Raw genomic sequence first — 72089 nt, forward strand, 5'->3', positions numbered from 1 at the left:
ATCCAAGTTCATGTATATCAGCACTTAACTTGGCATGTGGTCGATACTCATTCAGTATTTGGTGACTGAAGGCATAAACATGGGGCACAGATCTGGGGACAGGTCTTGGCTGGGAGATGAGTCTTACACACTTCGTTGATGGGAGAACAAGTTTTAAAGAAAAGAGTTTTCACACATCTATTCCACACTCTCAACGATTACAGTTTCTTGTAATTGTTTTTACCATAATCTTATGAATATTAGGCCAGTCTGTTTTTTTTTTTTTTTTTGAATTTTGATGAAACCATGCCATTTATACAGAGTGGGTTTTGAGAACATGGGTTCTCCATCATCTCCACCAAGAAGCATTTCTGTCCCCTGGACTCGACTTCTCTATCTAATTTATCTTTCATTATTTACATGTTACGTCTACTCTGGAAAACAACCTTAAACCCTTTGGAACAGTTAATCCCTTCCAATTTGAAAAAAATACATTTATTACTGTGCTTACTCACCCAGAGATTATATTTGTGTTTTTATCTTTCTCACACAGTAAAGTGACAGGAAATTCCTTTTGAATTCCTGATGGTAGCATCTACCCAACTCTACCCTCTGCTCCAGAAGGGTAGGTGTTTATCACCTGGAGCTGTTTTGGCAGTCTCCATGAGGAAGCCGTCTCCTTTAGGTGCATTTCTACATCACTGCGGGTCACCTGTCCCAAGACTGTGGGTGTTAGTGTGTGTGGTAGTGAGTGAGGTGGCAATAGGGAACATAGTCTCCTGGAGTCTTTGAGGATGGTCTCCTTTAGAAGGGTGGACAAATAGACCACTATCCAGGTCAATAAGAAAAAAAGGAGGGATCAGAATCTCTACATTTTGAGATTTTAAAGAAGTAAGCCTCTTTGGAAGCCAGCTATGAAATCCCGAGGAAGAGGCTGTCATTTTAAGTCCGTGGGTTGGTAGATGTGGGATCAAGTCCTAAAGACTTAAATATAAACTTCCTAAGGGCAGTGACCTTGTTAAGATTGCTGAACATTGTACTGTCAGACTCAGACATGGTACCTGGGTCATGGTAGACACTCTATTAGGCACATGATAAATGTTTAGCACATGAATAAATAAATGACCTAGAAGACCTGATTTGGCTCATTTGGAGGTGCTAAACATTTCAACAGAAAAAGCTGCAATCTTGCAAACACACACCCAGAATACTCCAAGATGGGCTTGGAATCAAATGAGAGGGAATCTTCTACCAAGACCATAGTGACTAACTCAGGAATCTGGACCAGCAGGTGACCTTCTCTGTGTGACTATCCAACTATTTTTCAATCTCAACCTCATAAATACTGAGACTCATTAGCAGTGGTGGGCTGGTGAGATTATATCTCTAGCTCCACATGAGTGCAGAAACCTGCTTGAACCTTCTTTTAGATGGTACAAGACCTTAGAGTTCTTTGGGAAATCCAAGTGAAACCTCAGGAGGAAAATCTTAAGTTCTCTGCCAGGAAAAACACCCATGTTTTAACGTTATTATGTAAACAATGAAAAGAACTGTGGCTGCATTTGTGCTCTGAGTTTGTGGAGCAGTTCTTACTGACTGAATAAATAGATGAATAAATGATAACAAGTTAGTAATAAGGTATCAGTCACAAGCAATAGGCAGGCAGTGTCATTGCTTTCCTAGGGGTATTTATCAACACTCTGAATCATTCTTTTACTCAAGTAGAAAAGGAGCAGAGATTACACAGAATATTTACATACAGGCTAAAACACCTGCTGCATACAATGGGACTGTAAACATGGTGAGACGGAAAGAAGACAGGATTGGGCTCAGGTCACCTGGCCTCTAGATCTTACAGGTAGTTCTATCATGTGGTCATCATGCAATGCTAAGAAATCACTTCACTATCTGAGATTCTCTCCTCTGTCCTCTGAAAATCGATGAGGGTAGATTAAACAATCTTTTCTCTTCAAGGCTTAAGGTTCTTTTATCCCCTGAATGGCATCTTGTCAAGGAGTATCTTCCATCTTGGCTCCAACAGTAACTTTTTAAAGGTTATGCTCTGGCAAGTGAGAAACTGCAAAGATAGGATTAGTGGTTATAAAACCAAAATGGTTTCCAGGCTTTTAAAAGTAGTATTGTTCAGGGTCCTTTAATCATACTGTAATATCTAGTGATGAGCTCATCATTTCCAATATAAATTGGATATTTCTTGGTGTTTGTAAGTTGATTGGAACATTTTGCTTGGAATTTAATCTTGCCAAGAAGTTTTCCAAGAGCTTTGAACACAGAAGTGATAGTCTGCCATTAGGTAAGAAACCACAGGAGAGGAAATATGTTGGAGAGCACCAGTGACTCTGAAAACCAGATACATACCTTCACAAACACTTCACTTGAAGCCAAAGGAAGAAAAATGGGGACCAATTGTAAGGAAGTAGCATTGTGTATGGCAAAAATCATAAACAAATGTGAAAAAATAAATGTGTTGTATGAGTTAAGAATTTAGGTTCTGGAGAGGGACTGACCTTCTGGATTTGAAGACCAGTTCTGCCAGCTCATAGATATGTGGCTGTCAAAGGGAAGAAGTGAAGCAGGATTCTCTGGGTTAAATGTCCAAGTTGTATTACATGCAAGAGAAAAAAGGCAAGTACTGTCATCATCTTCTTAAATCCTCAAAAACAGTGTGAGCTTTATAGCCAAAATAAAATACACAATCCAACTCTACAATTAGATGTTTTCCCAATAGGTAGAGAAGAGTGAGGGAAAAAACACAGGCAGTGGCAAGGATAGGTTCCCAAGGCTCTTCAAAATTGGGTTGCAGCCCAGCAGAGGACTGCCCTAATTGGATCAGGTTCTTTGGAGACTGAGAACCATCATGAGAACTTAAGGCTCTGCCAGGGTGGTCTCGTTTGGATTGGGACAGAACATTGCTTTTATAGGGTTTTGGATGTCTAGGATATGAATTTCAAAGCACAACATAGACAATACATTTTCTTTAAAAAAAAAAAAACCACTCGACTTCTAGTTAAAGAATTGACAGACAATATTACTTGAAAACACGTTCTAATAAAAAAAAGTCTTATAAGTAATAAATAAAATACAGCACACATTCTTTTGAAAGGTAGCACTGAGCTCATAAGAATGCAAAGTATGTCCTCAGGAGTTAAAAACAAAGCATAGCTAAAAGCCAGGTTGTTGAGAAGATAGGCAAACACTAAAACTTCTCTGGGGGGTTGCAGGATGGGGGTAACTTGGTTTTGGTATCCAACCAGGGATGGGAAAGAAAATCTTGAATCTATGCTTTGTTGGAAGTTGGAACTGACATCCCTTAATTGGGTTTAGAACTTCTGATGGTCTACACCCAAAACAAAAGATGAGACTGCTAGAAAAATCCACCCACTAGCACAGGTTGATAGCCAGAAAATCTCATTCTAACTAGGCTCTAGATGGAAAAAAAAAAAAAGAAATGAAGAGAATTCTACTGGGAATTTATCCTGTGGACTTTCTCCTAACTCTTGATATTAGAAACATTTATTTTGACCAGGGATTCATTGCAGAAACATGCAAAATACTGCAGACTCACATTCATCTTATTCTGTACAAGATTTCCACAGATTAAACCTAGAGGACAGTGAGGTCGCAATCTCAAATTTCAAAACACATTAAAAAATAGCCATGAGAAAATCAGTAAACCCAGGACTGGGTCACACCCTGGCTCAAGAACTTCAGATAAGGAATTACTGACTAGAGAATACAAAATTATTGTGTTTCAAGAATTAAAAATATAAAAAGGAAAATTTAAAAAGGAAACAAAAAATCAAGCAGATCCAGAAACAGTCAAATGAGACTACTAGAAGGAAAAAATATTCAATTAATGGTATGACAGAGACATACAACCTCACCCCTCCCCCTCCATTCTCTTCTTCTTCCTAACAGAATCCTGGGGAAGGTACCTACTTGTAAAAAACAAACAAACAAAAACAAAACAAAGACATTTCCAGGCTCCCACGTAAGTGTGGCCATGTGACTAAGTTCTGGCCAATGAAATAGGAGCAGAGCTTGTTGGCTAAGTTTCCAGGAGCCATGTTATGACTTTAAGAATGGAAGCCAAATGCTAAAGTTTCTATGACTTCACAGAACTGCCATATCAGCGTGAAAAGGCATTCTTCTGGGTCTCTTTATATGTGGGAAATAATAAACTTACATTACTAAGCCATTTTTTTTTTGACTTTCTATTATAGGCAACTGAAACTAATTATAGTAATGATAGATAAATTACATAGAATAATTTCTGTTGCAGAGACAATTGGTAAACTAACAGATGGAAATGGGGACATTTTCTAGGGAGCTTCAAAGAGAGAAAATGAGATAGAAAATATGAAAGTGAAGATTAGAACTACAGAAGGTAGAATGAAGTGTGTGTGTGTGTGTGTGTGTGTGTTTCTGAAAAAAGTGTAGACAGAGTTTGGGGAGGAGCAGAGGTGTGGTAAATGTTTGAAGAAACTGGCTGAGAGTTTCTAGAATTTTGAGTCCTCAGATTCAGAAAGTATGTACCAAACTTTTATATATATATATATATATATATATATATATATATATATATATATACACACACACACACACACACACATATACATAAAAATACCTAGATATTTCTTGGTAAGCCATAGAACATGTAGCACAGAGATCTTAAAGGCAAACAGAAAGAAAAGATAGAGTCTTCAAGGGAACAAAAGTAGGATTAAGAGGAGATTTTTCAATAAGAATAGAAGCCAAAAGACAATAAGAGAATGGGATACTATTTTCAAAATGTTGGTAGAAAAAGACAATGTAAGCTTCTATAACCAGCTAAAATATAATAGAAATTTAAGGAGAAAATAGAGACATTTTCATCTCCACCAAGCCAAAGAGCTTTTACTTCTAAACCCTGAAAGAACTGCTGAAGTAAATCCTGCAGAAAGAAGAAAGGTAAACCTAGGGAGAAGGGAAATGACTGAAGAAAAAGCGAGCAAATAACTTTGTAAACCTAAGTGCAAATCTAAATAAGGATTGATGGTGCAAAATAATGAATTATGAGTGTCCAGGGTTTAAAAATCCAAGGTGTAACTAATTGGCCAACAATAACACCCGAGGCAAGGGAGGCTGATCAGAGGTACCGCATCTTGAGCTCCTTGCAGTTTCTATAGAGGAAAGTAAACATATTGATTAACATTGGATTTTGCTAAGTGAAGCTTAAAGGGAAGCTCTAAAGTATTATAAATCAAAGAGTAAATGTGTGGGGTTAATAGTTGGGTAAATTTAGATAAACACTAACTTTTAAAACCATCATAGATGTGACCTGTGGGATTTGCAATATATTTAGGATTAAAATATACAACAAAAGTTGCATAAAAAACTGGAAGCAGGGATGAAGTTGGTAAATTGACTAAAAATGTTCTTGGGCTTTTCGTTAGTCTGGAAATTGGTAAAGGTACTAATCTGAGGTAGATTGTACTAAGAATACATTCGCTATCTCTGACATAACACTAACAGAATAATCAGTGAATAAATAACGAATAAGCTCATGGAAGGGAAATGAGTAATTTTAAAATTCCATCTTAGTGAAATCATGGAACACCTAAACTAGAACAAATGACGGACTGCCTCCAAAAGGACAAAAGCACAAGTGCAGGTAGAATTCTCAATAACAAAAAAGCAGAAAGACTAATACTTGGCATGCCTTTTTAAAATGTCACGTAAAAGGACAAAGAAACTGAGGACAAATGAGAAAAACTTCAAGTAAACAGGATGATGGTAGATTTAAAATCAAATACATCACCAATTACATTAAATAAAAAAAAGTAAACGTCTTTTATAAAACAAAGCAATTAAACTGATTTAAAAAATAATGTTCAATCCTGCTTACAAGAGACACCCCTTAAATACAGGAACCCGGAAAGATTGGAAGTAAAAGACTAAAACATATATCATGCAAAAATTAATCAAAATAAAACCAGACTAGCCATACTAATATCAACAAAGTAAACTTTAAGGCAAGAATTAGTATTGGAGACAAAGAGAAAGATTTCACAACGATGAAGAGGCCACTTGGGTAAGAAGATATACTAATCCCCAATTTTTATGCACTTGATGATATAGCCTCAAAACATACGAAAAATTGATAGAACTAAATGTAGAATTCAGACAATACACAATCATGGCTGGCAATTTTAGTGCCTTATTTAGCTAATAGAAAAAGCCAGCAATAAAGATTTAGAGGATCTGCATGTCAAGATTTAAAAATGTGAGCACTTATTACAGAATGATCACAGAGATGACATCTCATCACCTTTGCCATGAAACACAATCTAATCATGGGACTGACACCCATCACCATTGATTTATTCTTGGTCAGAAGCAAGTGGCAAGTTCCACCTGCACCCAAGGGGTGGGGGTTGGACAAGGTTATGGCTCACTGGGGGTCACTTCGGCTGCCTCCCACAGCTAAACGTATAGTTATTTGATATACATTTATAAATTGTTGATTACAGCAAGACTGAGGACTTGCTGTGGGAAATAGCCACAGTTGACTGCTCTCAAGGAACTCCACTCCTAAGGGGAGACAGAGACTCCAACATTTAATAAACAATATGATGTGTTAGGACAGAGGTAGGAACAGGAAATAGGAAGGGGGGACCTTCCTCATCCTAGTGCTGGGATGAAGGAGGTCAGGGGGATTTCAGGGAAGAGGGCAAGCCTGGGCTGCCTCCGGAGGATGGTTTCTAAAGACACCAAGTAAAGGGCACCCTCCAGCAAGCCCCGCACGTGCACGTGCCACGTTGCTGAGGCGCAAGAACAAAGTGCTGTTTGAATCCAGAGACGGAAGAGGAAGACCTTCCACACCCCTTTCAAAGGGTTCATCACTTTGCTCTGTCAACCATCATCCTTTTCTCGCTTTTTTGTCTTTCCAACCAGACTGTGAACGCCCTGAGAATAGAGACCACGGCTTAGGCATTTTATAATCCCCTTTACGGCACTGATTTCTCCAGCACCCCGTCCTGAGCCTGACAAATGTGCATGGATGCAATCTGTGAGTCAGCCAAGAGGGCTCTTTCCTGGGGTGGGGGAGCTGTTTTCGGTCTGGGACTCCTGGCCTCTTTCCAACCTGGGGACCCATCTGCCACCCCACCCGGACGCTGAGCACGCTGCTGTGTGGCCTCTCGCAGCTGCTGCCCCCACCCCACCTCAGCTGCAGCTGCGTCACTGGGAGGATGAAGGGTTCCCCGTGTACCGCGCGCACATGGCCCTGTTTGTGATTAGCTGATCCCCGAGGGAAAGCAGGCCGCCCGGCCAGCGACTCTCTCCATGTTTCACGCTGTGCTTTGCAGGAGGGCGGGGTGTCTGGAGAAGAGTTTGGGTGGGGGAGTCCTGTTTGCAGCCTGGGATGACTCGCCGGCACGCAGCAGTGCTCGGTGCACTGCTCCCCCAGCAGCAAAGGAGGGGACCAGAGCCGTTCCTTTCAGGGCCACTAGGTTCCTGCATAATCGGGGGAACACCCTCTCCCTCTGCCAAGTGGGCAGCGTTTAGGCTGGGCCTGGCTGGGAAAGTCAGCTGAGTCACTTGGGATGGAAGTAATCCCTACTGCTGGGCAGGGAGGGGATGGCAAGGGACACAGGCGGGATGCAAAACCCCCAAACCCCAGATCAAACAAATCTCCTCTCTGCTGGAGCTTGTGAGCCACAAAACTGCACTTAGCTTAAGTGTTCGCATCCCCTCACTCAGACGTAGCTGCTTCTGTCAGTGGCCAGTGGCAAAGTCCATGTCACCGTGAGATCCAGGTCAGGAGGGCAGGCAGATTTAGAGGGTCTGGAGAAGATCTGGGGGGAAAAAAGTCAGCTGTCTAGTTGCCAGTACTTCTCAGCTCTGTGTGATCCTGCACAATCTGAATTTCACTTCCCTTCTCTGTTCCCCCCACGCCTCCCCTCCTCTCCAAAGGGAAATAAAACCCAAAACAAAATACCCTTAGATCTCAGTCCCAAGATATATCTGTTATTTAAAAATTCTTTTAAAAAAATCATTGTTATTTAACTGCGTTATTAAAAGAAAAGCTAGAGTAGATAGATCAGGACTAAAAACATGTCTTCATGAAAAAATAGTTTTCTCTGCAGGTAAGAACGCTATGGATGAAGCAATATGTTGCCTGGGATTTAACTCAAGTTGGGAAAAATATATAGAAGAAACCCAGCGGTGGGAACCAAGAGTTGGCAGCACATCTCTGCCCCTCTCCCCACGGTGCGCTCATCTGGGGACCACAGGCCTAGGCTCTGGGGATCTCTGAGTGTCTTCATTAACCAGTCTCAAAGTCTAAGCTGCAGAGATGATTGCTGAAAGGATGTGTGATGTTATAACTTTAAAAGCCTCTCTGGGATTTCTCAGACTGCTAAGACATTGGAGTCTGATCCCAAAAGGGCTGCCTGCAAATCAAAGGATGGGACCTTGAATGAATGCGGGAAAGCACTAGAGATACAAGGAGTGGTGTCTGCAGCCTAGGAAGGGGCAGTGAATTGTGAGAACGGGGCTCGGGTATCTGGATCTATTTCATGGTTTGTGTCATTAACTCTGGGCATTTGTTCATTCAGAGGTTTGACTGAACGATGCTGTGAGGGGCTCAGTCAACACAGAAGGCCCATGTTTCAGATGACTATGCTGAGGCACCGGCACTGTTGATGGGGGAAGGAAGCAGGAAGGAAGAGATGGAAGCAGGGCCGGGAGGACTGGATTCTTGGCTGCTCTTAACCCTGACTCCCTGGGGACTGACTGGTGGGATGGAGTTTGCTGTCCTGCCTGTTAACACCTTCTCAGAGTATCAAACCATTTAGCAACAGGTAGATCCAGAGTTGCTTTGGGGTGTAAAGTTACAGGGTGGGATTCCGAGCCTCACTGGATATGATCCTTGACCTCCAACGTCCTGGTCAGGCATTCTGATCGTATTCAAGAAGTAGCCCCCTGCAGGTAGAAATCCACCAGCTCAGGAGAGTAGGTAGCTTGTTGATAAGATCGCAAACTTCAAATCACACAGACTCAAGTTACAGCTCTGGTATTTCTTACCTCCGCGTGCCTCTGGAGCTGCTGGGGATGGTTGCGCAGGATGTTCACTGCTCAATCGTGTCAGGCCCAGAAGTGAGTGGGATCTGAAATCTGGCCTCTCCTCTGCTGTTCAAACCAAGTGCCCTGGTACGAGAGCTGCTTCTGCTTGGAAGGAGAGGTTCGATTTTCCCAGTAGAGCAGAGACTTCAATCACCTGCCAAACCACGTGCCCTTCAGATCCTTCCACCTGGAGGGGTTTTTTTCCTAATTTGCACTAAGGCATCCTATCTGCTATGGTATCAGCTCAGGGGTGGCCCTGTGAACTCTTAGGATCCTGTTTCCTCATCTGGGAAGTGAAGTGAATAAAACACACTTTATGAGACTTTGCAGTGAATACGTACAAGCAAGGAGTCCAGTGAAGTGCTCAGTACTGGATAGTAAGTGCTCAGTAAAGAGCACCCTGGTTATCATCCTCACAATATGTATTTCAGAGATTCGCTCTGAAAATGAGTTTTGTGAAAAAATCACAAAGGAGCTGGTCTGTGTTCAATTAATGTTAGCAGGATTTTTTGTTTTGTTTTGTTTTTGTTTTTTTGTCCTCTTTTTTTCCCCGAGTTCAATAATGTCATGACAAACAGCAGAAACTGTGGATGAAGTGGGAACTGGGGAGAAGGGGAGATTCTTTAAGTCAAGGCTTGGAAAACTTCGGGGTGGGGTAGCATTTAAGTTGGGCATTCTATGCAGAGATGCTTGGAAAGGATGCATGAACTAAAGCAATGGGGGTAAAACGGAACATTTTCTCTATATTCTCACTATGTCTCACTATGTCTTATGATCCCATTAATTAAATATCTGGAAAAAATCTTGAAAAGAGAAAAAAGTAACAATGGACAACTAGGAGCTTCTTTTGAAATGGCGGTGGTTGGATGTTCTTCAGAGCAGCGGCCTTATCTGGGGAGCTACGGACCACGGAGGATTACTGAAGGCCTGATAACTGCTTCCTGAGGAACACGCCTGATGTCTAGCAGGGCTGGAGGTGGAGTCGCAGCTGCCCCAAAAGGGAGCATCTCTTTTACAGTCGTGCTGGTGACATTTCAGCTGGCGGGGAGAGCCCATGGCGGCAATGAACGGCTTTGTCACTATCAGTTGATTCCCCGTCAGACCCCCTCTGTCAACAAGCCTGGCTGCTGCTGACTCCCAGGGAGGCTGGGAGCGATGTTCTTGTTTCTGTCCCCATTCAAGGATCCATCCTGTCAGCCTAAGATTACAGAGAACAAAAGGAAGTGGTTTTCTTTCAGGTATTTTAAGGGCAGTGTTAAGCCTTGCAGATTTTCAAATCATCATGTGCAAACACGAACATTCTTATTTCTCTTTTCCATTTATCTGTTCTGCGGGTGGGATCTGGAATCCGGCTCTGGCTCTGCCTCTGACTGCCTGTGTGACTGTGACCCCGTCACTTAATCCTTCCCCACCTCCTTCTCTTCGTTGTTTAAAAGATTAAACTTCCCTCACTTTCTAACGTAGACCTTTCCCCTTTGTTATTCTTTATAGTACCATTATTTTTATTTCTTTTCTAGAACTTATCAAAAATTGTAACTATGTTGTGTCATTTCTTTATTATTTTACTGTTTAAAACTCTGCCTCACCAGTCTAACCAAGGCCATATCTATCTTGTACATTATTTTATCCTCAGTACATAGGAGGTGCAAAAATATTTGTTTAACAAACGAATCAATCACATTAGTTTAGTATTTGGAAGTTTTTTTTAAAGAGTCAACTATTACATAAGTTTAAGTCATTATTATAATCGTTATTTGCTATTTAGCATTTATTTTCAGTCTCATTTTCCTGCTAATTCACTGTTGGGTAAAAGGTAAAATCAGGAGAATAGCGCCTTGAATCACCCACATCACAACAACCAAGACTGTAAAAATGTATGATCATTTTTAACCCGAGACAGTTTTGTGTGCTTTAAGGGTTGTCACTTCTGCCCTTTGGCCCTTTGCTGTTGGCCACAGAGCTGTAAATCTACCTGAGACATTAGTTTATTTGTTCATGGTCTTATCTCAAGTGCACATAACAAAGGCTAGAGTGAGCTCATTCATACATTACCAATCATTAACAATTTTAATTAAGATAAGCGTTGCCATTCAGGAAAGCCACAATCTAATGTAAAGGAATCCCGCAGACACCTATAGGCACATACATTTCCTCATGAACAAGCAATAAACACAGGCATGGAATTGCATGTTGTAAAGAATTATGTCTTTAAGGAAAACAGAGTCTGCAGAGGATGCAGTTTGACCATCACCAAACCTGTTTCATTGCTGTACGAGGCCATGTGAAGCAAAGGGATACATCTCTTTTAGAAGAGGTTTGTAAAAGAGATTTCTTTTTTTCTTTCATTAAAAACAAATTGCAGTTAGAAAATTAAAAGTATCTCGATTTGAGCTTTGATTTCTGCCGCCCCAGCTGAAGAAATAGTCTGCTTCCAAATTCAGCCTTCTGTTTCTTGAAAAGCAGACAAATATTTGCAGCTTTAAAGTCACAGCATTTCCATTTTTGGAACAACAACAACATTTTGAACATTTTGAACAACAACAACAATAAAAATCTAAGCGTCTCACCCAGACACAGCGCTTCATGTAATGCAAATCAAATACATTCAGGAACCATCAAATGTTTCCAAACAGCAGTAACAACAAGAAGTTACAGATAATACCTTCAATTTATTGCAGCCTTACAATATTTCAGGCATTATGGTAAGTGTTTGTAGGCATATGTGTCTTTTAATCTTTCTTATAAGGTTATTCTTGAAGATTGAGCCACATAATAGTATATAAACTGCTGTTATTTAAACTGCTAGCTGTTTCCCACAATCCATTCTCTCCTTTGCTTCAAGAGCAGAGCTGTAGCTGTGTTTCTTCTCCTTCACTTAAGAAAAAAATTTTGGGTTGTATACTTACTCTTTTTCTCTGCTTCCTGATGAAAGAAATCATGCTGGTTACAGCAAACATGGACACCTTGTTCTAAAGATGGTTTTGAAGCTGCCATCCTTGGTCACTAAATGACCACAAGGAGGAGAGCCTTGGACTCTTATGTGAGTGGGAAATAAAGTTCTATCTCATTTGAGCCACTGAATTTTAGTGACTCCTTTTTTTTTTTTTTTTTTTAGTAGCAGTTATCATTATGGTAACTAATATGAATGTTAAGGGAAGTTCCTGGAACGTAGAAACAGTTGAATAATTGGCTAGTTCTTGTTATTTTTATTACCAGCAGTAATTATCTTTACAACAACCCTGTTTTTAGGTGATAATTATGGTAGATGATACAGTGAATACTGGAAAACTATGTGGGGTCCAAGTCAATAATCAATTTCTAGTGAATGAAAGAAAAAGGCTCAGTGGAGGAGATGAACTCTCTCTTAGTTGTCATTTTAATTCCTGGTTCAAAATTCATCTGATTTTCAATAATTACATTTTTTTCTCTGTTCTGTAAACCTTTATGACAATGGGAAACTGAAAATCACAAAGCAGAGGGATTCAGAATAAAACATGTGTGAGAAAGGAAGCTATTCCAGTACCTGATCCTCCTTGCAGATGATGGATCCCATCAATCTTAATTCTAAGGGGATGGGAGAGGAAACACTAGCTTGCACTTCTTCTAAATCCTTGCGGCAAGTAGTGGTCCTTTGCAAAGCACAGGATTTCCAGAGAGCCATTGTAGAAAGAGATGTGGGCATCTCTGATTGTTGTGTGCATGAGTTGGGATGAGGATATCAAAGATGGGTTCTGCATTCCATTTTTAAAATGTAGGTTGCTCTGTCTGTACTTCAGTGAGGCATACGCTCAGATCTTATCTACTTTCCTCACTATTCCACCCCAAAATGGATTAGGCTAAAACTGCTTAGACTCTGAAAAGAAGGGAAATAATTGATCGGAAACCCTGCAAAAGGAAGAATTGGGTCATGGCCTTTGAGAGCCATGTTTTTTCTTTTTCCTACAATGGCACCACCTTGTATGGTTCTGACCAACCCTACATGGACAGGAAAACCTGCATCTCATTTCTGCTGAAATATGTTTTCAATTTAGGATTTGAGTTTCCAGGTTGACTTGTGAACATCTAAAGGACTCAATGTCACCATGACATAATGCTCCCCAAAGGCCAGTTGGCCGTCAGCAGAGAAATGGGCAGTGATTAGCTAGCTGTCAGTGGTCAAAGGTGCTGATGTGACTGCGGAAACCAATGTGGGAAAACTGAGAAGGAAAGAGGGAGCAAATCCATAGTGTTGTGGGGGAGGGGAAATAGTACAGGGAAAACTTTATAAGCTAGAGGGATTGTTAGAAGATGAAATATGATGAGGGACTGGATGGGAAAAGATAGAAGTTTTACAGATATAGTTTGGAACGAGTTTAAAAGACCATTTTAACTAGAAAAAGATCTCAAGAAATACCTTTTAAAACCAAGGAGTAGGAACCAGAAAAAAAAAGGCGAAGTATTCTGCATGTGAGGAAATTAGATTCACAAAAGGTTCAGAGGCTAATTGTGACGGAATGGTTTTCAAAACCGTGATAATAAAAATTTTAAAAAGTAGTAATTCCAAGGACTATGACTACCATCTGTGAAGATCTGTTTATGTGCCAGCCGTTTTGCCCGCATTTTATTTAGATCATCTCATTTAATTGTTTGTGGGAGTATTAATATCCCCGCTTTACAGGAGAAAACATAAAAATCAAGGTTTTAAAAATTGTTGTAACTTTTCTCTTCTTCCGCTCTATTCTCTGCTGCCTAAAAGAGTGGTTTGAGCAAGATATATTTAACTGCATTTGTTTGAAAAGTAAAAAGGCACCACAAACGTGTAACACTGGGCATATGGAGGAGGAAAGAGGGAACTAAGTTGTTACATTTATTCTGATAATGATGACGATGGTGTTAAGGGGATTTAATTTGTTAATTTGTGTATAAATCTCCCCTCCCCCATCCCAATCAGCCCCGAGAGCCATTTCATTTCTCCTCATTTGCCCCTCGCTGATGGCTGATGTGGCCGCCTGGAAAGCGGGGATTCCCTTTACCTCCAAGGAGATGCTCTGATTGATTTCACTTGTTTCACTGTATTTGTGGGATGGTTGCATCCAAAATTCCATCCCTTACATAATCGAGGGTCATGAAAGGCAAAGTTCATTCTTGTGCTATTTACAGGAAAGCAGCCTCGGGGGGAGACAGCCTCTTTCCAATATTTGGCTTGAGAGCTTTCTGTGAGAAAAGGAAGCATCATTTGCTCAGCAAAGCTTTTTGTTCACTATTTTGAGTATTTCAGACCACTCCAACACACACACACACACACACACACACACACACACACACACACACACACAGAGTATGTGTTTGTCATTTAAAAGCCCCCTCAAAGGAGCTACCCTCTGAAAAATAAGAAAGTTACAAACATTATTTGTGTACCCTACAATCCCCTTTTATGTCTTTTTTTCTCCTTTCTCTCTAACCCTCAGCCCTATTTCATTTTATCCTGCTCCAAGTTTATTTATGAGTGGGTTTGGGATTAAATAGAAATGAGATCAAGTGGGCAGAAAATTTGAACGCAAGAACAAGTGGTTCTGGAATTATATCAAATACTGCTTCTTAGTCGTGGTGTTACTTGGTTTTAACGTCTCTTTTTCACTTTCCTAGCTGTAAAAACGGGGGAAAATAAAGCTTTCCTTTCATAGTCCTTGTGTAGCTCTTGTCTGAACCTGTCTAGCTTTTTCACAAACAGCAACTTCTCAATAAATAGCAGTTTACTTTTCTGAAGTCTGAAAAGCCTTCAAGAGTCAAAGAAAGTAAGCTCCCGTGATGGATTTGTGCTCTGTGGGGACTGTATCTGTGGAATTTGAATCTTCAGTCGGAACAAAGTCTCACTCCCCTTCTACCCCATACTTTCTTCAAGTCAGTATCAAGCACTTACCACGCGTGTTAACCAGTCGTTAACATGGGTGACCCACTACTAGGCTATGAATTTCTGAAACATTAGGATTGTTTCTTTTTCATTCTTTTAGGTCCTACAAGACCAGTCTATATTGTCAGATGCTTAATTCTTGCGGGCTGTGTGTGAATTTTCTTAGTACTTCAAATTCTTCAAAGATATCGTAGAAGCCAATCTTTTGCCCAGGGCCATGGCTAACTTGGCTTTTTAAGACTTGAAATGACTGTGTTCTTTTAAAGTACTCTAACCTCTTCTTCTTTCTTTCTTTTTTTTTTTTTTAATTAAAGTCTAGCTGATTTCCTTTCTTTATGGAGCATCTTTTAATTAAAAATGACCAATACTTGCCCTGGGCTGGCCAGGATGCCTAGCACTAGTGTGAGATGCAGCCGTTATCACAGCGCTTCCATCAACCCATCTGCAACATATTACATTTTGTTTATTAACAAAAACGATTTTTTTTCCAAAGGAATTCACTCGAATAAGAGAAAGAGTGACAGAAAAGCAACTGCTTTTCTCACTATTGCTCAGAACTTTTTGTTCAGGTTTCAGGTTTTTCTTCATCCTTTGGCAACAGAAGAAACAGAACATAAGAAGCTTGACATCCAAACAAAATAAAATTGGTTGAGTCAATTCTCAGCTTGTCCCAGTTGGGATCCTTCCTGAGGGGAGTGATAAAAACCACCCAGTTTCATATTGTACTGCCCGGGATTTGAGCTGCAGTAATTTTATTTTCTGCATCACAGATCTGCTTACAAAATCTGATTTGGAAAAAATAAAACCCTCACAGTGGACTAGAGAGTTTATTTTATCCACCTTGATTCCTTAGTTTTCTAACTTTTTGCATGTTTATGTCTGAGTTTTGATTCCCCAAACTTACATGCAATCTTTAAATTGGACATTCTGACCAGAAAATGCAATAGGAGAATCATATTTTGTCTGCAGAAATTTTCTAACCACAAGGTTGTCCGGCAGTGTGTTTGGTGTGGAGAAACCTAAATTTTTTTTTTTTTGGTGTGGAGAAATCTAAATTTTTCTAAAGACACTAAACTAAATTTTCTCATACGGAAACAACTGAGTAATGTCACAGACAATTTTTTTGTGCATAGTCACATTGTGCAAACTTTATGTTACTAAGGAACATTAGTATATACTTTAAGAATATTCTTTGCTTCAAAGAATATTTCCTGACTTTTAAAATCTTGAAGAAGTCACGTTGGGATGTTGGGTATGACTGAGTTAGGTGGATGTGAGGTGGTATTTAATTTGCAATAGCATAACTTTGAAAAGACTTCTTTCATTTATTTTCTGTCCTTTCCCCTCCAACATACCTACTGGATTGCGAAAATGTTCTGCTCTTTCAAAGTTAATAAAACCCACCTCTATCTTTTGGCTCTGGTGCCTCTCTGGATGACCAAGTTTTGCTAACTGTCTGATAATAGGCTCCCTTCTGAGGAAGTTCTTCAGAGGTCAGAGGCTAATGGTATCAAACATCAGGCTGTCTGGTTTATTGTAAGGGTGTTTGGTTAAGATCAAGACCTCAGATAAGAGCAGAGTTGCTCTGGCTGGGAAAGGAAATGGTCTCCGATACAGCACAGTGATTCCTAGAGGGAAGAAAGGGAGGGAGATCCCCTGAATACAGGGTATCTTGCAGTTTGTTTTCCTCACAAATAGTTAGATAGTCAAAATAGCACCATTAGATACCAGAAGAACCAAACCCTGAGTTATGGATGAATGTAGATCTCACCTTCAGAGCTGATTCAGATAAGCAGCAAACCAGAGGAGGGGAAAGAAACTGTGAAGCAAAATGAGTGAGTTTCCAGTTCTCTGAGTTTAAACCCATCCTCCCTGGATCTGGAGGTCAAAGCTCACCCCTCAAGGTGACACCTCATATTTTATTTAAGCACTTTTCTTCTAAGGAGTTGAAAGCACCTGGCAAACATTAACTCTTTTGTGCAGTGAAAGGAAACACAGATATCACCAATGAAGGGCTCCATTCAAAGATCAGAGTCCCTTGGTCCCTCCAGTTTAACAGTATTGATTTTATTTCCACATGACTTTGTTTCTTACGTACATGTTCAAGGTGACGTACCACTTTAGCCAGTCACCTGACTTACAAGAAGATAGCTTTATCTACTTGGAGTCTTTTTTTTTCCCAACAGGGACCTCAGAGCTTTGCCAGTGTCATCACAAAATCCCTGTGTACGAGATTGCGTGCTCTGTTAATATTTGGTCTCCTCGTTTTCTAAATTTTACTTTCATTGATCAAGGACTATCTCAAAACTGTCCAACTCTGAACTGAGGAGAACATGTTCAGAAGAATATGGAGAATAATTAAAATGTGACAGGGAAGTGAGGGAGACTGATTATGGCGACACTATAGTTCAATACCTTCATTTTGCTGATGGGGAAATTAAAGCCCAGAGAATGCCAAGTGTTTGTTTGTTTGTTTGTTTGTTTTTCCAAAAGGAGAGGAGGAAAAAAAAGATGCTTGCATTTATGGTGAAACTGTCCTTTGAAATTCCGGCCTTAGAGGAAGTCCCGGTTAAGGCAGCAGCCAGCCTGGGAACGCCCACTGTTCTGGATCTGCCCCTGGGCGGTCAGCATGGTCCTGAGTAACTCTTTGCCTTTCAGGGCTGGGGTGCTTCCTCCATAAAGGGAGACTAGGACATTAAAACATGGCCGTGCCTCCTAGCTCTAAATGACTAGAGTCACCTGGATTCCTGCCTTAGATGCTATGACTGTACTTTGATCTGAATTAGTTATGACTTCAAAGCCCACGTCTTTTATGGAGTTGGTGATTCATGTCTGGCTTGCTTTTTTAGGCATCAGCTCAGTTGTTGCCCTGGCCATGTTTCTAAGCTTCCAGGTGCTCTTCTGGTCCACAGCAGAGGAAGGACAGAAAGCACTTTGTCACTCCAGATAGCAGATTACCCATTAGCCAATCCTTCTGGTTCCTGGGATCTTAAGAGAAGATCACAACATTCTTCTGTATCTGGTCATCCTTTCAGAAGCAGCGTGAGTCCATTTCTTCCATGAAGCTCTGTGTGACCCCTCTCCCTACGCTGCTTCTGACCGGTTACAGCCATAACTGCATTGCTTATTTGACATGGGTTCTTGCATGGCTTATTTTTTGTATGTGTCTTTTGCACCTGTCTTACCTCCTAGGTGACTCTATGAAGCCTGTATAAAAAGGAGCTATGTCTTTTATATCACTGTCAATGTCTACTGTGCTTGCTGGACCTAAAAGTAGATGCTTCCAGCAAACTTAAAATTTTTCTCTGCTTCAAAAGTTGTAGTTACAAGAAAAATGTCTCCCTCATTTTTACCCTCTTATTTGCCTCCTCCCCACCCACTGTGACAATCAATGTTTGCTGAAGTGTGACTAATAGTAGAATAACTTTACACCGGTTAATTCATATACTTTGCATTTTCATTCTCATAATCACCTTGTGAGATAAACTTTATTACCCTCAATTTTCAAATAAGAAAATGGAGGGTTAAAGAGGTTTAAATAACTTTTCTTGGGTCTTAGAGGCAGACAGTGGCTGAGGGAAAATTCAAGGCAGAATGTCGAGCTCTCTGTTGAGGATGCCATCCCTATTCCTTGTTGTCTCCTTGACCCCCTAAGACAATGTGACAGTGTTTTATTATACAGACTTCTTTGTACTTATATTAAAAATACCAAGATAAAGCCCAAATACACAATGGACACAGTTATAAAGCAGATGTTGCTTATCTTGGCTACTATAATTTTACTTTCAGGAATCTTCCCCTTTAGTGATTCCTCTTCTCTGAAAACACTCAGGATTTCTTATTGTCCTGACCCCTCACCTTTCTCCCCTTTTCCTCCTGTCTTGCTTTCTCGGAGCAGGGAGCCCTCAGACTCATTGACATTGAATCTTAAATGACTGCTAAAGTGTATTTCTTCTTCTATAGTCATTTGCAATTCTCAGGTGGACAATGTAAAGCAAAAGAGATGCTTTTTGACTGGTAGGAGCTCAGACATCTACGAGAGAATGTGGGAGTGTCAAAAAGCTCTCCCCTCCTGCTATTTTTCCTCCAAAAGAACCACATGATAAAAATAAATATTTGGAAGGAGAACACTGCCCCCGAGGCAGACTTCCAAAATCATATCCTGGATTTCTAGGTCTCTGGGTCATTCCACCACAGCAGTAGTCTGTGTGAAATATTGCACAGTAATAAAATCTACAGGTCGAGAATAAACCCAGTTAGTGTCCCCAGGTGGGTATAATCCGAAGTCCAGATGCTCCCCTCAGAACAACTCTATGGTAACAGTGAAACAAACAGGTGCAGGACAGGTGCCGTGGAATGAAGGCAGCTTCAACTAGGGAGTTGAATGTCGGTGGTATCGAAGAATACAAATAAAACAGATCTCATGTCATGCCAATCTTTTACATTTTTCCTTATTAAACCATTCTACTTGAGATTAAAAGTAAAGTAAATCTGTCCACATTTTCTGATTGAAAATTGTAACCGACTGCAGAAAATTTTTTTATTTCTGTTAGCTTTTTACTTGGCTACTCAACGTAGATTATTTTTTTTTCTCACTGACCCTTTCCCCAAAATTCATCTGCTTTTGCTGTCACAGCATCCAGTCCACTCCCTGTACAATTTGTAGGTGCCGTGAGATCAGGACAGCATTAATCCACTGCTACCTTAATTGTGTCCACTCCTCCCTACCACAATGACTGGCTCATAGATCAGCGTGTAACCGACACTTATTTTAGTTACTGTCTAGGTTTAGGATCTAAATTGGTCCAATCAGAATGAAACTTTGACTTTTGTTTGCTGGTTGATAGTAGGAAATCTGCATCTTTTTCTGGACAATGTGCAGATGTAAGACCTAAGATGGCCATTTTGCTGTAATGGAAAGAATGAAAAGTGGCAATCTGGAAACAAAAATCTACTCCCATATAAGGATAGCAGGAAAAAAAAAAGATAATTGCAGAACAATGGAGCTAGAGCCTTGATCATACCATACCTGCAGCTACAATTAATCTTTTCATTTAAAAAACAAATTCTCTTACAACGTTGTAAAATAACTATAACTCAATAAAAAAATGTAAAAACAAAAACAAATTCTCTTTAGTGTTTAAATCTATCTAATTCATATTTTTCTATTTTTTATTACAAAAATCATGCTTTATGTTAAGGCAGATATTATAGTATATTGATGCTTCCACCTCGGAGGCACACATGTATTTTTCTCTCTCGAATGTTTTGACTTTGAGATATAACTTACATGCAGTCAAACACCCTGGTTTTGAGTACAAATTTGGACAATGTGTATACACCCATGTAAACAACACTTCAATCAGGATTGGAATAGATTGAAAGAATGGCTGCAAATTCTTGGAATCCTGAGATGGCCAGGTGGGCTGAGTCCGAGCTAGCCAGCTGGAAGCTGAGAGCACAGTTGGAGGAGAGCCACGGTAACTAGCTCAGAGTCTGCCAGTAACCAGACATGTGCCAGAGGGCCTTCTAGATCATCCAGATCATACAAATGCTGTATGAAGGGTGCACAGGACCAGCTGGGCTTGTCCAGGTGAACAAAACTACCCAGCTGACCAACAAAATCATGAGCTAAATAAAGTGAATGTTGCTTTTAGCTAAGCAGCTCTGTCATGGTCAGTTACACGGTGAAAACAAAGTGACAGAAAACTGAGAACATTTCCCTCACCTTGGAGAGCTCCCTCATGCCCCTTTTCTGTCAGGTCTTGTACCCCATAAGGTAGCTGCTCTTCTGATTCCTGTCATCATGTTTATTTTCATGTAGTCTTGAACTTCATAAAGATAAATTTATGCATATTATATTTTGTGTCTGGCTTCTTGTATCCAACATAAAATTTTTGAATCCCTCTCTTTATGTGAATGAATGCTCCTTGTTGAGTATCATTGTATCACTGTGTGACTATGTGTTACTTTCTTTATCTGTTCTATTTGATGAACTTTTGGGTTGTTTCCGCTCACTCCAATTCTGTCTGTCTCCTAATCAAGCAATTTTTGTTTTTACCTGATTGGTTGAATGTAGCTAATAGGGTTAATTGTTAAGCCCTCTTTCTTGACCTGTTTTAGAAACTTGCTAGCAACTGGTTTCTTTGTAGTTGACATCACCCTTTAAACCAGAACTATAAATTGTGCAAATAGTAAGTGATTTTATTATCTAATTCTTAGTCAGATCTTTAGTTGGTTTCTCTCCTGACTCTACAATCTGAATAGTATGAGTATAACCCTGATGACAAAGTAAATTTAGAGGGAGGAGGGGCACTGGGATTTTTCTTGTATGTTGTTTGATCTATTACTAATGAAAAATCTGTTTTACCAGGTAATCATTCTTACTTCCTTCCTACGCCACTCCCAGAGAGTTTTGTAATTCAAACCTGTGTTGCTGTGCCAAACTAAAGAAAAGTTTATTTTCTTTTCATTGTGATCACAGATTAGTTAATCTATAAAATAAAATATTGTTCAGATCCTTTCCTCACTACCTCTTAGAAATGCTTTATTGTAGACAGAACACTTTATACATAAAGAGCTTAGCCCGATGCCTGGCACTTGGCGAGTATCGATGTATGTAGTTTGCTTTCTTCTTCTTTCTGGGTAAGTGCAAAGGCATCGTTAAAGATCAGTGGACATGCTATAGGACGTATATGTGGCAGAAATAAAGATATTTTTCACCATGTTCAAGTCAGAGGACTGAAAGCAGCTCTTACGCACAATAGTAACTGACAAACAGTCAATTCTGCAGCAACTGGATGAATAGAGCTTATTCACAAGAAAACAGAAAGCTTGAATCTACAACCCACAAGCAGTTTAGGGAGTTCTGACTTGTTGACTCATTTTCTTTGTCTATGAGCTGTAGTTCTAAGGAACGTATTTGAATACCAGTCGGAAGAAAGGAATCTACATGGACAGCACGAAAACAAGAATGTACTGGTGAGCAAAATTTCTTGGGGAATAACCATTGATATTTACCTTGAGTTTTAGGGATATTTTACTCTGTTACTTTTTGAGAGACTAAGACATTCCTACTCTATACTCTGACAAATTCTTCACTGCTGGAAAAGGAAATTCTATCCCAGTGGGGTTTTGGTGGTGGTGGTGGTGTTTGGTTTTTTTTTTTTTTTTTTCACTTTTCTTCAATCTAGAGAATGAGCATTATTTCTCCATTGCTGAAAATATGAAATTTTAGAATCTATTGGAATGGACTGTAAGTGCGTGTAATACAGAAAAGATTTGGTGGTTGACCAATGATGTTCCCAGGTGTCTGGGGCTAGTAGTACCCTTGACATGTATTTTCCTTTTAGCGCTTCCTGCAGAATTGCCTCAAGACCTGCTAAAACCAGTCTGCTAGCACGGAAATTAGGATGACTTACTTGGGACCACTCTTGTGGCTTTGAATCCAACGGAGACAATCTTGAGAGGTTTTTTTTTGTTTTTTTGTTTGTCTTTTGGTGTAGCCTTGGGCAACATCACAAGTAACAATTTGAAATAAAAAGTAGAGCAATATATAGAAACCTAACTACCTCTTTGGCTACACTCTACCACCATTGGAACATAAGTAAGTTGAATGCCCAAAGGTTAAGATGAATATAAAGAACATTTTCAGGAGAGGCCTTTATCTGGAATAGCTGCTTCTTATTTGTTTGCTGCTAAGGCCTGAATGATGTTTTTATATGGCTACAAATTTTCTGACTTACGTAAAATCAAATATGTTGAAGTGTATTTACGTCATAGAAGAATAACCTGAGAAAATATGGTATCTTCTTTCAAATTAATATAAGAGCTTGCAGTACACTTTGAAAAAGAGGAACATGTTCTTAATTAATTTCCACTTAACAGAACTGCTAGATTAAATGATACTATTCATTTCCTCTTTTACTCATACTGGCTGAAGCCCACAGTTACTGAACGCTGACTAGCAGGCTTTTCTCAAGATGTCCACGCACCTCTAGTCTCATCAAATGAGCTGAATGCTTACCAAGTGTCAAGCATGGTGATTCCCAAATCAGTTCATGTCTGCAGCACTTTATAGTCCTTATGTAATTTAATGAAATATCAATCAAACTAATTAAATATAAGCATGAAAGAAGATCACTGTTTCTATGAAAAATAAGCTTTGTAATTTGCAAAACAGAAATGCTCTACATCATTTAAAAATGCTTTAGAATATAGATGGACACAATAAATTTTTTTAAGTGGTGAAAAAAATCTGTAAAGTGTCTGCATTCAGGTTGCTTTGCAAGGGTTTTTTCACAGATTCTGCTCCAACTTGTAGAAACAAATGTGGAAATCTCACAGATGCATTATGAGTATGGTTTTCATAAGAGAAATATGCACAGGGAGCTATATTCAATATCTTGTAATGATCTACAATGAAAAAAATGTGAAAACAAATATATGCATGTATATGTATGGCCAAAACAACATAGCTGTACACCAGAAATTGACACATTGTAACTGACTATACTTCAGTAAAAATGAGTGAATTGATTAATTTAAAAAAGAGAAATGATGCAGATTTCAAATCAGTGAAGTTGTACTCAAAGAAATGTCTTGGCTTTACATCAAAAGTTTGGTCAATAAATGTACGTTTTGAAAGTTTTAAGTTAGATGAAATATTTATGTATCTTTCTTATTGTTCTTCTCTTTAACTGATGTTTTGATGGATTGATCTACCATGGGCTTTAAGATTAGAAGTCTTCTATCATATACTATTATATACTATACTGAATGTGTTTATCCTAACAGCAATGCCATCAGGAATGGAGCAAATTATTATAATTCAGATGTAAGTTGGAATTGTCTCAGCTCAGAAATCGAGTTAAAATTTGTCTTGACCTCCACCTCTGTAGTCTATGGAAACTCAAAGGAGTTTACTCTTTCTTATAACAAATGGGTGGTTAGTCTGTTTGTTTGTTTTTTGGCAGCCTCTGTGTCAGGCCCTGAATCCACATGCAGTTCTGGTGTGATAGTCATTCTTCATTTATTATCCTGGAGAAGTTGAAGGGATTAAATAAAATATGGATGCAAAGACATTAGCACAATGCTTGGCACTCATTCAAAGGTAAGAGTTGTTTTAATCTTTTTATTACTTTGAGTCATGGCAATTACTGTACTAAGTGGTATCTTTCCCGTTTTATTTGTTAAAAACTAAGACTCAGCGAGGTTAAGTGTTTTTTCCTCCAGTTGCACAAAAGTAAGTAACAAGATCAGGGGTTTATCCTGAGTCACTTGCTCTTCTAAGCCCGAGGTCACTACAGTATATCTATAATACATTGAAGGAAACCAAGGCTCCCTGAGCACCACCAAATCCAGGCCAGAGGGAAAAATGTGTTTCTCGTCTTCTTTCTAACACTAATCAAATAAGTGTTTTATGTCCCAGCCTTAACTAATTAATTGCTATTTTCTAGCCACCATGCCTCTATTGATGTTTCTTGCTTCTTTTTTCTTTTGTTCAGCACCTCTTCCTCCTCACAACAATCCATTTTCCACTGTGGAAATCCCACCCATTCTTCGTGAATCTATGTAATTCACCTAAATCTTCTTGTTAAGCGATACAAGTATCATACAATTATTGAAGAACAGCCACAATAATACACAAAATTTATTGGCTATTTCCTCTGTATTAGGCCATGTGCTCAGTAGCATATGTGATGCGTGAGGTACCAGCATGAGGTCAGCACCCACATGAGCACCTTAAGGAACAGAAATGTTGAGTCAAATCCCAAGGTTACACGGCTATAAGTAACTGATATGGTCTGAACATTTTTGTTCCCCCAAAAATTCATGTGTGAAAAACCTAATGCCCAAGGTGATGGTATTAGGAGGTGGGGCCTTTGGGAGGTAATTAGATCATGAGGACAGGGCTCTCATGACTGGGACTCATGCCTTATTAAACAGACCCCAGAGTGCTTGCTCCACTACATGAGATAACATGGGAAGTCGGCAGTCTGAGACAGGAAAGAGGGCTTTTTCATGAGAACCCGACCATGTTGGCACCTTGACCTTAGACTTCTAGCCTCCAGAACTGTCGGAAAAAATGTCTGTTGATTATAAGCCACTCATTCTGTGGAATTTTGTTACAGCAGTCAGAATGGACTAAGACAGTAACATAATGGGATTTGAACCCAGAAATTCTGACTCAGGTGGTTAGACTTTTCCTCACTGCTTTCCATTTGGTGAGTGGATGTGTTCAATGTATTCAATATTTATTCCTGGGAAGCCTGGAGCAATTTATCTTTCTCTAGGTTAGGTTATTTGTCAGGGTGAGGGTAAAGGTTCTACTTGGAGTTGAAAACTTTCCATGAAGCAGAAGAAATAATTTTTGAGTTACTAGACTCACAGAGATTTGATTATGAAACTAAGATGTTTTCAGCATGAGAAAAAAAAACATGAAAATGATAATGAAGTTGTTATTCAACTTCAAAAGAAAATGCCCTTCCTTGGAGGGAACATAGCCTAGACGTCAGGGGCAGAAGAAAGTCAAAGGAAATTTAAAGGGAAATAAATCTCAATGGAATCTCACTTTCTTCCTTCCTCCAACTACATCCCAAAAAGGATCCCCCATACACAAGCATGCTACTTAAGTACTCAAATTACAGAAAACTACTTTTGCCATTTTTCCCTTTACAAATTAGTATTTCCTGTTGGTCTATTTGATTCTTATTTGAAAAATAATCAATCAAATATGTGTAAAGACATCTTCTATAAATCAGTTCCAGTCAAGTGCAAAAGAAAGGAAAATGTATAAATCACTGTATTAGGTAAAATTTGTTAAGTTGTATAAGAAGTGTTCCTCAGTTGTATAAAAGATCTTTGTGAAGTGTTTCTGCTGTCTTTTTTTTTTCCTACACTGTATGAGTAGACACTTAACCATGAACATAAAAATTCAGAGAATTGTTTAAGAATGCCTGATAAAAATGCCTGCCAATCTCTGCTGAGTAACTGGTGGATGGGTACTTAACAACTTGAAGTGTTAACATATTTTGGCATCCAATATTTTATCTGCACAAAAATGAATTCGTTGTTACTGCTATTAATTATTTTATTTCCCACTGAGCAGTCACAGAATATGGTTATTGTTAATATTTAAATTTTTTGGATAGATATTTAATGACAAATTTACAGCCATTGTCGATATTAAACTTTGAATGCAGTCCAGACCTGCTTGATAGTGGAATGTAAGTATAGATTGCAAACCAGATGTTGCATAATGCCTGGAACACAGTAGATTCCTAATAATCATGTCAATATCTGAAGAACTGAGCACAAAGAGTAACAATAAACTATATTTGAAGAGTCTATGTTAAGATCTCATATAGAATATATTGTCAAGTTGTGTGATAAACCAAGTTTGGTTTAGAATTTAGATGACTATGATTTATCCTTTTTAAGTACAATTTTTTTAAAGTTACATTCAGTGGCAATATATTTAAACTATTCTACACAGTATAAGGTGGTATTTTACCATGTTTAACATGAAAGCATCTCATATCGTACAGTATGAGTTTGAATCACCATTCTTTCACACTGTCACATTGTGCAAAGTTAATTGAATCCCGTTGGGAAATTGCTCTGTGCCTTACATTATCTTCACTATAAAGGGGGGGGTTGTCATAACTCTTTTTCATAGGGTTGTGATGTTACAATGCCTGGCACAGAGTCAACAATATATAGATGCTAACTTTTAAAATTTTATACTATTTCTTTCTTCTTGTTGATATCATTTCTGCCTGTTGATCATTAAACTTTTTGAAAACTCAAGGTAACTCATGTATTGAATTATTTGAGGCTGCTTAGCTCTAAATAATAATGGGAGTTTAGCTGGATTTCTATGTTTGCATTTTTTACATAGATTTTTCCATCTTCATCTGTAGTTCTCTTTCCTTTTTTATTTTCCTGTCAGCACCAGTTCTTTCTTTCTTTTGTTGTGACACTTGGAATTTTTTAAAGTGGCCAGCCCTTCTGTAACATTAGTCTGTATATTTCAGGTCAGGATCCATGCTGCCCTACCCCGAGATTTCTACCCCTTTGGACTCTGTGTTTTTTTCATATCTATGCCTAGGGCCAATCAGAATTAGGAACAATCACTGAGAATTATTTTGGTGGGATGGGCGGAAGCAAAATGTATACTTTTTCTTTCTGCTTTAATTGAAATTGAAAAAAAAAAAATGTAACTCCAGTGGTGCTGGAGGTTGTCACCTGGAAGCAGAGAATGAAGATGGAAAGAAACTGAGTCCCGGTCTCATGTTTGAGCCTCTGTAGTCCCCACGACTGGGGTTCACAGGAAGGTGAGATATAAATCAATAGTGTCTCTTTACTTAAGTGAGTTTAAGTAATTTCTCTGTCCCTTGCCATCAAAAGAAAGTAAAGTGATAATCTACCTATGGTTAGGTTACCTGTTACTCCTTTTTGTTTTACCAGGGTCTTTGCTTCTCCCTACGGTCCTCCAAACACCCTACTAATTTGCTATTATTAATCAGCTCTGGCCTTAGGAAGGAGATAATCTAGTTTCTTCATATTTTATCCTAATTTGAATCAATATGCTCTGAGAAGGCTTGAGAGAGTTTTGGTACCTGTGTATTTGACTTCTTAGAAATGCTTTTCTCAAAGTTTTTTTCAGAATCTTGGGGGAGCTCATGCTGCTAACACATTGCTGTGGAATGTCTTTAACGCCATAGAGCCTCGCATAAAATCTCAGACTCACCACTTATGAGAGCTACATATGTTTGAAAAAGTTACTTAATGTTTCTCAGTATCAGTTTCTTATTTCATAGACTGAGGGTAAGAAGACCTTGCTTGGTTGAAATGAGGAGTAAAGATACAGCACTTAGAACAAGGAATGGCATGATGGCTGCATCAGAAATGAGCTACATCCTTTTTCATTAATTTCTAAGTTGATGTCCATTTCTAAGTTAATTTCTAACTTTCAGCTATTCAAATAATGATTATTGATCCAGGTTTCCTGTTTACAAGATTTTTTTTCTCTCTCTCTGCCAATGTTTACTTCAGGATATTTCACTTTCTCCTTTTAACTCACAGGAGAAAGGGTCAGAAAGAAAGGAGGAAATAAATGTAAATTAACATTGCTCTTTGTTATTTAGTTTGCTATCAGACATGTCAAAAAAAGCTAAAGCCTTTCATGTCAATAAGCCTTGAGAGTTTGAATTTTTAGTAGCATGTTCCTTTGTTCTTGTGTTTCTTCTATGTTTAAAACTATTTTCCTGCAAATACTATTTTCTCAGAAGAGCATTTTACTGGCCATTTGAAGTTTCTGGAATGATAGTGCCTGAGGTAACTCCTGGTTTCATACCCATTTAGACATACCTGTAATTTCAGAGGAGTTATTCTGTGTTTCTGTTGCATTCTAATAGCTTAAATGTGCCTTTAAACACATAGGCTTTAATTATCAATCTTCCTGTTTTTACAGTCTTTCTGGTTCAATCCTGCCTTCCCCACATGGAAGACAGCAAAGAAACCTGCTCGGATTTCCTTTCCTCCACCTCCCTGCTGCCAGCTCTCCTACTCCCTTCTCTCCCATAGGAAGCCAAGAACCTGCTCAAATTTCCTCTGTGGGGTATACGTCCCACCTGGTTTCTTCTTCTTCTTCTACTCGGCAACAGGTGGTTATTTCTGTACTGTCAGCTCTTTGGACACCCTGGCTGTCAGAATCCATTCCCGGTGGAAATGCAGATATTTGAGTTTATTCCAGACTTCAGTGGATATATCGCCAATTTCCATTTTCTGAAAATAATTTTCTCTTGATGGAATAATTTTGTTCCTTAACTATTCCATTAAGCCAAAAAGAAAGAAAAAAAAAAAAGGATTTCATCCCACCTAAAGACTGAATCAGTGATGGATCTGTTTGTTGCCTTTTTTCTGATTTCTTTCAAATAATCTCCAAGCATGAGGATCATATTGAGTTAACCCATGAACAATGGAACCAGAAGTCTGGCAACCCCATTTTTCAGCCATGTTGCGTTATGGATTTCAGTGTTCTCTTCACCATTATTTTGGGGTTTGAAAAAGCTAATGAATCAAAATTCCTGGGGATAAGACACAGGACTATATACTTTAAAAATATTAGGTAATAGTGAATGCTACTCAGGCTTGGGAGCCATTGGACATAAACAATACCTTAACATTGAAAAATGAAAGTATTTAATAGGTGTTTTTTTTTTCCCCATAAGAAGAGACTAAGAAAGTACAGTTTTTTTTTCAAATAGGAAAAATGAAGGCTAAGGGACAATATGATCAAAATGACAGATGGCCTTATCAATATATACCAGGTATGAAATGTTCCCAGCAGTCTCAGGAATGTGAAAAATGACACATTACGTTGTTTAAAGACTTATCAGACTAGATTTTACTCTGAGCTCTCATCTTGTTGATCTGCCTGGAGATTCAGTCTCTGTCACTATTGGGGATTACTCCTCATCGTTTCCCGAAGGGTTGTGCAAAGCCTCTTACGATCTGACGCAGAACAGAATATCCCTAAAGGCCCCTCTGTTTTCGGCCCGTGTGCGTCATCACGAATGGGCTCTTCCTTCTAGCCCTCGCGGCGACTGGGCGTCAGAAAGCACCCTGGCTCCCTCTGCACTTTTGGGCATTAAGACTTCTGGCTTTGCCTGGATGTCCAATGCTGAGGGTACACGAAATCCCTCTCTGAGTTTGTGTTGCCTTATCAAGCTCTAAGCCTCAGCAAGAGACCAGGGCTTAGAGCACCGCTGCTCACAGTTTCTGCTTCCGTCTCTCCTTTCACAGCCTCGGGTGATCTTCCTGTCCTTCACTCTCTGATCATTTGTGCTTCTACCATTTGGTCTGTAATCCTCGGCCACGCGTTGTCACCATGTGGCATGAGTGTGGTACAAGTTCCAAGTCCAAATAAGACTAAAGCAGCTTTTCATTGCTAAGGGCAAAGGAAACGCAGGGCAGGGTGGTGTAACGTAATGAACATTAGTGTAAGAGCTATACATTTATGGGCTTAGAATTGGAAATGGCCACTTCAAGGCAGGAATATATCTGAACATAATTCTCTTCTTCCTAAAGTAAGGACAGTAATACTTAACTGCTCTAGAGATAATGTTGCTACAGAGATAATATGTGAAGCACATCTGGCCCAGAACAATTGTTCTTTCATTGTTAGATTGCTGGTAGTTGGCATGAGGCTGGGTAGACCATTATGAACAAGGGATGAATTTATATGAGTCTTTAGATCCCAGCCTCAACCAAAAGAGCTCTGTGCTTTTGAATGTGTGAGTCTATTTCTCCCTCTTCCATTCAACAAATGTTTATTACTTAAGGTAATTCATATACTTTGCAGTAGTCTATGATTTTAACAAGAGAGGCTAACACAGCTTGTCACTGAGTTTATATTGATGTATGGGTGTACGGGGGGAGCAGCCAATTAAAATGCAGCATGTCGAGTGCTAAGACATATGTTGCAAAGGGAACTTTTATGCACAGGGGCATCAGTCCATGCCGGAGTGGCAGAGGGAAGTGATATCTAGGCAAAGAAATCACCATCCTCTACTTTATTAATTAACTGACTATTTGTTGTTTTGCCTTCTTTCCGAAGACAAAATGTTCTGTAGTTACTTGGCTCTGCTATTCATACTTTAGAACACAATAGGAGCATTTGCCAAATTCTATTCCCATGATTAATTTACATTTAGTTGCATCAAGTTAAAAAAAACTGTTCTGATGTCCACACTGATAGTGTCTCATCCCCCACTTCTCAACTTTTCTGTTAAAAAAGATTAAGGAAGTGATATTCCTTTGTCTTTTTTTTTCTTCTTGTTTAAACTGGGAACATTTTCTTTAAAAAGAAATCTTATTGGGATATTAAATATTTAAAACCCAGAAACAGGGCTCAGTGGTCGAGCACATGCCTAACAAGCACCAGGTCCTGGGTTCAATCCCCTGTATCTCCATTAAAATAAATAAATAAAAAGAACCTAATTACCACCCTACTCCCCCCTAAAAAGGGGAAAAAAAAAACCAATAAAACAGAAACAAAAAACCAGATGTGTTTTTGTTGATCAAGAACTTCTCAAATTTTCTCCACCCTCTCCGCACTATTCTTTCCTAACCCTCCTGAAATCCCTCTAGGAGCCCTCGTTTAGCTAGGATAAAGGAAGGCAGGCCGAGGAAGAGAGCAGACTTTCTGGAAGTGAATTGTGGTGAAGAAGTGATTCAGCATTTGCCGTACTTGAAATTCAGGAGGATAGTCGGGATGATGGTTCGAATGATTTTCAATGAGAAGAGTTTGCAGATAAACGATGCATTAGTGAGATCCGACCTCCTTTTATTCAGAACTGCTTTCTTGTATTTCAGGGGTGTTTTCTAGGCCATTAAGATTAAAAACTTGCCAACACCACTGGAAGCTATAGAACATGATTCATAACAGAATATGAGGAAAGGGTCAGGTAACATGGTCTTGCCAATCTTATTCGTGGGGACAAGCATGCAAATTTCGTGTTTCTTCTTGGTGTTCTTTAAGATTCAATGTCTCTCTCTTTTCATATATAGGGATTTGAAAAGGTCACTATTTAGTAAGAGGGGAAAGATTTGGCCATATTTGATGGAACTCTTGGAAGAAAGAGAGAGAGCAAGAAAGAAATTTTCCAAGTGGTAGTACAGACGCGAAAGTATTGTGTGGTGTACATGCTTACAGCTGGTAGTAATCACCCCTCAACAGTGTACGGTGATTTCCCGGTATCAAATGTGAACACATGTGAGCCTTTCCTTTCAAGACCACTTTTTCTTCATGTTCTTGAATATAGGTTATCATAGTGATCCTAACCCACATTTATTAGAGTCTGTTTTTAATTAAATGAGAGGTCTTTGCTGAGGAATAGTTCTTGTGGGTAAAAAAATGAGCACGCTGAAAAATTGATAACAGAACTTTCTTTGAAAACTTATTTACTTTTTCTTCTTTATGCTGAAAACATGTCTTTGGTAATGTGTATCTTCAAAGGCTGTTGTTTATTTACAAGTGCCTTCGATTTCCAGCTACAATAATGCAGAGTTAGTATCTCAAGAAAGTAATTCCATTGGAGAAGACTATCCTCTGTCTCATAGTAAAACAATCTTAATTAGTTCCAAGGTAGAAGCTATTTTGGTTTCGCTTCCATTTATTTTCAGAAAATGTAAAAGCAGCTCTTCAAGATGTTCTTATAACTGTGGTAGGCTGGAAAAAAATGGTCCCTCAAAAACATATTTACTTCCTAATGCCTGGAATCTGTGAATATTATCTTATATACTCCTGTGGCAAAAGATGTGATCAAGTTAAGGATCTTGAGAGAAGGCACTTGCAAACCTTAAATACCATCACAAGGGTCCTTATAAGAAAGCGGTAGAGGGATAGTAGACAAAAATACACAAAGAGTAAGATGATATTAAGATAGAACAGAAAGCAGCCACAAGCCAAGGAGTGCTGCCAACCACCAGAGGCTAAAAGGAACAAGGAATGGGTTCTAGACCCTCTATAGGAAGTGGAGCCCTGCCGAAACCATGACTTCAAGCTTCCAGTCTCCAGAACTGTGAAAGAATAAATTCCTTCTGTTTTAAAATGTCAAGTTTGTTCTAATTGTTATAGCAGCTACAGTTATTAAAAAAAAATGAAGCTACCTCAGGTAAGTTTAAATTTCTATTTTATGTGAAATGCAAAATCACCTGCTAGTTTGTATGCATTGCTGATTGGTTTATATTTTTCAGGTTTTCTGTAAGTTAAATTCATCCTTAATCCATTTTCTTCCCAATCCCATGTTGCATTTTGGTTTTTAAATGTTTTACGTTTCTTTTGATTATGGCCACACATGAAGTATAACTCTGATTTGCTTGGATGAGTCCAGGGCTGTGGTTAAAATTCAAGATTGCGCTTGTCACTTAAATAGCTGGATATTTTATTCCTCTCTCTGCTGTCATGAAGTAGATGCATATTTATGCCCTAGAAATGATCTTAGGCTTTTCAGGATTCATGATGAATAAGTTAGGCATATCCCTTGCCTTCATAGAATTTACAGTGGAAGAGTAAATAAGTAATAATAATAATAAACAATTGCAAAAGAGTGAGAAAACATTTACGCACTGTACGGGAAGACTTTGCTGTTTTGATCAAGTTTCATTATAGTAATTATTTTATGGAATTCTAAAAAAGTGGTTCAACACAAAAAAAGTATTGATTGGAATCCATACAAATAATGTTCATATAGAGTTGTCCCTCTGTGTCTGCAGGTAATTAGTTCCAGGACCCCCGTGGATACCAAAATCTGCAGATGCTCAAGTCCCTCATATAAGACGGCTTTAATAGAGTCGGCCCCCCACGTCCAGGAATCTGCAAATTCAACCAACCCGGGAAGGGGTATTCTGGTCTCCATTCCATTTATTTTCAGAAAACTGAAAAGCAGTTTTTAAAGACACACCTCAGTATGATGTCAACATTATGGGGGTAGGCTGGAAAAAAAAAAAAAAGGTCTCCCAAATACATTCATTTCTTAATCCCTGGAATCTGTGAATATCAACTTTACGTGGCAAACGTGATTAAGTTAAGGATCTTGACAGAAAGCACTTAGTTTAGATTATCTGAGAAACCCTAAATACCAACAAAAGTGTCTTAATAAGAAAGAGGTAGAGGGATATTAGACCAAGATACACAGAGAAGAAGATGCTGTAAAGACAGAGCAGAGGGAGATGCAGCCAGGTTGGGTGACTCCACAAACGGGGAACTTGACGATACCGAGGGCTGATTATACATGTATATACACAACATGTATCTTGGATCCTTAGTATAATTTTTGGCTGTTTTTTCACTGTAAAGAGAAAACAGAAACCTGATTACAGTAATATAAATCCACAATAGTTCTAGTGCCCTGACGATAAGGTACTGGCAACTATAGTTTGCAAAGGTCAGCAACACAATTCTATTTTCTCATGCTGAACTTATCAAGTCTTCCTGTGCCACTCAGAGCAACACACCAAGTTCTCAGGATAGCCTTAGAACTTAGAATTTACTTCTCGCTTTGTTTCAAGTCCTAGTATGCTTTCTTTATAACACTCTTCCTAATGCTGATTATTTAGAAGGAATTTTATTCTTTCGTTACTAGGTTATCAACAAACATGGGCCATGCATTTGTTGTGTGAAGTGTCGGAAAATAAAGCAAAATCAGGTGCAAAGCCTGACAGAGGAAAGCTGGTGAAGAAGATGGATATTAAAACAGACTGCTTTCTTTACACAGCATCTTATGAAGTCATATGAACCACAGGAAATTGCCAATATTTAATTATTTTTGACCTACAGTAACTGTGATTTCATATCGTTGAGCGTACTCATTAGGAGAGATTTGGCAGCTCACTGGTGAGTTTAATTTTGCTTAGTATAGTGTGCCAAGCCTGATAAAGTTTTCACGCCAGTTTTCAGTATTTCAGTCACATTCATCAGAAATGAGTGGTGCTGTTTCTTCCCACAGGTCCGTATAGACTAAACTGAATTTTTGCAAACACCTCTGAGGTACGTTTAGCTTCTCCTAGGCTGCAGTTTCAGCAAAAGAAGACACTCCTCTCACTCACTTCAGTTTCTTAATACTCTAGACCCCAGATTGACAAACTTCTTTTTGCAAAGGGCCAGGTAGTAAATTTTCAGATGAATGGGTCAGATGGTCTCCTTAGTAACTACTCAACCCTGCCGTTGTAGTGCAAAGGAGCCACAGATAATATGTAAGTGAATGAACATGGCTGAGTTCCGATAAAACTTTATTTACTCATAATGAAATTTGAGTTGAAGTATTTTTATATTTGATATTTTTTGATAATTTTTCTTTTGATAATTTTTAATTGTTAAAAAATGCAAAGTTCACTCTTAGTTAATGGGCTATAAAAAAGCATGCAGAGGGTTGTCATTAGCCCATGGGCTGCAGTTTGCTCATGCCTGTGCTGGAAGTACATTTATCAAAATGTTTAAGAAACTCTTTGTGATATTCTTTTGGGTCCATAAAAGCATTAGGCTCAATGGAAGAGCCAAGAGAATCCTTCAAGTTTAAATTTCCCAGAATCCTACAATTTTAAATTTCTACTCAGGAGGGCTGCCACAAATGCCATTTTTCTAATATTTAGCAGGTTCTGTTTTAAGAAAAGAGATGCCTTGTATTCTCCAGGAGATATTCTCAGCTGTATCGCACACTAACTTACTGGGAGAAAAGGTAACCGCATCAGAAAGGAAACTAAACCAAGGGAAATTTCATTTCCTCCCCAGCACAAAAATACTAGGCAGTGTCAGTTTTTCTCCTCCATCCATCAACACCTGTTCCAGATGAAGGTAGTGCTTTGAGGGTCAAATAGAACAGAGCCCTGGGCATCCCCATTGGGATCCAAGGACTTCCTCATGAGCCGGTTTCCTCATTTTGGAAGTCCTAAACGAGATTAACTTGCTGCTTTCTTTTGCTCTGTCATTTTAACTCTGAATATCTACTAAACAATCTTTCATTTTGCCAGCTATAATCACAAACAGCCACAAGGTTGGACAGTTTATGCCCCTAACGTACAAAGGTTTTATTCAGTGATTGATTTCATGTCTGAAAAAAAAAAGAGAGAGAGAGATTACGTGCAAGGTGTAAGTAATTGGGTGTGAGCAATCCCTGTTCTTTGGGAAAATGAACACTTCATTCTGAGCTGGAGATTGGCCAACCAGACAGCGATTTGAGAACATGTTTTTTATCCTCTCCTTCTTTAGCTGACTGCTCTTTCCACACTAAGAAACTGAAGTTTTCACTTTCATCTGCGCCTGGAAATCAAGCAAATCTATGCCACTTTACATAGCTGTTTGGAGAGAGAAGGCAATAATGTCATTTCATCCTACCTCAAACAGCTAAGGTGATTTCAGCAAAGAACATTGAACCACACTTGAGACTTTTCTCTTTAATGTGTAAAAGATCTGGGCATAAGTTATTGCTTTGAGATTTGTGAATGGTGACTATTACATGTGGAATCATTTTCATTTTGCCAGTGGTGGTAGATTTCTATATAATATGGAATTTGCAGTTATGATGCCCAGTTTAATTTGAAATGCCATCATTTCTTTAACCTCCCTGTGCCTCAGTTTTCCTCATCTGTACAATGGGGGTAGTAATAGCAGGTTGCTCTGAGAACAAAAGAGTTAATTCATGTTCTTTGTATTGTTTGCCTCATTGAATTATTATTGTCCCAAATATCAATATCCCCACTACCTGAATTTTACTCACTGAGTACACTGTGTTGGGGATGTTAGCCCTTGGAAAGTCCTGCTCTCACTTAACTGTTGCTTTTCTACTCAAATTCTATAATCTAGGCACAAAGATGACTTACTTTGATCCCAAAAGGCTATATTGTCCCCATTTCTGTGCCTTTAAACATATACTATTCCATCAACTTAGGAATACACTTCCCTTTCTTCAACTTGCCTGAAAAACTAATTTCCAGAAGCTTACATTAGCTTCTCTTTGAGAAAGACATTCCCAGCCTTCACCCTTTGTTTCCCATTCTAGGTCATAAAGTATCTGTGCAGCAGCCTGCATTTACATTGTATTATCTATTTATCAGCCAAGGTCACCTCTTCATAAGAAAGGACCGTTTCTCTTTGGCTCTAATACTTTAGCTTAACGTTAAATCAGAAATAAGAAGTGAATGTTATCACCATTATTGATCAGCAATAAATAATTCAGTACACTAGATAAGATTAGACTTGTAGAGAAAAGCTTGGAGAGGTTTTCTTTTTTCATTTGTAGTCTTGTACACTTAATTGAGAGCAAAAAGAAGTAAGACAGCTAGGAGGTGAGCAACAGAGCATATCCTGGCTGTACCACCCATCCTGGATTCCTGGAGTCTCTTAGACTCTAGCCTCACCACACCGTTCCTGTTCTTTCTCCTGTTATTGCATTCAGTCATGACCATTACATCTCCACACCCCTTACTCCCCCAAAACATCCATTAAATTCCCAGTTCTGAACTCCACCCTGTCTGTGTCTGCTTTGTAAATTATTCAATAATCCAGCTGAATTTAAATTGTCAATAGTAGGTAAGCGTGTCTGGCATCACATTTCCTACAAATCAACAGCAGTTTATTGAGAATAAATCATGGCTATAATCTGGGGGGGAACAGTTGCTAACATCAAACGATCAAATTGGCAGGTCTATAGTCTTCAATAACTTGGTCTCTAATAAACTTGGTGCCACCTTGGGTTCTGCCCTAGTGAGCTAAGGTCTTCATTATTTCAGAGCTCTGTGGGCTACCATCTACCACTGCAGACATTTACTTCCATGCCAAGGAAGGAATTTTTGCTGAAGAAAGGGTATCATGTAAAATCACTCATACTGATAATAAAGTGGCCAAAGACAAAATCTTGACTCTTTCTTCCAGCTCATCCTTGCATTTCTCTCTGCCCCCACATCCCCATTTCTGCAATTTATTGGCTCTGTGATTTTTACAAAAACATTCTTTGTCCCGAGTCTGTTGAGCAAGGAATGAAGATTCATTTGAATCTGGCTCCCAAAACTGTCAAGTAGTAAATTGTCCCTAAACACCCTCACTTCTCTGCTCTGTTGGTGACCGTCAAAATGATCATCAAATGTCAGCTGAAAGCACTCTCACCCAATTGGATAGAATCTAAGAGGTAAACAAAAATAAAACACATTGCATTGGAAGGACTCAAACCTGTTTTGAAACATTCAAAATGAATTAACTTGAATATGCTTTTTTCTTTCCAAAAAAATTCTTTATATGTTCTGTTCACCCTACATGGCATTACTCCTCTTATTCCTCCTCTAGGGAAAAAGAAGATATAATTTTGAGCTTCGGTTTATTCTTAAGAGATTCAAATTACCAGATGGATAGTAAAAGAACTGCTTCAAATATATTTGGCAGGGAAGAAAGCCTTTGTAACCCATCTCCCCACGTGCTTGGGTTTTGAAACCACCTAAGACTAATGAATGGGAGGACCGCCTTTCCTCCGGATGAGACATTGTCACGGTGACGTCTGGATTGGATTAACTCTTCTAAATCAGTTCACTCTGTCTGAGGCAGAAGCAGGGGCATGGTCAGATTATAAACACTTAGCAGAAAGGAGAACAGTCCAGAGACCCCTCGAGTCCTTAGCCAACTTCTGAGAATTCACTATCAGGCCACTACGAGATTGAGAGGCAAAGTGAGGAAGTGTAGGTTTCCCTCCTATTATTCTAGGTGTGTGCCCTTTCCCTCTTGCTGGCTAACTCCTGTAGAAAGGGGAAAAATGTGTAACAGCAAGGGGACCGCACCCTGACATTTTATTTCACCAAAACTTCATAGCCAATTTGGGACGAGTGAAAAATAAAATTCCAAGTCAAGTTCCATCCTGGGTCGTTTTGTGCCAGTTTGTCCTCACGTGATAAATAAATATCAGGGACGCGAGGAACAACATGTCTGCTGTTTCTGATTGTTAAGGTGACACATACAAAATAAACCAACAGTTTGGTCAAGATGAACTTTTATCAGGGTCAGTGGCTTTTGTTTCCCAGGGGAGGTTTAAATAACACATTCAGAACTAGACCTTTAGCCTTGGCTCCAGATTGTAGGATTTCCCCAGCCTTTGTGAAAATACATGTTTCTCTATCAGTCAACCCTATTTTCCTTAACATTTTGATGGAACTACTTAATTTCAGTATAGGCTCCAGACTTAGAACATTCCTTTTTTTTTTTAACATTTTTTACTGATTTATAATCATTTTACAATGTTGTGTCTAGACTTAGACCATTCTGATGTATTTAAGTGGTACATATACAGTTAAATTTTTCACGCTAATTAATAATCTAAGAGATCCCATTTACACAATCTCCTTGGTCTGGTTTGAATAAAAATTATAATTAAAGTACTATTTGTTTATTAGAAGTTTTATTTAAAGTCTTGTACGCTCCATAAAAAAGCTAAGATTTGGGAAACCAGGTCCAGTTATCATAATGCCCATTTTTTAGTATCCAAGATTTATAGAACCAGGTTGCTCATAATCTAGGTAACAATATCATTTTTTTTTCAATTTCTGAAATGGGCAAAAAATTAGAGAACAGGAAAAAAATCCATTTTCTAACAACTAATCACAACCTTTTATATGACAAATAATTAAGAAGCAAACCATTTGTAGGATTTTAACCAAAAGATTAACTTTAATTATATGCAATAATTAAGCAGTTTGAAATACTGGGATAATTGATATCAACATTTCCACCTTTGCGATCAGCACTGTGAAATACTTGTCAGATGTCTCCTGGGTATAATTCACAGTGTTGGGCATAAGGAATTTAAAGTATACATTTTGGTCCTCATTCTGTAAAAACATTTAGTTAGGAAGATGAGACATACGTATGGATAGACTGGTATAACAGAAGTTCTCCGTGGACAATCGAGTCACAAAATGTTGTGGGAATTCAGAAAGGGAGAAAAACATTGTGATGTAATAACCAAAATAAAGAGAGATGGTTTGAACTGGGCTTAGACTATCTGGACTTTGAAGAGGAGTGAATGTTCCAGGCAGGTGGACTCAGATGGCAAAGCTTTGGAGATTGCAATGAGCACACCTGTTAGGGAAGCAATAAACAACCCCATCTGACTTGGGAGAGAGGTCAAGGGAGACTTCAGGAACCACATCAGAGAGGCATTTGTGCAGAGCTTCATACCGGGCTAAGGAATTTGATTCGATCAGTAGGAAATGGAGAAGCAGACTCAGCAGAACTGGAATTAGGTGTTCCAAGCTTCAAGAAACTTGGACAAAGAAGAAATGGATCAGAATCTCGGGAGGAAAGCCTCAGAAGTGATATTGCTGGGCAGATCTTGGTGGGTTTCAGAACATGCCATCTTTTAGTTCATCTTTTCTGTGCTCACTTCACCTGGGCTGACCCTTTCTCGGCACTGAACACAGCAACTTGCAGCCCATGTTCCTTCTAGACTGAAAGCTAGATAAGAATCCATGTCTTTGTTCCTTGTATCTCTAGTTTGCAGCACACCAACGAACATATATAACACGCTCAATAACCATTTGTTACATAAATGATGGATTGAATGAGTGAACTATTGAATCAGACAATTATAGCAATTAAACACTTTGCTTAATGGAACTGGAATACGAGTAGTCACCGAGACACAAGATGACATCAGCTTTGACTCCTCACTCGTGTCATGTTTCCCCCATTTAATCTAAGTCAGCAGATTCTATAATTCTAAACTCCCTCTGTTAGAGCCAGTTCCACGTTAGCACTCTGATTGCTGATCTCCTAATTCAAGACTCACTTTTTACCTCCGGGATAGTTGTTACAATTACTATGTTAGAGATTATCCCCAAACGTAGTGGTGTAAAACACTACACATTTTATTCTACTCATGATATTGTGAACCAGGTATCTGTGAAGGGCTCCGCTGGGCAGTTCTTGACTGTAGTCTCTCCTACAGCTGCAATGAGACCTCCGTCTGTGCTATAGTTGTCTGAAGATATGACAGAGATGGATGCTGAAAATGGCGCACTCACATGGCTGACTGTCTCCTGGAAGGTCAGCTGCTGCTAACAACTGGATGATCTACTCATTTCTTCTCCAGCATGGTCTCAGGCTAGCCAGATTTCATGCATGGCTGATGGCTTTCCCCAGGACAAGCATCCCCAGAGGACCAGGCTGAAGCTGTATAGTGGAAATCAAAATATGATAGGCATAAAAAATTGTTTCAGGAAAGTATGCTTGGTGTTAGCACCATGTTTTCAATTTCAGAGTGAAACACTGAACTTGTCCTTGACTTTTCTCTTTCCCTCCCACTTTGCTTTGAATTATTTGGGGAATCTTTTGGGGTCTACTTTCAAAGTATGATACCATCTCCCCTACACAACAGGCTTTTTACCAGTTCTCCTTGCTCTTCCCTCTGCCACCCTTCAGTCTGTTCTCAACTCAGCAGTCTGAGCAATTTCTTTAATACCTAAGTCATATCATGTTTACTGTTTTGGTCAAATCTTCCAGTGGCTTCCACCTCATGCAAAATAAGAACCGAAGTTCTTACAGTGGACCACAAGGGTCTCCGTGATCTCATTTCCTACTTCCTCCCTGTCCTCGCCTCCTCCTTCTCTTCTCCAATCCACTCCTGCACCATTAGTTTCCTTGCTGGTCCTAGAACATGCTAGGCATCCTGCCTTAAGGCTGTTGCTCATCCCTGGGCTGGTCTTCCTGCAGATGCAGGGCTGACTTGTTGACTTGCTGACTTGCTCATTTCCTTTAAGTCTTTTCCCAAATGTCGTCTTCTCAGTGAGAACTACCCAACCACTGTTTTAAAATTGCAAACCACAGTTGCAGCTTCAGCCCGAGCACTCTGCAGCCCCTTAACCCTTCCTACCATACTAAACATTACTTATTCACTTCAGTTATTATTCATTATCTGTTTCTCTCTAAAGAAAGCAATTTCTGTAAGAGGACGGATCTTTGTCCATTTTGTTTACTTCTATATTTCAAGTATCTGGAACAGTGCCTGACATACTGTTTTACATAATTAATAAATAATTAATACATAATTAATAAATACATAATTAAATACATAATTAATACATAATACATAATAATAAATACATAATTAAATACATAAATAAATACATAATTAATAAATATTAGTGAAATAAGTTTTTTTCAATAACATAGAACCTGTGTCTCAAGGAACATATATCAATTGCTAGTGAGTGTTACGGCTGGAAAATACAAAGGTGTGAACGGAGTTTTTACCTTTTACTTTCTACAGATATGTAATGTTAGACATCCTTAAAGACACATTTAGACAATGTTAAAAAAAACAGTATAACTTTTATAATAGCAATGCATATCTAAAAGCAAAAGGGGGTAAAAAAGTCAATCTTAATTCTACTATTCTAGCACATTTAATACTGATTTTTCCTATGCAGTTAAGTGGACTTGTAAACAAACAGCTACATCATTTGGGAAACTTGACTATAATATAGTTTTGCAATCTATTTTCATTATGAAAAAGATTCTTAGTATGTGTTTCACTAGAGTTTAAGGAGAGCAGTTAAAATGAGGACTGGAACTTTTAGTACCATCTACCTTTGTGGCTGCATTTGTCTACAATTTCTGATAAAGCTATACTTCAGAAGAAAAAGTAAACAGCAAACTATATTTCAACTTGATATGACTCAAAAGACCTGGAGGTGTGTATGAACATGTGTATATGATCGTTATGCACGTATTTGAATTTGTAAAACTTATCAGACTGTGGATATCATCTGTGATTCTCTTTTCAAAACAGCGTCAGCCTTGAATATAGGGAAAAAAATAGGTAGCAGATGGAAAGTTTCATAAGAGCTGACCTTTGGCAAGATATGTTTCTATTGCTGGTCATAGTACCCAAAATTAGCAGCAGTAAGAAACTGCCTGCAAGACTATTGTTAAGATTTACCCATGCTTTCCAGGAGGAGGAAAACTAGAACACCACAGAATTGCATTTTATCCTGATCAAATAATTAGCTATTTCCTAGTATATTCTTGGAACAGTGGATCAAGAAGTGGTAAATTTATGGGGTAAGAAGTAGATTTAGGAGAGACATGTCAAGAGTGAAGTGGTGGCAGACAGGTCAAGGCAAGTGGGAGGGGCCATGGAAGAGGCAGGCCCTGGAAGCCAACTGGTTGCAAGGAGTTTGTTAAAGGTCCTTGAAATAAATCTACTTTGTTATTGCTCCTACCAGTGCTAGCAAACAGAATGATGTCTCTTTCACGCAATCGTCCACTCGCTCAGCAAAATTTCATTGCGCACATCCTGTGCAAGGAGCCCTGGGGTAGGTAAAAGGGTGCGTTTGTAGAAGATTAAGACACAACGTGTGCCTTTGAGAGGGACTGCGTTGGAAATTCAATGAGGTCAAGTGTCTGCTGCTTCCTGCCCCACAGCCGCCCTTGTCAAGCTCGCTCAGAGCTTTCCCTTCATTTCCTGAAGGGACCCAGCCAGTCCCAGAGCTGCCAGGAGCGTAGAGCAGTTTACACAATCCGACTCCAGGCTGCTGGAGCAGCTCACGTGCCCAGCTGCTTGGACAGCGACAGGGAAGGCAGCTGTGCAAGCCCACAGGCCTCGCTCGGCCACCCAGGAGCTCTCCCCGGGGGTGGGGGGAGAAGCTGGAGCTACGGCCCACCTGGCTACTGCAGGACATTGAGAGGTCACGCTGGGAAGGGCCCGGACTCTACCAACTACCACCTTGAATACTGAACAGTGCAGGAAAGGGCTTGGGGGAGAATTCTGGAGCCCAGCTGAACTCTTGACCTTACTGACCCTTATTTTTATTGCCTTTTTTCCCCCCATTTGCCAGTTTCTATACCTACTTTCCTCATTCTCCTGATTTATCCTCCTATTTATTAAGCACCTAGATCTTACCAGACATTCAGGTGCTGAAGAACACAGGGTGAAAGGGATATTACTCCTGCACTGTCAGCGCTCTCAGACCATTGAGGGAAGAAGAAAGGCACCCAGCACGTATTGTGTATCTCCCATGCGTCAGGATCTGAAAGGGCATCATTTGCAGGCTTAGCTAATGCCCAAAGCGACCTCGTAAATAGCTAAATATTAGTGCCAGCTTATAGGTAGAGAACCTGAGCTTTGCCCACAGCCAGAATGTGATGAATGAGTGTGCAACGCCATTTACAAGCCAGAATGACCAGAATAAAAATCTCATTGTTCTCATCACTATTAAGTATGTTACCTAGTGTGACCTCATGAGATATTCTCAGCCTCACATTATTTTACTATAAAAAGGAAATAATAACTAATTTATTGGGATTTTTCTGAAGATTAAATGGAATCAAATGCCCTCTATTAAACCCAGTTTCTGACATGTGGATGGCACCCAATACTATTACCATTAGCCTGTGAGAATTGACATTTGAAAGTAGGTCTGTCTGACTCCAAAACTCTAAAACATACTCTCCTCTTCTAATAAGTTGTAAGGAAATGGGCTACTGGAACATTTACTTTAAAAAGCATTAAAGTATGAGTTTTTTCTGCTATTTAATGTATGTTTTTGCTTTTTATTTTCTTTTACCAATCCCCTGTAACCGCTCTACAGTGTATGTTTTGCTTTTTTTTAACTCCATTTTAATTTTTGACAACTGGGACAAGAAATATCGGTATTAATTATGAAATAGGCTGTGTTGCTCTAACAAACAGGTCCACAATACACTGGCTTAAGTATGGTAGAAACTTGCTTCTTTCTCTCTCATGTAATAGTGTAGAAATGAGTGGTGCAGATTTGCCCAGCCATCTGCTCCACAGGCCATGTAGGGAACCCAGGCTAAAGATGGACCTTGTTCTGGGTTTCAGCCCATAAGAAGACCAAGAAGAGGACAAGCAGAGAGCAAGCAACATCCTTTGAGCAACTGACACAGAAGTTCCAAACAGCACGTCCACCTCTATGCCACACGCTCCATCAAGCTGCCAAGGAGGCTGAGAGATGTCATTTCTAGCTGGGCAGTCATATGCTCAGTAAAACTCTCCATCTATGCAAGGCAATTTGAGAAAAGAGAAAAAAAAGTTATGTTTGGAGAAACACAATTCTGATTTTGAGTTACCCAACTATATCATGCCTCTCTAATAACTCGATTGGATTTCCTTTTATATGTAATTGAATGAATTGGCTAGTAGGGCTGCAGGCTTGGCAATTTTTTAAGTTTATGGCAAGCCTCACTGTAAGACACAGATTGAATAGATTTTCCAAGAGCACATCTTCTATTGCTACAGATAATTATTTTCTCTCTTGTATATTTTTACCAATCACTAATGTTTTATTTCAAGAATCTACTAATGGGGGGAGGGTATAGCTCAATGGTAGAGCACATGCTTAGCATGAACCAGGTCCTGGGTTCAATCAGCAGTACCTCCTTCAAAGATAAATAAATAAACAAATAAGCTTAATTACCTACCCCCCAAAAAGAAAAACAAACAAATAAGAATCCACTAATATGCATATCTTCTTTCGTAGGAGCTCTTCACATGGGAAAGGATATTGTCTTATGGACTTTAATATCTCAAGGGCGTAGCAGTTAAGTCTGCATATATTATATTATTATGCATATTATATTATTATATTATGCATATAATATATTAGTACTGAATAAATGAATGAGTAAGCTGAAATTATAGCATAAATAGATTTATATATGTTATATATACAAGTATAATATATAAAAAAGAAATATTTTATATATTAAGAAGTATATATGTATTTCTTAAACGTAGATTGACTTGATTCATTTACTGAGTACGTTGTGTGGTGTGTTGTGAGAAGACAATAAATGATGAAAGAATAGATGTCCCGCCACCTCAGTGAACACTTTAAATACACTCAGATGTATTTATTCTACACGAGGAATAGTCTTGATCCCCCGAGGTATATAAAAGCTTTCAGCTATTTACACAGCAAATAACGATGCTTGGGCAACTTCAAGGTCAAGACACATCATTCTTCATGATATGAAAGATTTTAATAAAAGACACTTGTGTCTTTCCTATATATCTGCTGTATTTGTCCTCATTCTCAGCTGAGTCTTTGAAAAGGTTTGTGAGTCAAATAAAGTTTACATGAAGTTTCTTACCTTCCTGAAGCAGTTTATGAGAACTTAAAAAGGGGCTTCTCTGCACTCCCAACAAAATAAGCTTGTCTGTTTATTTATTGTCCTCTCCTCTTTTTTCCTGAAATCTCAATCTCTTAAAAAAAAAAAAAAAAGAAAAACTTTGCCTGATTTAAATTTTTATTTCCCTGGCAAGCTGTCTTACTTTTTATTTCCTTTCATTTTCCAGAAATGCTATCTTTCCCTCTTTCCCTTCCCCCTCCCCAGTTACCAGTGATTTGAGCTTCTTTGCCCCAAATTTTTGCCTTTGTTTCTCAGCTACTGTGCAATGAAGTGTCTTCCTCGAAATGCTTTGACCCCAAGTCAAGCGAGTTTCTGGACGATCTCTCATGTTCCTCACCTTGTTGTATATTGTCATCCAGGGAAATGGATATATTACAATTTGCTTAAAATAACCTGCAGACCTAACAAATACACCTAAGAGTACTTAGAATGCCTTTAACAGTTTCAAAGGAGACATAGAGAACTCATAAAATCAGTTGACCATTTGTAAATCTGACAAAAATTATTTGACCTGGTGACTACCTCATGTATCTATCTTAAAACAAACTTGGCTGTATTTATTCTTAACTAAATTATTTTTTAATCAAATATATGTCATTTGGCAAATAGCTTTTCGTAAAACAAGACTGCTACGTCAGTAAAGTTCAGCAAAATGTTCTGTGTGTCTATATACAGCATATAAATTTTGCTATGTGTGTGTATGTATATTTAGACAATACATGCATGTGAATTTTGAGTTTTTTGCTGTCCCTTAGTCACATCTTCACCTGTCATGGAACATAAAACAAAAACATATATACTCAATAACTGTTGAATAAGCACCATTCCTTCACTCACTACATTCAGCATCCACGATGTGCTCATCATTATACCGAGCACTGGCCAATGAAGGGGAATGATACAGCCTTTGCTCTCAAGAGTTTGCCACGTAACTGGAGAAAGAGCGACAACTGTAGCCATCATGATAACTAACCTGATGAGTGTGTGAAAGTGAACAGAGCCTAGATTTTACTGGTCTAGGCATGCATCTAGACCTGAGTCATAAATGTTTAAAAAAACAAACCGTAGTTTTCCAGGCAAAGAAAATTAGCATAGAGTTGTAGACAGAGTACCTGTCTGGGAGTCTAAACTCTGTAAACTAATGTAAACAACATCATTTTCTAAAGTCATTAAAATAATTACAAATTTTGAAGAGTTATACTCTTGTGATAGTTTACTGACGTGAATAGCACATTGGTGGGGGAGGTGATTCACTGAGCAGCAGGAAAATGCCCAGAGCTGATGTCATAGCACGTACTGGAGAAACAAAGAGACCCTGGAGATATCTCTCAGATTTTGTGCCCTTCCTTGATGTGCTCTGTGAATGCAGAGAACTCACATGGCTTGGGACGATGGAATCGAAGATGCTTATGAAAACCTCTGCCTACTTATCCCCCTTTATGCAGAGGATATGGACACTGAAATCAGACAATCCTCAGCAAAGATAGTGGGCATTTATCAGGGGAGTAACGTTAGGTAAGTGCTTTAAAGTCACTGGGATCTAGGATCCTCAACATTGTGAGAAGAGCAAGAATAACTAGCTCAGAGTGAGGATTAAATGTGGTAAACCATCTGTATTAGTCAGAGTTCTCCAGATAAACAGAACCAATAGAATGTGTGTGTGTGTATACACACCACTAGCTCTGTGTGTATGTGTGTGAGTGTGTGTGTGTGTGTGCATACATATATACATATATATATATATATATATATATATATTCTAAGATATTTATTATAAGGAATTGGCTCATATTACATGGAGGCCAATAAGCCCCCAAATCTGTAAGGTGAGTCAGCAAGCTGCAGACCCAGGAAAGTCCATTTTGTATTCCATTCTAAGGTCTGAGAGCCAGGAGAATCAACAGTGTATTCTGGCTCAAAAGTTGGCAGGCACAAGACCCAAGAAGAGCTGATGTTTCAGTTCAGATCTGAAGGCAGAAAAAAACCCAATGTTCTAGTTTGAAGGCAGTCAGGCAGAAGGAATTCCCCTCTCAGGGAGGGTCAGTTTTGTTCCATTCAGGCCTTCAGTTTATTAGATGTGCCCGCCCGCATTGGGCAGGGGGTGAGGGGAGACACTCTGCTCAGCCTACAGATTTAAACGTTAATCTCATCCCAAAACACAGTCACACCCGGCATCCAGAATAATGTTGGACCAAATATCTGGGCACTCGTGGCCCAATAAAGTTGACACACAAAATTAACTACCGCAATATCTAAAGTTCCTTTCACAATGATTGAAACAGGCCTTCATAAACGTTTCAAATAAATGAAAGAATACATGAAACCATGATAAAAACAAAGGCAAATGGCTTTCTTAATCATTGTTTAATAGAGAAAAGGAAAAAAATGTCAACCCATAAATCATTATTTTTGTGGAAGCTAAAGATCACTTTGGGCGGGTGAGATAGAAGAGTGAGAAGGAAGAACCGGTCTCAGGAATTTACTATAAAATACAGAGTATTCACATAGTTTTCCAGGGAGTAAATATGGCACACAATCAAACACAGCAAACCACAGAATTAGAAAATCAGTTTGTGGCCAACCCAAAGGACAGCTTTGTAACCACAATCTGGGATGCCTGATGAGCCATAATTCTAGCGGAAATTCAACATGGAATTGAAGAACAAAGTCTTGTGTTCGGTTCTGTATCCCTCAGTGGATTCTATATTCAACAACTTCTGTAAGACAGTAGATAAGGACGTCAAAATGATGGAAGATTGTTAAAGCTTAACTTTCCCCAGAGAAAAAAAGAGAACTCCTGATGGAAAAGAAGCTATAGATATGAGTGTGGCGTAGGATTTTTTTTCAACAGATCCTTCTATTTTGACTTGAATACATCTGAGTGTGTGATCCTTACTCTGTACCTGCTAGTGCCAGGCATTATGCTGATGACTGTCACTGGTGTGGCATTCGTACAAAAACACTGCAAACTACTTGTAGATATCCATTTTACAAATGAGGATAGTGGACCTTAGAGAAGTAAAGGTTAACATCACATATTGGAGAACATTGGATCGGGGATTCAAGCTCAAGTCCTCTTATTCCAAACTCAGAATACTTAATAGCCCTAGGTGTTCTTTACTGCCAACCCTCTTCTGTGGCATGAAGCATGACAAGTTGAGACGCATCTTTTGAAAGCCCTTTGAAGACTCTATATGCAGTAAGAAATCTGGCTTCCTACTTATTGAATAATATAAAATTCCTGTCCATAGTTTATTATCTGAATGCAAAACAAAATAGAAAAATCTTCCCTAAGGAAGGTAACACTATACCCAGTTGGACCATCTATCCTGGGGCAAGAGAAAACTTAGTATTTGGTCATGGTAGGAAGCGATGGGGAAGAACTGCCTCCTTAACAATGTCTTGAATTCTCCTTCATCATTAAATTCACGCCACAGGTGCTTGGCAGTATTCTTCAGTGGCTATGAACATGGGCTCTGGGTAATATTCTGGAAGGAGACTAAAGGGACATGAAAACTAAATATTTAGATTCTGGATTGAGAAAATATGTCTACAAAGACTATTACTAGAACAACTGTTTTCAGCAAAAATCAAGTGCAGCGCATTTTTAACAATTGATGAACCTAGGTACAGGGCATATTCACATTTCTTGTACCATTCTTGCAACTACTCTGCTCGTTTAAATTATATCAAAATAAAAACTTTGGAGATAAAAAAAAGAAAATAGAGTAAAATTCCTCCTCTCCAAAAGAGTATGGACTTTGTAACTGGATAGATTTGCTTTGAATATCAGCTGGGCCATTGGCCGGGTATGGGACTTTCAGAGAGTAAACAGTCGAGATAAAAGAAACTAATCACAAAAACATGTTGTACGAATCGAATGAAATAGTCTCGATAATACGTTTAACAGAATCCAGCGTATTGTATCAAAATGTCTCGTGATAATTATAATAACTCGTTTCATGAATTTAACTTGCCTCTACATTCACAACAATTGTTCTGCCCTTTTTTCTCAGGGAGAACTGTTTCAGAATTACTGTGAAAAAAATTTGCTGCATCTAATCTTCTTAAAACAACAACTTTAATCTCAGAGATATCAAGCTATATCATACATCACACTTTAGATGATTGTATACCTCTTTGGGAAAGGCCACTGGGTTATTTTTACAAGCCTAGTAATAATAATAATAATATAATAAAAACTCCTAAAAAGAGTGAATGGCTCTGTTGTATAGACTTCAGTCTTCTCTCTACTAGTATTTGTCAAAATGAGGCCTTTTCCCAGAGGAAAAGCTGTCAGGAAACCCAGTCTCTCCCCAGAGACTGTTTAGTGCCACTTCCCTTTTAGTGGGTGAACCAAGTAAAACAGAAAATGTCCTGCTTGCAGAAAATTATAATTTTCTAAAAAATAAATATGGCTGGTGTGAAAATGACACATATATTTATAGTAAAATTACTGTAAATAATAAAAATAGTAATAATGCCAGCTGACACTTCTTTATACTTTCAGTTACTATACGATTACATTTATAAAACATTCTTTAAATGACAAAATTATAGAGATGGAGAAGGGATCAGTGGTTGCCAGGGGTTAGTGCTCAGTGGGAACGGGGGTGGGGGTCAGAAGGGCATGTAGCTGTAAATTATCAACTTGAGGGGCCCTTGTGGTGATGGCAATGGCATTGTTCTGTATCTTGACCATAGTAGTGGATACATGAACCTACAGTTGTGATCAAATCGCACAGAACTAAACATGTGCACACGCACACACACACACACACAGAGTGCAGGTAAAACTGACACAACTTAAATAAAGCTGGTGGATTTTATCAGTGTTGATTGGTTGTAATATCATGCTGCAGTTTTGCAAGATGTTGCCATTAGAGGAAACTAAGTAAAGAATATTTGCCATCTCTCTGTATTATTTCTTTCAACTGCTTGTGATTTTACAATTTTCTCAAAAAAGTTTACTTAAGAAAAACATTACTTAATATTTTTATCTACCTTGACGCCCACAGTAACTTTTTAAGGTAGAGGAGAGTTTTTTTCTAGGTTACTTACATACATTTTAATAACCCTCTGATCTCTGTCTGACTTTCAGATAGAATCTTTGCGTTTTAAATGGCCAGTAACGATACATGTCTCCGGCTCCCCATCCTGAGATAAGCAAGTTAGGCAAATGTGGATATATTAGCTTTGTCACTTGAGGAATGAGGAAAAACTTCTCCGGGAAGCATAGGAGCAGCCTGAGTGAGTACAGTTTCTCGAGCATGCCCCGGGGGAAAATGAAGTCATTGTTATCTGATGTGACACCTAGAGCAGGCTGCCTGGCCAGCCCGCCACCAACGATGACTGTCCGTAAAGAGAGTCTGGAATCAATTAAGGAAACGTGAACTTCTAACCTATGTGAACTGTCACGGTTGAGTCCTGGCCTGGCTGATCTCTGAGTTTCCAGAGGTTAATCACGGCACTCCACAGCTGACAAGACCGCCTCTATTTCTAACTCCGTTGATGAAACTTGTGCCCTCTGAAGCCGTAGAGGGGAGAAAGTCCCCTTTCCCCTGTATTTCTAGAGTAGGAAAAAAAGATAGAGTCTTACTCAAGAATGAACTTCCCTCGTCTAGAGCAGTAACTGCCATGTCATAGGATGTAATAGATACTCAATATATATATATATTTACCAAATATTAATCGGAAATAAACCTTAAAAGGAGTCCCAGCTCACAGCTCCTAATCTATACACCAGGAAAAAATGCATCAATCATCTGTTTATTAAATACTTACCATGTATCAGACATTGCCTTTACAGATGTTAAGTACCAATTGTTCCTTTCAAGTGTTCTATACAATAGATGTCATCTATTTTTAACGTCTATTTAATAGATGAGGTCATTGAGGCACAGGCAAATTGAACAACGATCAGGTCACAAAGCTGTTAATGGCAAAGCTGTTTATAAATACAGCCAGAGCAATCCCGGCGGCTGTGGTCAAACTACCAGCTTTTCATGCCTCCAATAATTTACAGGAAATGTCCATTCATTAGGCAGAATTATGTATTCAAAAGTGAGGGCAGCCATCTTGGTTTGGAGCTTAATCAAAATTCTCATATAAAAGTTGAAAAAAACATTCTAACAGCTCTTTTAATATTTATAACAATCCTATGAAATGGAATTATCAACCCTAGTTCGTTAAATGAGACAATGGGGTCAACGTGGTGGCTAAGTGGCTTAAAAGGATAGCTCATTTTATAAGTATTGATCTCTGTCTTCTGTGTTTTACCTTTGAAATCGGGCTCTTGGGTTTAGCACTTATTGTTGAATCTCGCATTTGGGGGTCAACTTTGCATCAGCAGAATTTTAATTCAGCTGGAAGATCTGTCTCTGACTAACTAGGTTAATTAAGTTCCTTGAGGTAAAATTTGCTCATCTATAATATGAAGCTAGTAATGAAACCTGAACGTTCTGTCTCAGTGGGTTTTGTGAAGAAAAGATGATGAAAGTGAAAAGTCTTTGTCATCTGTAAATTCACAGGCACAGTTCAGTTGCCACTATGATTACTATTTCTTGGATCACTTTTACTTCCAGGAAACAATGCCAAGATGGGAAGCTTACTGGATTATAATTTGGGGGCATGATATAAATTTGTATGCATTTATTCATTCCTTCATTCATTTGCTCAACAAGTGGGTTTTGAGTATCTTTTATATAAGATGCACCTAGACTAGACCCTATAGAAAATACAAAGGAGTTAGTGCTTTATATAAATATTATCTATCAAATTGTAGTTGTACAGAAACCACGTCTTATTCACCATTATTTCATAACTATTTTCTGAGTTCGACTCAGTCATTAATAAACACTTCATAACAGTTATTATAAACTTACTATGGTACTCATCTTTAGCATCATCCATGTTTTCTGCCCCAAACACACCCACACCCAACTAGGCAATGTGCTGGGCTGTGGGTATTCAACGTCTCATCAATCTCATAATCCAGGTGTGAAGTCAGACAATCAAATCAATTACTGTAATTATAAACACTATGATGGGGCAGTGGGCAGAGAAGTCTGCAACTTCACTGATTGCTTCTCATGCATGATCTTGCAAAATCACTTAGCCTTTGGCTCAGCCACATCGGACAAGAAGAACAAATGGGTCTGAAAACTAGAAAATTCTGTGTGGTGATGTTTTAAAACCGCCAACAGCAAGGGCTTACTTGCAAACAAGCCCAAATGTTTCCTATTCAGTTCAGCAGGTGTTATTTTACATCCCCACTATGGCAGGCCCTGAATTTCTTGGCATCTTGGAAAATAACCACCTATTCTCTATGGGCTGAAATGTATTCTCTAGAGCTGTTTTTCCAATAACATTTATTTTAACAATAATATGCTTAGTCTGCTGTGAAAATACAGCTTCACTGATTAGGAAGCCAGCCCAGTCAAACATTGTTTGGGGTTATAATTATAGCTATTTAATTGTTGAACAATTTCATAATAGCTGCAAAAGAATCTCGGTTTGTTTACATGCAGCAATTTAAACTTCTTTTCCGTCTTCATCCTTTTTTTTTTCTTTAAAGGAGAACTCAGGATAAGTCTAGCCTGCAGCCCCAGAGTACAATTAAGCCCCCCACAATACACATCGGGGCTAGGAGGCTCCCTTTTGGTTAAAGTCAGGAGCTGTTGCCATGATTTGTTTTAATTTGAAAAACACAGAGCTGCTCTGTTCTGAGACCTCTCTCCCCTCAACTCAGAAAGGGGGTGTTTATGTACAGCTGTTGGGAATTACTCACAAGAGGTTTAAACAGTGGAAAAAGAAAACATCCTCTTTTCTTTTTTGGACCCACCCAGCCCACCAAGGTTTACAGACTTAGCCAATGGGAAGGCAGACTGCGGTTCACTGAAGACTCCCCTTGGAAAAGGGAGACCCAGACTCCATCAGGGCAGCATCTGAAGGGCTGACAGAGCAGCCTTAGCAGCTACAGTGGGAGGGAGAGGCGAAATCCTTTGAAGAGACTTTGCTTCAGAGACAGATTGTAGGTTGAATACCGACAGAAAGCCATAGTGCCCAGGGTGGTATAAAAATGTGTGAGGGGCGTGAAAATAAGAATTGCACTCTGATCCTTGCAGGGTCATTAAACTCCCTCTTAGCCAACAGTGAACAAAATCTAGATTTTCTTCTTATTTTGCATAAATATTGGATAAAGGACTGAATGCTCTCCTTCAGTTTTCCCCTCAAGTAATTTTTTCTATGCATTTTATTTCATTACTTTGACCTGTGCAAAAAACAGAAGCAGAGAATTTAACTAAATGAGAAATGTGATTTAAAAAAAAATCTCGGAGTAATCTGCTCAACAACACCTTGAAATGAGTGATTAAAATTTTAATAAATCAGGTATTAGCTATGCTGTTATCATTTCAAATTAAACATTGAGAGTTGTGGGCTAATCTTAAGTATAGTAAGTCTTGGCCTACTTGTTAAGACCTATAGGGAAACACATTTAATGTTCTAAAAAGGATGGATTTTGAGTTTTAAAAATATGCAGCACATTTTATTTTTATTACTTTTCAGTTTTTACGACTTTTTGTGAAGTGAGTCATGGAGTAGAGTTCTCAGATCATCTAAAAAATAGTAAACATATTAGAAATTATAAATATATATTATTTTGAAAATGTAGAATCAACTTGCAATGTTTTGTGGCACTATATTTTACCTATTATAGTTTAAAAAAAAAAAAAGAAGAAAGTAAAGAGAAAAAAATAGAAAATTCTATGTTTGTTTCCTGGAGTGGAATTCACCAAAATAACTTTTATCAAGATATCCTTAAGTAGAGCTGTCTTGGCTACATATTTCTTGGAAAAAATATTTAAGGAAAACTTTCTTGTATGAATAACTTAATAAAACTGAGCTTTGATTAAATGTAACAGTTCAGTTAGAAATATAACTTAGAATTCCATAAAACATTAGCATGACTGTTTTAAATACTTCCTTCAGATTGTCAGGAAGATGTCAACTTTGGGATAAAATTCTTAATCTGTCTCCGTATCCTTGCCAAAATGGACTCAGAGTATTCTTAAAATGTACCACCTCTCCTTTGAATGTTTTTGTAGAGTAACATGAAGATAAGCTCAAAATCAGTAGTTCAAAATTAATTCCATTCACCATTTCTCAATTTACTTTGAATATTACAATCAAAGATTTTGACCCCATTTATTTATGGTCAACTCAAGTGTTCAGCCCTGTACACATGCTTTGCCAATTTAAGCTCTCAAAGATATAAAAAGCAGATTCTTAGACCACATAGGTTTCTTGTTTGAAAAAGTCATCATTAACCTTATTTTCCTTAAAATATAACTTCCAAGAATATGATTATGCCTGCCTCACAAGAATGGATTTCCTTCCTTAGAGTGTGTGTCATTACTTGGGTAGAGATGGGCTTAAATCAAACATAACCAGCAGTGACGGCTGTGACGACCCCACAAAGTAGTTAGAATTTCCCACAATCCTCCATTTAAAGTGATAACAAATACTTGGCTTTTATTCATTTAATTCATATATTTTCAAAAAGAAAAGATATGATGCATGGGAGGCACATATGACCTAACTGGGGAAGCTTATTTATAAAAAACAAAAGTAATCATCAATATGAGATTAACCCACAGAAAATGTTTGGTGTAGGTAAACTAGCAGGTAGTTGAAGCCAAGGGACACTCACTCAGTTTTCTAAGGGAAATGAAATCAAAACTTCAACTTTCAATTCTTTGGGTTTTTGGTAGGAAGAACTAAACAACTTCAAGAGCCAACTCTTCTCCCTTCTCTCCCTTCCTCTATTCCTACCTTCCTTTTAACATCCTTTCATGATAAAGTTGCTTTCATATTTGCAGATGGCCTTGTTAAATTTATTTCTCTTTCTCTCTTGAAAAATAGTATCTTATTTTTTATTTTATTTAAACATTGTATTACTACAGTGTTATGGGGCTCAGCTTACCTGGGGCATAATAGGAGCTCAGAAATATTTGTGGAGTGAAAAATGAGCAAATTAAGTCATGCAGACTAATTGCAGAAAATGTGAAAAGTATCTCCATTTGTCCAGAGAAGGCTATGAAGGAAGAAAAGCCAGATGTTTTGTGAGCTGAACCTTCCATTGGCTTCTCTCTGCAAAACCTCCCCATGGGTCTGTGACCGCCGTAGAGTAGCTTTTGCTTGGAGTTGTGTCTCTTTTTCCTTCTTCGAAGTCCATTGAGGAGCGGAGGAAAGCTACAGAGGCTAAGAGAAGCAAGCCACATAAAGGTAGTCTTCAGAACATAACTATCCTGGGCCCCGTGAGTCTTTTGCAAAAGGCCATTCATGGCTAGAAAATGAACACTATTTATCCAAAAGGTTGCAGCTGTTACATTCTCTGGAGGAAAACACAAAGTAAGACCTTTCCATGCCAGGTTTTTCCGATTGCCTAACCTCAGTGATTCAGAGATAAAATCCCAAAATAGGCATTTATAAAGGCAAGGATATGAGGAAGGAGACTCAAAACTGGGGTTTGTATGCGCGGCTGCTGATTTTCAAACCACAAGCTCGTAAGCGATTTCTCTCTTAATTTTGCCAGTTTGCCTAGGTGATAGCCTTGTGCCAGTCAAAACAGTCCCAGGCATTTCTGTACAATATATTCTGTTCTGCCCACACCGGTGGCTGTTTCCGAAAAACAGAATAACGGAAGCACTGAATCAAATAACAAGACCAGAAAACTTAAGCCCTCAGATAAAAGAAGAAAACGAAAAGTAACAGGAGAAATGTGTTTTCCCAGGAACGTCCGCATCCCCATAGACCCACTTCTCAAAGTGGATTTTCTTTGAATAGGGTTTGGATTTGCCAACAAGCTATTAGGATATAATACACTACTCACAATTCTCCAAGGAAGGATCTAAGGTTGGTTGGAATTTTCCCACTTTCCCAGAGATGGGTAGAGCCAAGAGGAAGGGGTGAAGGAAAGTGGGCAAAGGATTGCAGGAGCTGAAGAAAACTTGCTGGATCCTGTCCAGTCATCTTCAAAGGATAACCTCTTCCGAACAGAGCAAACCTTCAGGGGGAGATTATGCAAAGCCCCTGCTTTCCAGCACCCCTGAAAACCTGCTACCCCCGTCCATTCAGATTTGAGGATTAAGAAAACTAGGGGAATGAAAGCATCTATTTATCCCTGGTCCATGTCAAGAATTGTTCTTCTGGGCTGGATCCTATGGCTTTATTGGTGGTGTGATCATCTCTTTTAAATACTTTTTTTTGTGTGTGTGCAGGAAGGAGGGTGGGTATCTGTATTATCTGATAGTTGTGTTTATTTTTTCAGCAAAGATGCTTAATTGTGTAACTCCTGGCTAGGTTTCCCTTGCCAAATGATAAAAATCAGAGTTGGAAAAGACCTATTAGGTCATTTTCTCCTAACTCCTGCCAGGGAGAATTTTGCCTCTAAAGCGCAAGATGAGGCATCCACCCCTTCCCTTGAGAGATTAGCTTCTACAATCCAATTAGTCCCCACTGCCAACACATTTTCCCTGACATTCAATTTACAATTAATATCATTGTTTTTCTTAATTCCACTCTCACCAATGAAGTGTTTACGTTCCCTTATTGTTTTCAAAATTTAATCCACCCCTAAGTCTATTTTCTTCTTCCTCCCAAAATACACTCATTTATTTTTTTTTCCTAGAACCTTTAGTTTATTTGTTATTCTTTCGTTATTTGTTATTCTTTGCACAGCTCTGTATCTCTTTGATACGAAGAGAATGGAGGCGTCTAATTCCCCAACTTGGCACATCTCATTAGCTGGCGTGGAGGCAGCGGAATGAAGCAGACAATGGAGACGCTTTCATGGTTTCATAAAATTCAGCCTTCCTGCATATTTTGCTTCTGTCTTTCCAGAATTTAGTGGCTTGAGGTATGTTGGCAATTTCTAGCAGCTCAGCTTCTCAGGTGTGTGTGTGTGTATGTGTGGGTGTGTGTGTTTGCATGTATCAAATTTTGTGCTGCGGAAACTCTGGCTCAGATGATCAGATACAATAAAGCAGGCAGAGAGAAGAGGTGGGCGAAGAGGAAGAACTCTACAGTAATAAACTTAGGGAATGAAGAGGCCCAGCCAGCCACCAGGATACCTCATTCCCTGAAGAATCAGACCCTTTTCAGGCCGAAGCGAACCAGTGCTGGCCAATGCAGCCCAGCGCATGCATGGGGCAGACCCATCCCTACCGCAAGGCTCTGCCCTCCTGGGATTTTATTTCTTCATTGCCTAAGGCCCTGGCTTTGTTCCTCCCTTGCCTAGTCGCCCTCTTTTGATTCTCTGGCCTCACTCTGGCTAGCAGATTGCATCTGTCTGTCCTTTTCACCATGTAGATTTAGTCTCCACCTCATGACCTCCTCTTGGGCTGCTGGTCTAAGGGAGGCGCCCCTGTTTCTGGATCCTGCCCTCTGACTCAGCCCTCTCTGGCCACTCCGTCCTTGTCTGAGGATCCAGTACAGACACCTGCCCAAACTCCACTATATTTTTCCCCCTACATCTGCAATTATTTCAATGTCAGGACTGCCTGTCCGTGCAAATTTACATGCAGCCCTGACTCAAAGTTGCTTGCTTATATGTTTCGTTAAGGTAGTTTTATAGATAATCGACTCTCACAAACATAAGAAAAATCCTTAATGTGGTCAAAAAAGTTGTAAAATAAAAAAATGCCTGTCCAGCACCACAGCCCAGTCACATACCACTGACCCCTCTCACTCTGCTCCTGCCATGTTGGCTTTCCCTCAGTTCCTTTACTGTGCTGGAACCAATCTTTTTCCTTTCTACTTGCCACCGTGTTATTTATTCAACCACAGTGAATAAGTCACAGCTTGCATGGGATTTAGACCTAAGTATCCTCCCCTGGACTGAGCTAAGGTCCTGCTGTTACACTCAGTCCTATACTTGCACTAAAAGCACTTACCAAAAATCATGACCATCTATTTACTTACTTGCTACATTATCTGACATTTGTACAACTCTGTGGTGGGTGAGGGCGGGCCCACGCTGATGGTTCATTTCTGCCTGTGCCTGGCATCATCACAGGAGCTCAGTCAGGTGAGCGGGGCAACCATGGCGGCAAAGAGTAGACAGTGGAATCACAGTTAGCCGTTGGCTGTGCCATGATGGATGACCAATTACTTGTCTTAAATCTAGATGATTCTGTTACTTTTCTTCATACTTATAAACGTATAATCGGACTTATACTTAAAAATTGGCAGTGTGTGTATCTATATCAGGTATTGTATTAGTAAGATTCTTTTTTTTTAATTATTAATTTCGGGCAAGAGAGAGCAACTCTACTGCTTCTACTTGAAAACAGACTTTTGCAGGAAAAATAGGGAGCTCATATAATTAATGAGAAAATGGGGGAGTATGTTTGGAGCACAGATAAAACTAAAAAAGCATAGAATTGGGGCAGTAGGAGCAATACTTTCCTGCGATGCTACCATACCATTGCTGGAATCTCCCAGCACTTTTATTGGCTCCCACTGCAGGACCCTAGAGCAGCTGTCATGAATGAACTCCAGCCATCCATTTGCTTGCAATGGACCTAAGCATCAAGATTAGATTAGAGGGCCGCTTGACTGAGGACTGATTAGATAACCTAGCCTTGGTCTCTGAAGTAGACAGACAAACGATTCCTCACCTTCTATGCAAGCATTCTGAGGTAGAGAACCTCACATTTCCAATTTCTCACACAATGAGTTATTCCCCCCAAATAAGAAGGGGAGGTAAGTGATGGTCATCTCCCTGGCAACCAATCAAATCAGTCAACCAACAAACCAGCCAACAGCAACTGCTAACCCTTAGTCATCATACTTCGCGATGCGCCATTCCTAGTGTGTGAGGCATCGCTTTGCTTCCTGACCATCTCCTCTGCTGCTTTCCAAATGACTAATTCTGTGGGTCTTCTTTTCTGAGGGTCTACATTTCTGAAATCTGTCTCCTCAGAGGTATGAGGTTGATACCTTTCAATTATTCTGCAGGCTCCTTTGACAGCACGGTTGTTACAGTATTATCTTAGGCTGGGTGCCCTGGAAGTTCCGTCTGAGACCCTAATTCTTGTGAAAGTGATTCTTTGGACGAGCCCATAAGGAATGGAGTGAAGGATGGTGGAGGAAGGGACAGTGCTGAGCAAGAAAGCAATCTCAGATGAGGCCCAGCCTTGGAGCCCTGATCCACAGGGAGAGGTCTTTGGCTCATTAATCACTTAGGTGGGTTGCCTGCTTGAGGCAAGGGGTAACCGTTTACATGCCACATCAGTCAGTCGTTGGCTTTGAGATGCCCCCAGGGCTGGGCACTCTCTCCAGCTGAAGCAGCTGACTGTTAGGGACACACTTCACAGAGAATGGGGGCATCTGTGAACTATGAGCTGGGGTGCAGGTGTACCAGCAGGTTAAAGGGGACCTGAGAGGGACATCACAATATTTACTGCAGAACTCCTCCATCTAATCTCTGTTGGGTTTATTAATTTTTTGTTTGTGTTTTCGAACAAGTCGGCAAAACAGCAACATTAAAAAATTAACCCTGGAGATTTGTAGATACTGTAGGTATATATAGAATAGATAAACAAGTTTATACTATAAAGCACAGGGAAATATATACAAGATCTTGTAGCAGCTCGTGGTGAAAAAGAATATAAAAATGAATATATATATATTCATGTATGACTGAAAAATTATGCTGTACACCAGAAATTTATGCAATATTGTAGACTGACTATAACTCAATAAAAAAATTAACCCTGAAACAACCCCTCAGCTTCTCTTTTTCACTTGGCCAAGGAATTAAAAGGTTGTGGCTTTGTCATGCCAAGCTTCTGGACAGAACAGACATAATTCAAACAACTGCACACTCAGCAACTCCAAGCACCTGGATGCTTAGAAGAACACAGATCCATACTAGATTATGATTTTATTTTTCTATCCAGATGTTGACTAGGCTATGAACATGGCAAATAATAAATTGTGCTCCTTTTCTGTCAAATTAATTAGTCCTTGCACCTGGGCCCCCAAATACTGGAGCTCAGATTTATTATTTGGAAAAAAACTATGATGATAATCTTATTATTAATAACAAAAAATTATCCCAAAGTTTTATTAAGTCCTTTACATACATTTACTCATTTAATTGTCTCAAATACACAAGGAAAATGTAGGTATTATTATTATCCCCATGTAACCCTTGAGGAAACGGAGTTACAGACAGGTTCATAACTCAATCAAGCACACACAGCTAATCAGTGATGAAGCAAGAATGATTTTTTCTTTAGTGTTTGGTGTCAAAAAGACCTCAGCACTTCCCCAGAAGACTGCTGTTTGCTTTGACTCTGAATTAGGTTTCACATTTCCGAATTAATGTATTGAAGTCTCAAGGAGTAATAACCCTCTGTCCTCTGGAGGTAAATATACCATAAAAGGCCCACCGTCAGCAGGGCAGGCTCTAACCTAGTGGCAGCAGATGCTGCACTGAACACTTTTCTCTCTCTCTCTCGGATCCCTCTCATGCTTACCGCCGTGAACATCCATGGGTGGTCCATAAAGCAAAATCAAGCTAGTTAATTGGTTAATCCAGGAAATGAAAATTAATCTCACTAATACGAATCTCCATCATTTTCAAGTACTTAGTTAATACTCTGCAAATACTCTAATAATGAAGAATCTATTTCGCTACTTTGTATACATCAAACTGTACAACAGCTGTAACATAGCATTAGTGGCCAAACACCATTAGGCTGGACAGACTTAACCTTTAATAGCTGCATCAGGGGGCAGTGAAGGAGGCAGGGAAGCTGGAGAATTTATTGGAGTTTCTAACGTTCTTTACTTTCCCTCTATGCCTAGAGGACTGGTCCTCTTTGTAAAGAGCAGACTACACTGCCCAGGACTTTTGAGAAAGTTGGAGGCTCAGGAAGGGGTTAAGATGGAGGCCTCAAGAGGAAGAGACTAGACTTCTTACTATTAGTGGCTGAGTAATGGCCAAAGGACAAACTAAAAGTGAAATAAAATAGGAATGATGATAACCGCAAACTCATGAAATTAGGTTTTACTAGTAACATGTAAATGTCTCTTTATGTGGTTTATCAGTTAGCTTTCACTTTGTAACAACACAGGAGCCGTCTCCAAATCTCAGTGGATTACAGCAATTAAGTTTCAGGTCCCACTTAAATTCCATGTCAGCGTGGGTCAGTTGAAGCTCTGCTCCAGTCCATGGCTCTGCACCACCCAGCTTGCTCATTTTGGGATCCAGGCTGAAGAAACAGTTCCTAGGAGGGCAGTGGTGATCACGTGGCAGTTCTTAATGTCTCTGCTTACATGGCACACAAGTCACTTCTGCACACAGTCCATTCATTGGTCAAAAGAAGTCAACTGGCCAACCCTGCCTCAGGAGGGTGCTAAGTATGTTCTTCCCACAGGGAGTCCGCGCAGGTCTTATGGTAAGTGAAGGGGATGCATGACCTTCTTAAAAGGAAGGCAGAAAATAGTGGGAACAGTAAAAGAATTTACTACATGTGGAATCTAAACACTGAACAACTCTTAGTTTTTATTTTCTTTTTGCTGCATTGTATCATTATGAAAAACAGAAACAAATCTCTCAGATGAAGGATATATCGTTTTTAATGGAATCTGTAGAATGTGGTTCAGGAGAAACATACAAATGCAACCCTATCTCCATGGCACAATTGGATGACCTCTGAGGCATCATGCATGAGCTGTTCGATGATGGTCCTCCTAGACATTCCAAATCTCCACTGCTGGTTGCCAGCATCCCTAGTGGTGAGAAAGGATGCCAATTAGTGTGCTTGCCAATTAGATGAGGTTCAGTGGGGTGAGGATTCTTCACCACAGATGAATAACAGTGACTCATAAAAGAAATACTGTGGCTAATCTTCTCTTTAGTGAATCAACACCAACCATCCCAACCAGATAAAATTTTAGAATATTGTCCATATAGGGACATTAAAAAAATCCACTGCTGTATCCCCTAACGAAGTTAATTGGTACATGGCTGGTGGTGAAGATATTTTGTTAAAATAAGTTGAATTGTTCTTAACTCTGACCGTCAAAGAAGCAAGAACTGTAGAGATTTAGTAACTAAGATAAATGAATATTTTGTGTTTGATGAATGAACAAACATTATAAATGGAGATAAAATACCCTTAATTAACTTACCTAAATTTGTTCTGATTATTTTGGTAGATATTCTTCTTATATTTGAAAACATTTCAGAGAGTAGACACATTCTCCAAAGCTGTGACAATCATGATGGGAAAGTGTCAAGGCTTTGAAAATCTCTAAATAATTCAAAACGAATCTTAGCAAAGCCTTTTCTCTACAAAATATACTATACGGAAAAAAATTAAGAGAGCTCTTTCCCCTCTTAGTGATTACATAGCCATATATGCCATGTATATGATTATATTATTATTAAAATGATTATAACCATCTATAAAAATGTTAAATTTCATTTCTCTTAAATCCTATTTTTAATAAAAATAGCCTCATTATCCAAGCTTATTTTTTAACTTTCGCTAACATTTTATCATCCACTGAGTGTGAAAATTTTGCATCGGCTGGAGCATTTACTAAAACAATTTCACAAATGTGCTCTCTTGCTTTTGGAAAGAATGTATAATGGACTCACTCATATTAGGGATCCTTCCTGCCACCTCTGACATCACTTTCTGGAATATATATAATATTTCCTTTTTTCTTATGTGGAAATCTCACTAAAGTTTCTTCACTTACTCTTCGTGTCCAGAGAAATTTTATTTGAATTTTTGCTTTGTTTGTTGTCAGGATTATTCTTTTTTTCTTGACATAGAAAATGGTATTTTGCCAACTCCTCTAGAACCGTGGCATTAGAAATGGACATGGAGAAGTGAGGGCCTCTGGCCTAGCTGGGCTCTGTCCTGCAAAGCAACTCATGCTTGTACATCTGCCTCTCTCCTGACTCACAATTACTTCATAGAACACAGCATTCAAATTTGTGTCTCAGTAAAATGCTCATTATTTTATGACATGGTTACCAGGCAGTAAATGTCATCTTCAATGTTAAGTCTGCAGTGGGAGCCAAAGCCACCCACCAGGTAAGTGTTCTAAAATACGGCTAATAACGTGATATTTTGCTTGAAGAATTTCTAAATGAGATTTTTAAATTGAAATATCGTAGATTTACAATGTTGTGTCAGTTTCTGGTGTACAGCATAGTGAGTCAGACATACATATTCTTTTTCATATACTTTTTCATTACAAATTATTTTAAAGTATTGAATAGAGTTCCCTGTACTCTACCACAGGACCTTGTTGTTTATCTATTTTATATGTAGTAGTTTGTATCTGCTAATCCCAGACTCCTAATTTATCCCCCCACCCTTTTCTCCTTGCAGAAGCATGGGTGGACCTACAGATTATCATACTAAGTAAATCAGACAGAGAAAGACAAATTTCATTTATATGTGGAATCCAAAAAAAAGAAAAGAAAAACAAAAACAAATGAACTAATTTACAAAACAGACTCACAGACATGGAAAATAAATGAGATTTTGACATAAATTTACACTCCCCCACCCCTCACTCCCACACATTGGAGACTGTTGGACATGAACTCTGTCATCCATCACTTATTTGATATCTTATCCTTCACAGCTTTACTATTACCTGAAGATCCTAAAAATCCCCACTGAGAAGGTGCAACCACAGAATGCATGAAGATCTGAAAAGACTTCATAGAGCACTTCTATGTGTCTGGGCTAAAGTAAAGGTCCCTAACTTCGCAAAAATTACGTCGGAGACAAAGTTTGTTTCGGGTGTCCAAATTGCCCTCATTACACTTCCTTGTTCCTTCTTTATTGTCTCATTAAAACAGTGGATTCTTCATAAACAGGACCCACTGTGAACTACTCTCGTCCTCATGCCTTCCTGCCATGTATGCATCTGTTGTATAGCACACAGTATTCCACTGATATGAAGGGCAAGACTCAGACATGTACTCTTTATCTTGGGGGTATTTGACTCATGTTTTTATCCTCATTTGTCGTAAGTGAAAGACTCTGAAGCAGCGTCAAGGAGATGAGAAAGGTAGGTTTGTTTTAAATCTTAAAAGGAAAATGAATATGCAGTGGGGTTTGAACAGAAACTTAGGCTTGTGGGTTTCAGATTCTGGGAAGCTTCCAGGAAATGTGGAGTAAAATAGGGCTGCCTAGAAACGGATCCTACGAACCAGACTAAGATAAAACAATTATTTGGCTTTCCCTGGATTAGGGTGAGCAGATCTGAACATGATTGACTTCTTAACAACTCCTTTCTTCCCTTCTTCCTAGGCTCTAGCTTCTAGCTGCTCACTGAGTGGGCCCACGGTAATGCTGTCTCTGTCTACAAAGTGACATCTCTTTTCCTTGTACCATCTTGCCCTCACCTGGATAACACTCAACCCTTTCCCCACGTCCCCTCTGACAGTCGTGATTTCACTGATGAGCCAGGCAATTCATGCTGTGACTGTCTCAAGTCCTCCAGCAGCTGGAGGAACCTAGGAAAAAGGCATATAGACTGCTCAGGGAAGTGGTGGAGATCATGAGACAGCAACCTGCCTGTCTTTCTCATGGTAGGATTCCCAGGGAAAAGCATCCAGATGTGAACTAAGTCCTTTGTGACATAAATAAGTTGCAGAAGAAAGAGTTGATGTGGAAATGGTCCATAAGTCAAACTCAGTCACCTCAGACATGGAGGTGAGCTGGCTGCTGTTGGAGATACTGGCTGCAGGGAAAGGGTCAATAGCAGGGAAAGAGCTCTTCACTCTTGAGAAACAGCTGAGGATCTTTAGTTTTAAAGTGTTTACTGTAAAATGTTTTCAGTGTAAATGCAGCATCTTCATGTGTCTGTGCTGATGGTCTTTAAGGAGTGGAATCAGATCGTCTTTTCTTTTAGGAGTTACCCTTAGATTTCATCTAGTTCAATTTCTTATCAACACAGAAACCACCACCCGCAGGGGAGCCCTGACCCACCGCCCTTCCTGGCTTCCTCAGCATCTCAAGTGACAGACAGCTTTTGGGGGAAACACCTCCCGTCTCAGGCTGTGCCTGCTGTAAGAATGTTCTTTTTTTATGTTGCCCTGCCAATTACAGGTTGAAAAAGCATCTGGCTCAGAGGCTGGCGTATAGAAGGCTTCCCTCTCAACAGGTATTGCTGATTGCAAATCGGAAGTCCTGCAACTTTGATTTTTACTTTCGGTGTCTTTTACCCTCAAACTAAGTGATGTCATGAGGAAGATGGACCATTATTATAGATCTGGCAACATATTAAAAGGAATAATAATCAACACTTTAGTTCACCTGCTTTACATCGATTCCATCAGTTAACGTGAACAGCGTATTGGTTTACCCGCTCTCCCGCAGCCCTCTAACTTGTGTGTGCTCACTTTAAAGTGCCAGTTTCACTGGGGTGTGCTTGTCTTGGATTATAGCCATTATACTTCACTTGCCTATAAATCATGGTTGTTGATTTGCCAATAATCTTAGACAATTAGAAAAGCCATTGTGTTGGGAGTATTTTCTCACTTGTCCAAAAAAAGAGAGAGAGAGAGATTACATTATGTCTCTTTTAGTCTGAGATCCAGGTGCATTGGATTCTTTAAAGTACTGGAAAGGTCTGAGTGATGTGTAGGGCTGTTCTCTCGAAGGAGAGGGTTCAAATATTCAGAAGCCCTTCACACCTCAGATCAAACCCTTGGCATTTTTTTTTTTTCTCACCTCTATTTTTTCTTTTCACCCAAGACAAACTACTAAGCATCTTTGGAGGTGAATCCTTTCCTGGTAAGTTGTAGGCTGAAAACAATTTATGTTTCATTTCCAGATTGCTTGGCATCAGAGCTCCAGTGTCTTTGTATTGATTACTAGGATGTATCTGGGAGAGTCCTGGATGCTTCCAGCCTCTTGTCACCAATCCTCTGTGGATTTACTCTGACAACTCCCATATGGGCTCTGGAGAAGGGCTGGGCTGTCGAAGGATTGTGGATATGAGCCTTGGGTGGGGCCCAAATCCTCCAGATGTTACTGCCTTTATATTTTCAATGTGAATTCAGGGACCTACCCTCCTCTCTGACGAAGATAGCGAATGCCTTTGGCCTCATTGCTTAGTCAGGAAAATGTGGTCATCTGAGTGGGAATGTCTACAACAGCTTTCCTTCCACCTACCCTGTGGCTAATAAGGATGATAAAAGCCTGGGCTTCTCTTCTATCTGGTCAACTCAGACATTCTAAGGCCATGTCTGAACATTCATTGCCTTCGCTGTATCAAGGATTTTGGCTCCATCTCTACCCATCCTTCTGTGAAAACAAATAAGAGGCTTCTGACTGGAGGAGAAAATTATCTGAGGAAGTAACTTATCAAATGAGTCAATGTGTGTCTGACCAGAGCTTCCTCTTTCTGTTGGCTTCCCCTGCACTAGACATGCTCAGGCTTAGTGGCGGTAAGAAGTAGTTCAAGCTACATTCCTGTGGTCGCTTTTTCCATTTCAGGCAATGGGTCATTCCGTGTATGTGGCGACGAGCCAGGCATTTTGCTTCTCTTTCTGCATCATTTAAGTGTATTCCTTCTAAGGCACATTTCCTACCCAAATGGGAAAATAGACAAACTTTAAAGAGATCTTTAGCCACTGGCTGATTGCTGTGGTACTGAATTCAGTAGGGGATTTGGTGGAACGAAGGGAATCTTACCAGGGGTCAGCAGAATTCTACCTAGTCCTTTCTTTACCTATAATTAGCTTTATTTCCTTTGAAATATATTTCAGTGTATTCAGTCTTTTTTTTGGTTTATTTTATTCAAATGTAGTCAGTTTACAATGTTAGTTTCAGATGTGCAGCAAAGCGATTCAGTTATGCATAGACATACACTTATACTCAGACTCTCTTCCATTACAGCTCATTACAGCAAATTGAATATAGTTCTCTGTGCTATATAGTAGGTCCTTGTTGTTTATCTATTTTATATATAATAATGTGTATCTATTAATCCCAGGCTCCTAATTTAGCCCTCCCCCATCTTTTCCCCCTGGTAACCACAGTGTGTTTTCTATGTCCATGAGTCTATTTCTGGTTTGTAAATAAAATTTGCATCTTTTTAATTTTATATTCCACATATAAGGAAGATCATATATTTGTCTGTCTAACTTACTTCACTTAATATGATAATCTCTAGGTCCTTTCATGTTGCTGCAAATGGCATTATTTCATTCTTGTTATGGATTAGTAATATTCCACTGTGTGTGTGTGTGTGTGTGTGTGTGTATGTATATATCTCACATCTTTTGTCAGCATATTCAGTCTTTGGATCCAAAGGAATAAGTGTGATCTTATTTTAAACAAGCCTCTGATATGTACAGCTCAATGAATATATACTTTTTCAAAAGCTATAAGTTTATTTCAACTATACTTCCATTGCTTAAGAAATCATGCTCCTCTTTTTGTACAGATCAGTATTTTTTTTTCTCCTAATCAAACACACCTGAAATATATCATGCACTCCCTCCACCCCTTCCCCACCAGCCCATGGCTCATCATGGCAGTGAATCTCCAATGGAGGTGGCATCTAGGCAGACACTCCTTTGAAGGATCTATCAGAAATCTGGGAGACACAGAAACAGAGATGTCTGTGTTAAAGTTAGGGAAAGTTGTTCTTTTTTTTTGCGATATTTTGTATGACTTGGAATGTTTGGAGATCATCAAAATCTTCATTATTGAGGATGCGACTCAGTAAATTATAGAACATCTATAAGATTCTATAAATTGTTTGTACTACTTTTTACTATTAAAAAGGTATTTATAAGGAACTTTTGATGGAAAAAAGGCTAATAATATAAAGCAGGAAATACAAATGGATGTACAATAAAAATACATTATTTTCAACCTGATGTCACCTGGATAAACACAAAAGAGTAGGAATAAATCTAGAAAGAAAGGTGCCAAACATGACAGCAATTTCCTATGTCTGCTGAGAGTATTGATATATTTCTGCTTGTTTACGATTTTATTTGTCTAATTTACCAGCAGTGAGCAAATCTTATTTTGATAGTGGATTAACCCCAAGAAATGGAATGAAATGAGAGAAAAGAATACTTGAGACAGAGCTGGAGGTCATGAATTCTCTTTCCCAAGTTAAACATTCGATACTGGGGCGTTATCTCACTTGGACTAAGCAGGGACGTTGACAAATAACAGGCACCCCGGTGCCCCTTTAGCTTCTCGAATTGTTTTCACCACTCCCTTCTGTTAAGCCTCCCCTTCAAAGTCAAGTAGACGTAGCTTCTGCTTTCAGTTCAGTTTACTTTCATTCCTATATATGAGAAGAGCTGTCTTACTGGAAGGAGGTTTTCAGAAGTCAATGGGTGGCCTTAATGTTCTCACAGTCTCATCTTGAACTGCTTTTTAAGACACTGCCTATTCGTTGCATGGGGCAGAATACTTAAAGATGGCTTTGTTTGTTTGTTCTCACTGGTTGGCAGATGCCTCTGAAAAAAGACAGAAAAGCCCATCCACTCTTGGACCGTAAGCTAGCCATTCATGTATTGAAGCCACTGGAGGCTGATGTAATGATAGCAACCATTCATGTTGGCAGACAAGAGAACTCTGTATGTAACACAGAAGACTGGGATGATTTTAACTGGCCATTCCCTGCATGGAAATGATGTTGTAAGGCTCTGATTGGCTGGGCTTTGACAGATTTTGAAGGGAATGTGAGGTGGTCTGAGCTAGTGACAAAGCTTCCAGAGCATTCCTCCTTCAATCTAATAAGAAAACTTCAGTTTCTAATTGCACTGGCCTTTGGAATTAAGTGGCCAAAATATGTGGAATATTATGAAAATCAGTCAGTCATGATAAAAACTTACCAACTTGATGAAAGTCATTATGGAATTTTTTTCAGTCCTGAGGTCAGTACCCCCAAACTTGTCTTTTTCCCATTTAAAACTAAAACCACCATTAAAGAAAAGGTTACTGGCAAAAAAAAAAAAAAAAGTGAGTACCAGGCACTGTTTTATGCCTCTGGATCAAAGGCATACAATGTGGTGATTAAAAACCTGCTGACTCTAGAAATTTGGGGCTTAATTAATGAGTTAATGATGGGAATAGAGCTCCTTTTCTTTAGAATTTAAAATTCCAATTATAAGCAATTGTTTTTTTGGCAGTTCATCCACAAAAGATCTTGAAGAGATTGTTATTAAATTGCTGATTTATAATAACACCTGGGATCTGTAGACTGTCCAAAGAGATAACAGGAATCTGGCATCTCATTAACATTTCCATGGGAGAGGTTGCGCGCAGATCCTTTATTTTTGAAGATAATTTTCCAGAATTTAGCAAATCTGTCATCAACAAAGTACAGAAGAGGTTTAAATACTTTTTAGACAATACATTCAGTCTGTGAGCCAAAGTATGAGTGGTCTCATGTAGTATCTGTCTGATAAATCCTTCCCTTTACAGCTCAGGAAATTGTGTCTTATATTGTTCAGCCGTTGTCCAATCTCTGTTTTTGGGTAGGAGCTGAATTAAATTAGGACACAATTTTCCTGTGATTACGCTGATATATGAGGCTTTACTAATTTTTCTTTTCTTTTCCTTAGGGTTGATTTTGCTGTCTTGTCCAAATAAAGGTGATGGTGTGGCTGGCAGATAACCAGGTGGACTTAAATAACTGTCCACAGTCACTTCAGTTGCTCCCAGCTTCCAGAGACCTTTGGACTCCCATTTCAAGCCCTCCATGGTAAGAAGTAGCAATGGAGGCAATGACAACAAAATCTATAAAAATATATATTTGAGAATAGAAAGAGAAAGAAAACACCAATCATCAACCATCCATTCCTGAAATAAATAAATATATATGTGTGCATGTGTATATATATTTGGGGGGAGATCTGGGTTTTAGGCACTGACGTGGGTGCTAAAGTTATTGCAATGCACTAAACAAAGCTGGACACTACCCCCAGAATGCTTCCAATCAGGCAGTTGAGATGGGCATTTAGATATCAATACTTTAATTACTGTTTGGATAAAGCATAAAATCATGAGATGTTTGTTGTGCTTTGGTCAGGATGCTTTTAGCTGGAAAGGACAAAAACTCAATTCAAACTGCTTTAAGGATAAATGAAAATTCTTTAATTCACAAATCTAGAAAATCTAAACACAAACTGGCTGGATCCAGGAAATGAAATTGCATGGCCGCCACTTCGTATCTGTTCATCCTCTGTTGTGAGTACCACATAGAGTAGATACTAAGCTCTCCTTCCTTCATGCTAACGCCCCAGTTCACATCTTAACAGTTGTTAAATGCAGCTGCAGGAGAACATCTTCATCTCCTGTACCTCTAACATACTCGGAGAATAAAGACTCACTGACTTTGATAGGCCAAATCAAAAACTCACACTTTGAACTCTGAGTAGGGCTGTATGTTTCCTCCAGGAAGATCAAGATGCTACTATCAGAAATAGGAGAAATGATCAATGTACAAAAAAAAAAAACCCATAGTAGTTGTCATCTCACAGAGACATCTATTGGAACTTTCACTCAGCCAAGGAAAAGATCGAATAAATCTTTGCTAACTGCACCTGCAAGAAGTTTGATGAAAGAAGGTGATTGCTATTTTGGACTTAAATGTGAGTCACTAAGGAAGATCTGGTAGTGAAAGAATTGGGCCACTTTCCTTTGGGAAAGATCTTCCATCCAGTCATTTATGATTTTTCTAGTACTCACTGTGTCAGGCATTGCCCAAAGCTCCTAGATTCAAATTAAGGTGAAGATAGAATCAGAGGTACAGTAGACCCTAGATTTACTGGATTTTAAATTCTTCAGAGAAAAATTAAGAAGAGAATGACTCAAAGGAGAAGTATGTCTCTAGAAAAATGGGTGGTGGGCCAAAAATAAGTTTGACTATCCAGCTCAAACAAGTGAGTATTAATTAACAACAAATTTTATTTAAAACAAAATCAATGAGGCTTCACAGGGAGACATATGATGACATCAGATCAGATGTTAAGAGGACTGTGGAAAAGATAGAAAGCCCCTACTCTATTAATTAGTCACATGTTCTCAGAAAATGACTCTCTGATGTCTGTCACTAACCTTTAATTCAGTTATCTTCCAGTTTGGGGGTCAATCATTGATCAAATCAATTGGTCAAATCCATCATCCGATTTCCCTCTTCTTAATTTCTGCCTTGTCTCTAGCTCTTTCTAAAAGTAATCCATGTTCTAATCTTGAGCTGCTTTCTAAACACTTAGGACCCAGAGTTGAGTCCTCTCTTCTTTATCCAAGATAAATAAGTGGATAAAAGAATTTAGGTCCATAGAAATGGATTTACCATCACCCTGCC

The 72089-nt window shown here is 39.0% G+C and overlaps 1 long non-coding RNA gene across 1 annotated transcript; it reads left to right on the forward strand.

Moving 5' to 3' along the window:
* Positions 1–21896: 21896 nt before the first annotated feature.
* LOC116285624 (uncharacterized) lies at positions 21897–36002 on the forward strand. The gene is made up of 4 exons (XR_012064004.1): positions 21897–21976; positions 23971–24107; positions 34150–34400; positions 35772–36002. It is a non-coding gene; the product is annotated as an uncharacterized lncRNA (long non-coding RNA).
* The last annotated feature ends 36087 nt before the right edge of the window (positions 36003–72089 follow it).

Source organism: Vicugna pacos, chromosome 25 (genome assembly GCF_048564905.1).
Source record: "Vicugna pacos chromosome 25, VicPac4, whole genome shotgun sequence".
Classification (NCBI taxonomy): domain Eukaryota; kingdom Metazoa; phylum Chordata; class Mammalia; order Artiodactyla; family Camelidae; genus Vicugna; species Vicugna pacos.